Genomic DNA, 65,868 nt, shown 5'->3' with positions numbered 1-65,868 from the left:
TTGTTGGAGGTGCTGTCTTTTGGATGAGACATTTAACCGAGGCCCCATCTGCCTGCTCAGATGGATGTAAAATATCCCATGGCACTATATCGAAGAAGAGCAGGGGAGTTATCCCTGGTATCCTGGCCAATATTTTTCCCTCAGTCAACATCACAAGAACAGATTATTTGGTCATTATCACATTGCTGTTTGTGTGAGTTTGCTGTATGCATATTGGCTGACCTGTTTCCTACATTACAACAGTGAGTACACTTCAGAAGTACAGAATTGACTCTAAAGCATTTTGTGATGTCCAGTGGTCATGAAAAGTGCTATATATTTATGTAGCCTAGGAAAACCAAATTTGTAATAATAGTATGGAGGATGAGTTCATGGCATGTATACAAGATAGTTTTCAAGATCAGTATGTTGAGAGACCAAGTAGGGAACAGGCTATTTTATATCTAGTATTGTGTAATGAGAAAGGGTTCATTAACAACCTTGCAGTAAAGGGGCTTCTGGGAAATAGTGATCATAATATGAAAGAAGTTTATATTGAGTTTGAAAGTGACTTATTTAAGTCTGAAACTAGGGTCTTAAATCTGAACACAGGAAACAATGTAAGTATGAGGGGCGAGTTGGCTAAGGTAGATTGGTAATCTACATTAAAAGATATAATGGTAGCTAAGCAATGGCAAACATTCAAAAAATTAAACCATAATTTGCAACAAATGTACCTTCCCTTAAGGAATTAAAAACCTTATGGGAAAAGTGGTCCAACCATGGCTTCCAAGAGAAGCTAATGTGACGGAAATCACACCTACCAAATGGAAACATATTAATTTCATCATATGGAACACTGCTTGAAACTTTTACTGGACATTGAAATAACTTTTTAAAAAGCAGAACTGAACAGTTAATAAATGGTCAAGCACATTTGCATTTTGAGAAGGCAAGGCTGGCTGAAGAGACAGAAGTAAAGTACCAGTCTAACTGGAACAATGGGGGTGCTCCCTGATTCAGTTAGCGAGATTGGTCTTGCCAATAGGGGTAATCAAAAGACATTGACGCCCCTTTGACTTTGTAAGAACCAAACTTCACCGCCCCCCCCCCCCCCACCCCACTGTGTATGTCTGAAAGACTCTGAAATTCCAACACCCCTCCAGGAACTGTTGCTTCAAACAAAGAGATGGTCACATGAGCTACCTGCTGGGGTAAGGCTGATCTTTTGAATTGTGCCTCAGAGTGAACAAGAGACTGCAATTTTGAACTCCACGAGGAATACATCTCTCTCTCTATCTCTTTCTTCAGCAAAATCCCAGGGAAACCACGGTGGCAGCTTCTGCACCGCAAAACTATAGAACTTTACAGGCTACCGCTAAAAAGACAGACAAAACCTCTCTTTGACCTTCTGATACCAAAGAAGCAAGCCTGACATTGTGCACGTGGCCCCAGCGAGGACTCCACGACTTTAACTTCAATTAAGGATATTACATTAAGGACAGTATTTGTATTCCATTTATTACAAACTCTACTTCAACCTCCCAATTCTTTCTTCCCCTCTTTATCTATTTGTGTGTGTGTGTGCCTCTCCTATGCATGTGAGCATGGGTGCATCATGTATTTAATAATTTTAACCGGTTTAGATAAGGTTAATAAACTTAAATCTTTCTTGTTTAAACCCAAGAAAACCTGTCTGATTGGTTCATTTTCAATTGTAATTAGAGTGCAGTGAGCAAGGGCTCACTGAAGTGGTAAGATAAAGTCACTGTGTTTAAAAAGATAAACCCTGTCATGGCCAAACCAGAGAAGGGGTGCGAGGGGAGCCTGAGACCCCTTCCTCACCTGGTCGTAACATTAAAGATAGTATTACATTAAAAGAAGAGGCTTATAATGTTGCCAAAAAGAGTAATAAGCATGAGGATTGGGATGATTTTAGAATTCAACAAAGGATAACCAAGAAATTAATACCAAAACAGAAAATAAAATGAGAGCAAACTAGTGAGAGACATAAATACAGATTGCTAAATTTTCTATCGGTATGTAAAAAGGAAGAGATTAGTGAAAGTAAATGTGGGCACCTTAGAGCAGAGATAGGAGAAATTATAATGGGGAATAAGGAAATGGCAAAGACATTAGATGAATACTTTGTATCTGTCTTCACAGTAAAAGATAGAAAAAACACTCCTGAAATAGTGGGGAACCAAGGGTCTTGTGAGAATGTGGAAAGTACAGATACAAGTATTAATAAAGAAATAGTACTGGAAACATTAATGGGACTAAAGGTCGACAAATACACTGGACCTGATGGCCAGCATCCTAGTGTTTTAAAAGAGATAGCTACAGATATAGTAGATGCTTTGATTTTGATCTTCCAGAATTTCCTAGATTCTAGGAAGGTAGCAAACATAATTCTGCTATTCAAGAAAGGAGGGAGAGAGTAAACAAGGAACTTTAGGCCAGTTAGCCCAACAGCAGTAGTAGCAAATATGCGAGAATTTATCACTAAGGTTGTGGTAACAGGGCACTTAGAAAGTCACAGGACAGTTAGGAAGTGTCAACACAGATTTATGAAAGGTAAATTGTGTTTCACAGATCTGTTAGAGTTTTTTGAGCCCATATTTAGCAGGGTGGATAAGGGGACTAGTGAATGTAGTGTATTTGAATTTTCAAAAAGCACTTGATAAGGTGCCACACAAGAAGTTATTACAGAAAATTAGGGATCATGGGATTGGAAGTAATATATTGGTATGGACTGATGATTGGTTAATGGACAGAAAACAGAGAACAACAACTTATATTAAGTAGCACCTTTAACGATCCAACGTGCTTCACAGCAACATTACAAAGCAAGCAATGAGCCAATAAGCAGATATTAGAGCAGATGACATGAGGAAAAACTTTTTCACGCAGCGAGTGGTTAGGATCGGGAATGCACTGCTTGAGAGTGTGGTGGAGGTAAGTTCAATCAAGACATTCAAGAGGGAATTGGATTATTATCTGAAAAGGAAGAATGTGCAGCGCGATGGGGAGAAGGCAGGGGAGTGGCACTAGGTGAATTGTTCCTTCAGAGAGCCAGCACAGACATGATGGGCCGAATGGCCTCCATCTATGCGGTAACCATTCTATGATTCTATGACCAAAAGCTTGGTCAAAGAGGTAGATAGGAGTGTCCTAAAGGAGGAAAGTGAGGTCGAGGGCAGAGAGGTTTAGGGAGGGAATTCCAGAGATTAGGATGTAGGCATCTTAAGGCACTGCTAACGATGATGGAGTGATTAAAATCGCGGTGCTCGAGGTTGGAATTAAAGGAGCACATATATCTGGGAGGGTAGTACGGCTGGTGGAGATTACAGAGATAGGGAGGGGCTAGGCCCTGGAGGGATTTGAAAACAAGGATGAGAATTTTAAAATCAAGGCATTAACAGGGAGCCAGTGTAAGTCAGTAAGCACAGGGGAGATGAGGAATGGGATTTGGTGGAAGTTAGGACACAGGCCGTAGAGCTTTGGATGACCTCAAGTTTACGCAGGATAGAATATGGGAGGCTGGCCAGAAGTGCGTTGGATTAGTCAGGTCTGGAGGTAACAAAGGCATGGATGAGGGTTTCAGCAGAAGAAGAGCTGAGGCAGAGGTGGAGTTGTATGATATTACAGAGGTGGAAATAGGCAGTCCTATTGACACCGCAGATATGTGGCAATGCTCATCTCGGGGTCAAATATAATACTAAGGTTCCAAACAGTCTGGTTCAGCCTTAAACAGTTACTATGGAGAGGGATGAAGTCAATGGTGAGGGAACAGAGTTTGTGGTGGGACCCAAAGAAATGGCTTGAGTTTTCCCAATATTTAATTGGAGGAAATTCCTGCTCATCCAGTACTAGATGTTGGACAAGCAGTCTAAGAAATTAGAGACAGTGGAGGGGTCGAGAGATGTGGTGGTGATATAAAGGTGATATAACGTACAGCATATAGATGAGAAATAAGAGAGTGCCAAGTTTAGATTCTTGGTGAACACCAGAGGTAACTGCAGGAATGTGAAGGGGAACCATTGATGGCAATCCTCTGGCTACGATTAGATAGATAAGATTTGAACCAGTCAAGTGCACTGTCACCCAGCTGGATGCCAGTGGAGAGGCATTGGTGGAGGATTGTGTGATCAACTGTGTCAAAGGATGCATATAGGTCGAGAAGCATGAGGAGGGATAGCTTGCCTTTGTCACTGTCACATCGGATATCATTTGTGACTTTGATAAGAGCCATTTTGGTTCTGTGGCAGAGAGAAAACTGATTGGAGGGAGTAGGAATAAACGGGTCATTTTCGGGTTACCAGACCGTAACTAGTTGGGTACCGCAGGGATCAGCTGGTTACAGTCTATATCAATGACTTGGATGAGAGGACCGAGTGTAATACCGAGTTTTCTGGCAATTAAAAGTTAGGTGGGAAAGTTAGCTGTCAGGAGGACAAACATAGGCTGCAAAGGGATATAAATCAACCTGCAAAGGTTGAATGATCGAAATGGCTTGAGTCTTCCCAATATTTGATTGGAGGAAATCCCTGCTCATCCAGTATTGGATGTTGGACAAGCAGTCCAACAAGTTAGAGACAGTTGAGGGGTCGAGATGGAATACTTTGTTGGGAAAACAGAAGTTATCCACTTTGGAAGGAAAAACAGTATTTTTTAAATATTGAGTGACTGGGAAATATTGGTATTCAGAGGGACTTGGGTGTCCATGTACATGAATCACAGGAAGTTAACATGCAGGTACAGCAAGCAATTAGGAAAGACAATGGTATGTTAGTCTTTCTTACAAAGGGGTTGGAGTATAAGAGTAAAAAAGTATTACTGCAATTATATAGGGGCTTGGTGAGACCTTGTGATGAAATATAGGTATAATAGGAATAATTAGGAAAGAATATAGATAATTAGGTAGAATTCAGATAAAGTTAATACATTACACTTTATTTGGTAGAATTCAAATATAGTTAAAGATTACGCTTTAGGAAGAAAGATTAATTTGATCTAATTAAAGATTGAATAAATTGTTAGTTTCCAAGCTCCTCGATTCCCTTTTAAAAGCAGGATTAAAAATTCATGATCCTTTTCGTTAAAAATCCATCCCAACGTCTCTGCTACATTGGAAGTGAGACACACTGTACATGGTACATACTGATACCTATAATCTTAATGAGCTGATAATGATATAGAATATAGACAGGTCATCCTAAGAAGTTGGTACAGAATAGTATCAAAGAACCATTACGAATGATCAATCACAAAATGGAACATCACTTATAAGAAACAGATGTTATTGTGACCCAAAGTTAACCCAAAAGAAAAAAAACAGAGGTTACGGAAAAGATCTTTGTTAAAGAGCTTTTAAGAATAAAACACTTTTATGAAAATAAGTTACCAATAATCCAAAGTCACAGTGTTACTATAAAACACTACAAACATTTTGATCAGATAAAAGCTCACAACTTCATGAAAGGGAATTCTCAACAATTAAATATTTAAGAATAATAATGAATGATACAACCTTATAAGGGTATTGAAAGCGGGAGGAACATTCACAGAGAAGTGACACTCACATTTGCAAGGGTTGACCTAATCTTTTTTTTAATTTTATTTCCAAAATATACTTTATTCATACAAATCTATAAAAATTACATTCCCAAACAGTTTAAAACAGCATCAAGTCAAAGAATACAGACAGTGCAAAGGTGATCAGTTACCTTCTATACAATCATGAGTTGCCTCACAACCCTTCCATTTCATTGTCATGCCATTTACATTTTTACATTTACAGCACACAAAATTTCTCCGATACAGTTCGAGGGGTTTCCCATGGATCCAGCCCCTCAGTCCAGCTTGGTGGGGGGACCTTACACTGTGGTCTTTCCCCATTGAGCCTTTGCTGCGGCTGCCCCAAGCTTTAGTGCATCCCTCAGCACGTAGTCCTGGACCTTGGAATGTGCCAGTCTGCAACATTCGGTCGTGGACAACTCTTTGTGCTGGAAGACCAGCAAGTTTCGGGCAGATCAAAGGGCGTCTTTCACCGAATTGATAGTCCTCCAGCAGCAGTTGATGTTTGTCTCGGTGTGCGTCCCTGGGAACAGCCCGTACAGCACAGACTCCTGTGTTACAGAACTGCTTGGGATGAACCTCGACAAAAACAACTGCATCTCTTTCCACACCTGCTTTGCAAAAACACATTCCAGGAGGAGGTGGGCGACCGTCTCTTCCCCACCACAGCCACCGTGGGGGCATTGTGCGGAGGGGGCGAGACTTCGGGCGTGCATGAAGGATCTGACGGGGAGGGCCCTTCTCGCCACCAGCCAAGCTACATCTTGGTGCTTGTTTGAAAGTTCTGGTGATGAGCCAAATGACTATGGCGGTCTGCTCGGGGAACCATCCGACAGGATCCCCCGTCTCCTTTTCCCGTAGGGCCTTGAGGACATTCCGTGCAGACCACTGCCTGATGGATCGGTGGTCAAAGGTGTTTTCCCGCAGAAACTGCTCCACGAAGGATAGGTGGTACGGCACGGTCCAACTGCATGGAGCGTTCCGCGGCAATGTGACCAGGCCCATCCTTCGCAACACCGGGGACAGATAGAACCTCAGCACGTAGTGACACTTGGAGTTTGCGTACTGGAGATCTACACACAGCTTGATGCAGCCGCACACGAAGGTGGTCATCAGGATGAGGGCCACGTTGGGTACATTTTTCCCGCCCTTGTCCAGAGATTTGAACATCGTGTCCCTCCGGACCCGGTCCATTTTAGATCCCCAGATGAAGCGGAAAATGGCTTGGGTGACTGCCACAGCGCAGGAGTGGGGTATGGGCCAGACCTGCGCCACGTAGAGCAACAACGTGAGCGCCTCGCACCTGATGACCAGGTTCTTACCCACAATGGAAAGAGATCGCTGCCCCCACATGCCCAACCTTTGTCGTACCTTGGCTACTCGCTCCTCCCAGGTTTTGGTGCACGCCCCGGCCCTTCCGAACCATATCCCCAGCACCTTCAGGTAATCTGACCTGACGGTGAAGGGGACAAAGGATCGGTCAGTCCAGTTCCCAAAGAACATGGCCTCGCTCTTGCCGTGGTTAACTTTGGCTCCCGAGGCCAGGTCGAACTGGTCGCAGATGCTCATCAGTCTGCACACGGACAGCGGATCCGAGCAGAAGACGGTGACGTCATCCATGTACAGGGAGGTTTTAACCTGAGTGCCTCCGCTGCCTGGGATTGTCACCCCTCTTATGGGTTGACCTAATCAGTTTGGAAACTGTATAAACATAGGAACTTCGCAGTCGAAAAATTAGAAGTATTGAATTCCTCAACAATGCTTCTCACCTCATGGTGAAGAAAGCTAACTGCATGACAAGATAATTCTACTCTTAATCTAGGAGGTTTATCTTGTTAGGCAGGAGGCTTACTTGGGGAATTTAAGGTAACCGTTTATTTTGAACTTGATGGACATTCTAAGATATTCTGCTGTAACCTTGTCAAGGTTAAATTTTTTGGATTCTATTTTAGAAATAGGATTATGTTTTCCATCTCTTAGTAATCTTCAATGTTGTGATATACTTAGCCACTTAAAGTGTATTGCATGTTCAATTCTTTAATCAATTTGTAAATAAGTTAGTCCATCATCTCATGTAGTATTCTGTATACAATTGCAAGAACCTCTCTTTGTAGCTCCTTAAGTGGGGAGATACATATTAAAGAGAGAATCCCGGATGCATATAATTTCTGGTATATTTATGACCTAGCTGATGCTTATTAAAAAAGAGGCTATCCGAAAGATGGTAATATTCTCTGTTGATTTATGTTTATGTTTAGTGTTTAGAGATACAGCACTGAAACAGGCCCTTCGGCCCACCGAGTCTGTGCCGACCATCAACCACCCATTTATACTAATCCTACACTAATCCCATATTCCTACCACATCCCCACCTGTCCCTATATATCCCTACTACCTACCTATACTAGGAGCAATTTATAATGGCCAATTTACCTACCAACCTGCAAGTCTTTTGGCTTGTGGGAGGAAACCGGAGCACCCGGAGGAAACCCACACAGACACAGGGAGAACTTGCAAACTCCACACAGGCAGTACCCAGAATTGAACCCGGGTCGCTGGAGCTGTGAGGCTGCAGTGCTAACCACTGCACAGGGTCCCTCTTTGAGGGAGGGCTAGTCCAGTTCTTCAGAGCCAAACAAATGTCTGTGAGATTTGCCTGGTTTAAACTTAGATGAGAGAGATTACCGAAGAAGTGTTCCTGATTCGGTTTAGCTCCTATGAGGGTTTAAGGTCATAAATCACTTCAACCTCACCTGGAATATTCTGTACAGTTTTGGTCCCCTTATCTAAGGAAAGATATATTTGTCTTGATGGGAGGTTCGCTAGACTGATTCCTTGGGTGAGGGGATTGTCCTACGAGGAGAGATTGAGTAGACAAGGCCTATATTCCCCAGAACTTAGAAGAATGATAGGCGATCGCATTGAAACATAAAATTCTTAAAGGGCTTAAAAGGGTAGATGCTGGATGTTGCCTGGCTAGGGAGTCTAGAACTAGAGGGTCACAGTCTCAGAATAAGGGGTCAACCATTTCGGACTGAAATGAGAAATTTCTTCACTCATAAGATTGTGAATCTTTGGAATTTTCTACATCAAAGAGCTGTAGGTGCTTAGTCATTGAGTATATTTAAGACAGAGATCACTAAATTTTTGAATACAAAGGGAATTAAGGGATGAGGATAGTGCGGGAGGTTTTGAGGTAGAAGACCATCCATAATCTTATTGAATGACAGAGCAGGCTCAAAGAGTCAAATGGCCTACTCCTGTTTCTTAGGTTCTTATGACAACTGGAGTACTGTGAGCAATTCTGGGCACCACACCTTATGAAGGACATATTGGCCTTGGAGGGAATGCAGAATGATACCTGGACTCCAAGGGTTAAATTAAGAGGCAATATTACACAAACTAGGGTTGTATTCCCTGGAATTTAGAAGGTTAAGAAGTGATTTGATCGAAGTTTTCAAGATATTATGGGGAACAGATAGAAAGAAAATATTTTCAATGTTTGGGGAGTCTAGGACTGGGGCCATAGTCTAAAAATTAGACCCAGTCCTTTCAGTAGTGAAATTAGGAAACATTTCTACACACAAAGGGTGGTAGAAGTTTGGAACTCTCTTCTGCAAACAGCAATTTATACTAGATCAATTGTTAATTTTAAATTTGAGATTGATAGAAATTTGCTAACCAAAGCTATTAATATACGCAATATAAAAACAAATTGTAAGAGCTTTTATAAGTACATAAAAAGGAAGAGAGTAGCTAAAGTAAATATTTGTCCCTTAGAGGCAAAGACAGGAGAAATCATCATGGGGAATGAGGAAATGGCAGAGGCATTGAAAAAATATTTCATGTCTGTCTTCACAGTAGAAGTCACAAGTTCCATACCAGAAAAAGGCAGGAACCTAGAGGCTATAAAGAGTGAGGAAATTAAGGATATTGACATCAGTTGAGAAAAAATATTGGAGAAACTTGAGGGACTAAAATCTGACAAGTCCCGAGATCAGATGGCCTACATCTTAGGGTTCTAAAAGAGAGAGCTGCAGAGATAGTGGATGCACTGGCTATGATTTTCCAGAATTCCTTTGATTCAGGTATGGTCCCGTCAGATTGGAAGTTGGCAAATGTTACGCCGCTTTTCAAGAAAGGAGTTAGAGAGAAAACAGGGAACTACAGGCCAGTTGGCCTAACATCAGTCATTGAGAAGGTGCTGGAAACTATTATTAACGATGTCTTAACATTGCACTTGGAAAAGCATAGTATGATTAGAACAAGTTAGCATGGTTTTGCCAAAGGGAGATCCTGTTTGACAAATTTATTAGAGTTTTTTGAGGATGTAACTAGAAGGTGGATAAAGGGGAACCAGTAGATGTAGTATACCTGGATTTTCAAAAGGCATTTGATAAGGTGCCACATAAAAGTTTAATAGGCAAGATAAGCATGGCATCAGATCAAACATGAACAAGGAAACCTCCTGCTGATTATCACCTACCGCCCTCCCTCAGCTGATGAGTCAGTACTCCTCCATGTTGAACAGCACTTGGAGGAAGCACTGAGGGTGGCGAGGGCACAGAATGTACTCTGGGTGGGGGACTTCAATGTCCATCTCCAAGAGTGGCTCAGTAGCACCACTACTGACAGAGCTGGCCGAGTCCTAAAGGACATATCTGCTAGACTGGGTCTGCGGCAGGTGGTGAGGGAACCAACAAGAAGGGAAAACACACTTGACCTCGTCCTCACCAATCTGCCTGCCGCAGATGCATCTGTCCATGACAGTATTGGTAGGCGTGACCACCGCACAGTCGTTGTGGAGACGATCTCCCGCCTTCACATTGAGGATACCCTCCATCGTGTTGTGTGGCACGACTACCGTGCTAAATGGGATATATTTCGAACAGGTCTATAAATGCAAAACTGGGCATCCATGAGGCGCTGTGGGCCATCAGCAGCAGCAGAATTTTACTCAACCACAATCTGTAACCTCATGGCCCGGCATATCCCCCACTCTACCATTACCATCAAGCCAGGAGACCAACCCTGGTTAAATGAAGAGTGCAGGAGGGCATGCCAAGAGCAGCACCAGGCATACCTCAAAATGAGGTATCAACCTGGTGAAGCTACAACACAGGACTATCTGCGTGCCAAACTGCGTAAGCAGCATGCGATAGACAGAGCTAAGCGATCCCATAACCAATGGATCAGATCTAAGCTCTGCAGTCCTGCCACATCCAGCCGTGAATGAGCCCAGCACATCAGTGCGAAAGATAAGGCTGAAGCATTTGCAGCAATCTTCAGCCAGAAGTGCCGAGTTGGTGATCCATCTCGGCCCCATCCTGAGGTCCCCAGCGTCACAGATGCCAGACTTCAGCCAATTCGATTCACTCCATGTGATATCAAGAAACGACTGAAGGCACTGGATACTGCAAAGGCTATGGGCCCTGACAATATTCCGGCAATAGTACGGAAGACCTGTGCTCCAGAACTTGCCGCGCCCCTAGCCAAGCTGTTCCAGTACAGCTACAATACTGGCATCTACCCTGCAATGTGGAAAATTGCCCAGGTATGTCCTGTACACAAAAAGCAGGACAAGTCCAACCCGGTCAATTACCGCCCCATCAGCCTACTCTCTATCATCAGTAAAGCGATGGAAGGTGTCATCAACAGTGCCATCAAGCGACACTTGCTTAGCAATGACCTGCTCAGTGACCCTCAGTTTGGGTTCCGTCAGGGTCACTCAGCTCCTGACCTCATTACAGCCTTGGTTCGAACATGGACAAAAGAGCTGAACTCAAGAGGTGAGGTGAGCGTGACTGCTCTTGACATCAAGGCAGCATTTGACCGAGTATGGCATCAAGGAGCCCTAGCAAAACTGAGGTCAATGGGAATCAGGGGGAAAACCCTCTGCTGGCTGGAGTCATACCTAGCGCAAAGGAAGATGGTTGTGGTTGTTGGAGGTCAATCATCTGAGCTCCAGGACATCACTGCAGGAGTTCCTCAGGGTAGTGTCCTAGGCCCAACCATCTTCAGCTGCTTCATCAATGGCCTTCCTTCAATCATAAGGTCAGAAGTGGGGATGTTCGCTGATGATTGCACAATGTTCAGCGCCATTCGTCACTCCTCAGATACTGAAGCAGTCCGTGTAGAAATGCAGCAAGACCTGGACAATATCCAGGCTTGGGCTGATAAGTGGCAAGTAACATTTGAGCCACACAAGTGCCAGGCAATGACCATCTCCAACAAGACAGAATCTAACCATCTCCCCTTGACATTCAACGGCATTACCATCGCTGAATCCCCCACTAGCAACATCCTAGGGGCTACCATTGACCAGAAACTGAACTGGAGTAGCCATATAAATACTGTGGCTCCAAGAGCAGGTCAGAGGCTAGGAATCCTGTGGTGAGTAACTCACCTCCTGACTCCCCAAAGCCTGTCCACCATCTACAAGGCACACGTCAAGTGATGGAATACTCTCCACTTGCCTGGATGGGTGCAGCTCCAACAACACTCAAGAAGCTCGACACCATCCAGGACAAAGCTGCCCACTTGATTGGCACCCCATCTACAAACATTCACTCACTCCACGCACCGACACACAGTGAGTGCAGTGTGTACCATCTACAAGATGCACTGCAGCAATGCACCAAGGCTCCTTAGACAGCACCTTCCAAACCCGCGACCTCTACCATCTAGAAGGACAAGGACAGCAAATGCATGGGAACACCACCACCTGCAAGTTCCCCTCTAAGTCACACACCATCCTGACTTGGAACTATATCACCGTTCCTTCACTGTCGCTGGGTCAAAATCCTGGAACTCCCTTCCTGACAGCACTGTGAGTGTACCTACCCCATGTGGACTGCAACGGTTCAAGAAGGCAGCCCACCACCACCTTCTCAAGGGCAATTAGGTATGGGCAATAAATGCTGGTCTAGCCAACGACCCCCACATCCCATGAATGAATTTTTAAAAAGGGCTCATGATGTTGGGGGGAATATATTAGCATAGACAGAGGATTGGTTAACAGACAGGAAGCAGAGAGTGAGCATAAATGCAGCATTTTCAAGTTGGCAGGCAGTGAATAGTGGGGTGCTACAAGGATCAGTGCTGGGGCCTCAGCTATTTACACTCTATATTAATGACTTGGGTGAAGAGACAGAGCATAATGTATCTGTTTGCTGATGATGCAAAGCTCGGTGGAAAGGTAAGCTGCGGAGAGGATGTAGAGAGGCTGCAAAGAGATATAGATGGGTTAAATGAGTGGGCAACAAGATGGCAAATGGAGTATAATGTAGGGAAGTGTGAAGTCGTTCACTTTGTTCGTAAAAATAGAAAAGCAGAATATTTTTAAAAGGTGTGAAATTGGTAAGTGTTGATGTTCAGAGAGACTGGGGGGTACTCATACAAGGAACGAACAAAGTTAACATGCAGGTGCAGCAGGCTATTAGGAAGGCAAATGGGATGTTGGCCTTTATTGCAAGAGGTTTGGAGTACAGGAGTAAAGAAGTATTACTAAACTTGTACAGGGCTTTGGTGAGACCACACCTGGAATACTGTGTGCAGTTTTGGTCTCCACGTTTAAGAAAGGATATACTTGCACTGGAGGCAGTGCAGCAAAGATTTACTAAATTGGTCCCTGGGATGAGGGGGTTGTCCTGTGATGAGAGGCTGAGTAAACTGGGCCTATATTCTCTGGAGTTTAGAAAAACAAGAGGCAATCTAATTGAGACATACAAAATTCTGAGGTGAGGTGAGAGTGACTACCCTTGACAGCAAGGCAGCATTTGACTGAGTATGGCATCAAGGAGCCCGAGCAAAACTAAGGTCAATGGGAATCAGGGGGAAACCCTCCGCTGGTTGGAGACATACCTAGCGCAAAGGAAGATGGTTGTGGTTGTTGGAGGTCAATCATCTGAGCTCCAGGACATCACTGCAGGAGTTCCTCAGGGTAGTGTCCTAGGCCCAACCATCTTCAGCTGCTTCATCAATGGCCTTCCTTCAATCATAAGGTCAGAAGTGGGGATGTTGGCTGATGATTGCACAATGTTCAGCACCATTCATGACTCCTCAGATACTGAAACAGTCCGTGTAGAAATGCAGCAAAACTTGGACAATATCCAAGCTTGGGCTGATAAGTGGCAAGTAACATTCGTGCCACACAAGTGCCAGGTAATGACCATCTCCAATAAGAGAGAATCTAACCCTTGACATTCAATGGCATTACCATCGCAGAATCCTCCACTATCAACATTCTAGGGGCTACCATTGACCAGAAACTGAACTGGAGTAGCCATATTAATACCGTGGCTACAAGAGCAGGTCAGAAGCTAGGAATCCTGTGGCGAGTAACTCACCTTCTGATTCCTCAAAGCCTGTCCACCATCTACAAGGCACAAGTCAGGAGTGTGATGGAATATTCTCCACTTGCCTGGATGGGTGCAGCTCCAACAACATTCAAGAAGCTCGACACCATCCAGGACAAAGCAGCCTGTTTGATTGGCACCCCATCTACAAACATTCACTCTCTGTGGCAGCAGTGTGTACCATCTACAAGATGCACAGCAGCAATGCACCAAGGCTCCTTAGACAGCACCTTCCAAACCCGTGACCTCTGCCAACTAGAAGGACAAGGACAGCAAATGCATGGGAACAACACCACCTGCAAGCTCCCCTCCAAGTCACACACCATCCTGACTTGGAACTATATCGCTGTTCCTTCACTGTTACTGGGTCAAAATCCTGGAACCATCTTCCTAACAGCACTGTGGGTGTACCTACCCCACATGGACTGCAGCGGTTCAAGAAGGCAGCTCACCACCATCTTTTCAAGGGCAATTAGGGATGGGCAATAAATGCTGGCCTGGCCAGCGACGCCCACATACCATGAATGAATTTTTTTTAAATTCTGAAAGGGCTTGATAGGGTAGAAGCTGAGAGATTGTTCCCACTGGTCAGGGAATCTAAAGCACCGGGACACAGGATAAGGGGACTAAGATGAGGAGAAATTACTTCACTCAAAGGGTTGTGAATCTTTGGAATTCTCTACCCCAGAGGGTTGTGAATGCTTCATCATTGAATACAATTAAGGCTGGGTTAGATAGATTTTGTGTCTCGCAGGGAATCAATGGATATGGGGAGCGGGCAGGAAAGTCCAATTGAAACCCAAGATCAGCCGTGATCGTATTGAATGGCAGAGCAGGCTCGATGGGCCATATGGTCTACTTCTGCTCCTATTTCTTGTGTTCTTGTGTTAATATGGGGCATATGGAATTAGGTCACAGGTCAGCTATGATTTCACAGAATTACAGAATTATTACAGTGCAGAAGGAGGCCATTCCGCACATCGTGTCTGCACTGACTTTCCAAATAAGCATTTCACCTACAATGAATGTGGAACAGGCTTGAGGGGCTAGATGGCCTACTCCTGTTCCTATATTGTGAACAATTACTACATTTTTCTATCCCTTTAATGACTAGATGCAACCCCATAAGAACTGATCCTTTGCCAGATTTTCTGAATCCTACAATAGACCAAACTCACTGGGAAAGCCTTTCATTTAACTGAAGCCAATTCAATGAAATGGATGGCCTCCCATTGGAAAATTGAGGCAGATCAACCATCAGCAGCCGCAGGCAATGACAAGCTTGGCAACTGGATCAGCTCAACCCTATTTTTCCCATTGTCAGAAAATGTTGCTTATGCTTCAATTTTGATGATTAATTTTTACTTACCTAGCCCAATGTGTCCCACATGTAATCAAAAGCACCTGAGAACTTCAACAGACTGATCATGTTTGACAGAGACTGGGTAGAATGTGGAATGTGCTACCATATGGAGTTGAATAGCATAGATGCATTTAAGGGGAAGATAGATAAACATATGAGGGAGAAAGGAATAAAAGTATATGCTGATGTGCTTAAATAAAGTAAGGTGGGAGGAGGCTTGTGTGAAGCATAAACACTGACACAAACCAGTTGGGCTGACTGGCCTGTTTCTGTGCTGTAAATTCTGTATAATTCTATGTATTATAGCCTGAGAACACCACCACCAGGAAAACAACACTACAAAGCAATTATTAACGTCTTTTATCAACAATAATTTTGTACATCAAATTTTTAATATAGTTATATAGTATAGCACACAATACACTCTGTTGTCTTCATATTCAGTTTCTTACTCTGCTCTTTGATTTTTTTTTCTGTTTGTTGTGTCCTCTCTTTTGTCATTTACACTTCTGTTTCTTTGGTGCTTTGTGATCATCACTGTTGGTGGTGGGTTGCATAACTATCTTTGCAGAAATCAGCTCATCCAGTTGACCAGAAACAAACTTCACCACATCCATCATGCCCTTTTCCAATCTTCCTTCCTTCATTGTCACTTTAACCACCTCGATGAAGATTTTCAGAGGGACCACAATTGGATACAACATGCTTCAAGTTCTCCTTTTTTAAGTGCAGTTTTGATGGTGATTGGTTGGCATGTGCACCGCATTGTCATGTTTAGTCATAAGGCTCACTTGTGGACTCCTATGTTCTGAGAAGTTGCTGAGATAAAAAAAGATTCAAAGGGTCACAGGGGAGTCAGACTCCAAGCAGAAGCAAAATGCAATCCAGTGGATTTGCAGGTGATAATTTCAGCAAGGGGGCTGAGGGCAGTGGGTCACTTTATATTCAAAAGATATAAAACAAGGCTCATGATATTTATTCATCTGTTATTTAAAAGACAGATGAGAGTGGTGGATGGAAGGGTGCCCTCAATGGGGAGTTAGACTTTGATCTGCCTTTAAGGAGGGCCATGCTCTGCAGCTGCTGTTTGTAAACAGATGCCACTTCAAGATGGCGGCGGGAGGGAGCAACCTCAGCGCCTGCAACCGAGTCAACATCCCGAATGGCGGCGGCTTGGGGAGTCCGAGCTTGGGTACCGGCTCCTCGCCGCCACCCTCGCTGGCCGGGGCTGGGCCGGGAGGGGCAGCAGCAGCAGCCGCCGCCGTGGTGATTTACCGGGAACCCATGTACAACTGGCAGGCCACCAAGACGACGGTTAAGGAGCGCTTCGCCTTCCTGTTCAACAACGAGATCCTGAGCGACGTGCACTTCCTGGTGGGCAAGGGGATGGGGACGCAGCGCATCCCCGCTCACCGCTTCGTGCTGGCCGTCGGCAGCGCCGTCTTCGACGCCATGTTCAACGGCGGCATGGCCACCACCTCCACCGAGATCGAGCTGCCCGACGTGGAGCCCGCCGCCTTCCTCGCCCTTCTCAAGTGAGTGCGGCCTCCGGGCCAGGCCGGAGCGTGCGGGCGGGGACGGGAGGGCAGTTAATCCGCTTCATTTATTTAAATCGACACCGGGGTCGAGGCCCATCGCCGCGCTCTGGTAAACCCACAGTCCGAGCGGCAGAAAAGCTTTAGGATCGCGGCCAATTGTTTAGCGAAGGATTTGGGGGAAGAAAACGTGCAGATTTATCCTCTCTTTTATTTTTCAATGTTTACATCCTTTTTTGACACAACTATAGGCTTCGACATTTAAAAGTTGATCCCCCCACCCGGTGAATGTGTTTTTGAAATTTAATTTCTATGTTGTATTTGTCGTCTGTTCAAATTCAACAGTTACACGGTTAAGGACGGCGCAGTTGAAGGTTTTTGAAGTGGTTCACGCCCTTTTTGTGTGTCGCGGGGGAGGCGGGAGGGCGGATTTTTGTATCTTGAGGGCTTCATTCATACAGTCAGCAGAAGGTTGCAGCACTGTTCAGGATGGTGGTGCTCTGCTGAGTAAGTGGGGATTTGCTTAAGGCAGACTTGCCCTTTTTAAGGTACTGAAATTGCATTGTACCACTCTAGGTTTTTGGGCGAGGTGAGGTCATGTTCAGTGCAGGATAATGCAGCTACGCTTGTGTGGGGTTAATTTTTTTTTTGGTTGACGGGGAGAGGCTTATTTTCCATACTTATTACGCAGGAAAAACGAAGGCAAGATGGCTAATTCACTGCAGAGCATTAAAGCTGTTCTCCCTCATCAAACTGAAGATTCTTCCTGCAAATTGGATTCCTGTAAAAATCGCAGTGTTGTGCTATAACTTTGATTTTAGCAAGTGTGGCATCAACATTTTCTAGAGAGGAACCAGACTTCTCTTTATTGCTGCACCCAGTTTTTCTTCCACTGTTGCATCATTGTGTGGAAGTAAAATTAATGATATAAAAGCAAAATACTGTGGATGCTGGAAATCTGAAATAAAAACAAGAAATGCTGGAATCACTCAGCAGGTCTGGCAGCATCTGTGGAAAGAGAAGCAGAGTTAACATTTCGGGTCAGTGACCCTTCTTCGGAACTGACAAATATTAGAAAAGTCACAGATTATAAGCAAGTGAGGTGGGGGTGGGGCAAGAGATAACAAAGGAGAAGGTGTATACTGGACCAGGCCAATCTGGCCTGGTCCAATCTACACCTTCTCCTAAAATTAATGATTGTCGCCAGGCTCTCCGTTCCACCCCCCCCCAAAAAAAAACCTTTGGTGACAGCGTGTTTTATGCTCCTATATAGGCTGTGCGCTCTTTGGTGCAATATATGGCAAACTTACACCACACTGGGTTGGAGTTTTGTATCCTGTAAAGACCACCTTGGTGTGACGGTCACTGTTGATGTGCATCTTACTTTAGTAAGAATTTGAGCAATGATTAGTAAGAAATTGAGCAATGATGCATGGCTCAAGACAGTATAGCCAACACTGTCTCTGCAAATTAAAATTTTCTACTGGCTGCCAAATTTGTATGACTTACTTTCTGACCACTGTGTTCCTTCAGTGCCAGTCTTTCAAAAGCTTATTTAAATTAACTGCTATTATCTGTGGTGGTAGGATGGCAGCATTAATCATCATGTATATTTACATGTATCAGTGTAATTTTTGTTTGAGCCTAGGCAATGTGGTAGACTATTCAACTATGGGAGTCGTTAAACTTGACCCTGATCTTGCCTAATGTCGAAGCTATCAGGGGGCCACTAGCTGCAGAGCAGGAACGGGAACCTTGGATAATATTTTCTTCCTCTCCCTAGGTTAGGGAGGGCAGTTGCAGCCCTGGGAATTGATTGTGACCCTTTTGTTCTGCATGACCTAATTTTAAATAGGATGAGTATGCTTTCCCTGGGAGGCTGTTAGGGAAACCCCTTCAGCACGTGGGGTTTCCATTCTGTCTGTGTGTGTCTCTCTTTTTCTCTCTCTCTCTCTCTCTCTCTCTCTCTCTCTCTCTCTCTCTCTCTCTCTCTTTCTCTCTCTCAGTTCAACTGACCCTTTTGGTAGCTGCAGAGGGTACAGTTATACAAATTTAATGAGAAGTTTAAAAGATAAGAAAATGGTACAAATGCTTAAGATATTCATGGTGGCTTGTGGATGTTGCAGCATTTTTCCACCATATTCCATGTCCAGCAGTGGTGAAAGTAAGGAGCAGTAAAATCCTGCTTCCGTTGCCAACCACAACTTTCTTCCCTCATGTCCGGAAGGTGGTGACGCACACGAGGGTACAATTCAATGGGCAGCATACACCTTTCAGTGCCCAACCCAAGTTCCTGGGCTGGTATGTGAGTGTTGGCAGAATACTTGCTGCATAGGAATACAATTTTGTTCTCCACTCATGTCCATACAGTTGTTATTTACAGACTACTGCTAAAAAGCAATCCAGGAATAAGAACCTTAAGTTGTGCTTTAGTTACCGTTGTGACAGAAATCAGCAGACCAATAATTAAACTGTTCCTCTTCTGTGTAACTCATTATCTCAGTGCATTTACTCATCAAGCCATAACATTTTGCATCAGTGGAATTCATGAGCAAATGGTCCTGACTGTTTAGTGACCTAAGTGTTTGGTTGGCCATGCTCCTGTGAAGGGATTGACATTATGTTAAGGGCTTTTTAAAATTCTTTTGTGGAATATGGGCATCGCTGGCTAGGAAAGCATTTATTGCCCGTCCGTAATTACCTTTGAGAAGGTTGTGGTGAGCTGTCTTCTTGACAGCTGCAGTCCTTGGGGTGTAGGTACTGTTAGGAAGGGAGTTCCAGGATTTTGACCCAGCGACAGTGACGGAAAGGCGATAAAGTTCCAAGTCAGGATGGTGTGTGTCTTGAATGGGAGCTTGCAGATGGTGGTGTTCCCATGCATCTGCTGCCCTTGTCCTTCTAGGTAGTAGAGGGTCACTGGTTTGGAAGATGTTGTTGAAGGAGCTTTGGTGAGTTGCTGCAGTGCATCTTGTACTGCTGCCACTGTGGTGGAGGGAGTGAATGTTGAAGGTGGTGGATGGGATGCCAGTCAAGCGGGCTGCCTTGTCCCTGGATGGTGGCGAGCTTCTTGAGTGTTGTTGGAGCTGCACTCATCCAGGCAAGTGGAGAGTATTCCATCACACTCCTGACTTGTGCCTTGTAGATGGTGGACAGGCATTGGGGAGACAGGGGGTGAGTTACTCGCCACAGAATTCCTAGCCTCTGACCTGCTCTTGCAGTCCTGTTCAGTCTCTGGTCAGTGGTAAGCCCTGGAATGTTGATAGTGGGGGAATTCAGCGATGGTAATGCCATTGAACATCAAGGGGAGGTGATTAGATTCTCTCTTGTTTGAGATAGTTATTGCCTGGCACTTGTGCGGCACAGATGTTACTTGCCACTTATCAGCCCAAGCCTAGATGTTATACAAATGCAAATTGTTGTAAACTGAGTTGGTTTCTTTCTCTGATGTAGATATGAACCTGATCTTAGTCAATAAAAGGCAAGGGCAGAGATGCTAAGTCTCTGTGTTTATTGTTCCAAATTATTGTTCGATTTGGTGAAATTAATATACAAATTGAATGCCGATTTTGGGATTTGGGAAGATTATTTGAAAGATGATTGACCTTAAATTCAGTCGTATTTTCAAGCATGTGAGCCATTTCTTGATTTATGATCAAGTTTAAAGTTGCAAAGTAACTCTCCTGGTTTCCAAGTAAAATATTTATTCAGGTGCAAAATTAACAGTCCACAAAATAGAAACGAGTAATTTTAGCAGTATGTCACTAATCATAAAGTATCTTTATTTTGTGCTACACTTTGCAATAGTGTATTTCATCATGCCCAAAGTTTTTCATAGAAATTTACAGCACGGAAGGTGTCCATTTGGCCAGTCATGTCCATGTAGGCCAACAAGTAGCTATCCAGCCTAATCCCACTTTCTAGCTCTTGGTCTGTAGTCTTGTAGGTTATGGCTCTTCATCTGACTATTCTGTTGCTGCTTTTATTTATTTATTTTTCTTCAGCTGCTAGCTCTCTTGGCTCAGATCTCCCTCAGTCAGGGTTAAATAAAAACCAGAACCGTTAGGTTTTTTTCGGCCAGGCCTAGGGAGACTTGTTTTTCCTGGCAATAGGTGCCAGCCCCTCTCGTCCAACTGTACCCAGTGAAAGCACTGAATCTCAATCTAGACACACCCTCTTGATTTTTATCATTTAAATAGCCCTGTTCCATACACATTTGGTACATCATAGTATTGCTAATGTCATGACAAAATTGTTGCACACGCATGGTGAGTAATTTGATAGAAACATTCTGCATACACTTCTTTGAAGCTAATTCATAGAGATATTGGTATTACATTCAGAAACTGGAGCCCTTGACCACCCCAGTTGTGGGTGCTTTGTTAGAATTATGTTGAGATTTTTGGTAATTTTGCAAAAACAAATCAAGACACAGCCTTGAAGGAGAGTTGTGGTTTTATTTCAATGTCATTTTAATGCACCCATCTTTCTTCAGCCAGCCCAATCACCTTTCGAGCCTCTCTGCCAGTAGAGCAATAATTTTTATGTGACAGATTATTAGTGATTGAATTATTGATACCACCAGTACCAATTTGGAGCATGTTTCTTTGAGTTCAGTTTCCTACTGTACACTGGCAGTTCTGCCCGGATTACCAATTAGTTTCTTCGAATTCTGATCATCTGCACTATTTTTTTGTGATGCTTTTGCCTGTTTTCTGATTTAGCTGCAGGAACTCATTTGTGCCCATAAAAATGAAGGATGTTATTGGGGAATTCAATTTAATTTAAAAAAAAAATACATCTGATATAGCGGGGATCAAATAAGAAATATGAAGCAAAATTATATGATTATTGGCCTGTCTGATTTCTGCTGTTTTTATTGAGCTGGATTTTGCTGTCAGTGGCGAAGTAATGGCACTCGCCACTGACGCTGAATAAAACTCCCCACCGATGATCACCGTGGCGTGGATTTTCCCTTTCCCGATGTCCGTTTGAATCTGGCGCCAAGTCGAGGGGCTCTCTGGGTGTCCAACAACAATGATGTCACCAATCGGGGTAAGCAGCCAGTCTCAATGAAGTATTCCCATAGACAGCAAATCAAGAAGTAAAAGGCACAATCCCTTTACTTTTAATAAATTTTACAGACAGTGCAATAAATGATTGGGACATACATGCAGGATCACACAATTTAAGATAGAAGCTAAAATACTATAAACTTTAAAAAAAATTTAAGAATGTGGAATTTCTTCAGATGGAGAAATTTGATATTCAGCAAATATAAAATTACATTTTCAGGGCCAATGAAGCTGTTTAGCAGTAATTATGAACTTAATACAGTGTTTAAAAGCCCAGTTACAACTGATTCAACAAGCTATATTTTGTCAAGGGTTTTTACAGTGAAACTAAGAGCATAACAGTGGAAGTTCAATGATTTCTAATTGATGCAGACTAGGCAGACCTCAACAGTGTGTCTTCTGGAGAACCAGTAGAATCACTGACAGCAGCTTCTAGATTTCCCCATTTAACTGCGCATGCATGGACTCGCACTTTCAGAGGAGTAATGATGGCAAACATTGACATTTTCAGCATCTTTACTATTGCAAAATCCAGGCCAATATACTTAAAGGCTTACCTAAGAGAAGGTGTACAGAAATACTTTTGAGCTTTCCCTGATATCTACTAGCTACTAAAATCAAATTTGCGCATGTTTTTAAAAATCATCCATTGCCACGTGGCAGAATAAATGCAAGTACATTTCTCGAGCTCAATTTTAAAGCACTGTTGCATCTGAGAGCATGAAACAGGATAAGGTGTACATCATTGGTAGATCTTAATGATTTTTGATTTCACCATCTCTGATCATTTTATTCCTATGTACACAAAAAAGCCATGCAAAAAACACAAAGCACACCTACTGGGATTGTAGCTATGGATAGTTGATATTTCTGTTAATTTTGTACCCAGCGAGGCTGCTGAGTTGGTTCTTCAGTTCAATATTTTGGTGATCTGAAAAGAAGGTAAAGTTCTGTACATTCAAATCATCAACAATGTTTTTGACTCCTAGACGCAATGACAATCTTTGATAGTGTATCAGTGGCTCCTTAGCCAGGAGAACAAAACATGGAGGGAGCCGAAGCAAACGTGTTATACATTTTTCCAGACGATAGGATTCAGAGGTGGTGTATCCTAGTAACTAAGGACAAGAACCAGCCTTTGATGATCCAAGTCAATAACCTCAATGCAATAGGTATCCAAAGATATGGCATCCAGGGATAGAGACATCACTTTGTTGGAACCCTTGAACATGGAGATGAACCTTAAGATACCTTCAAGTGGTTCTCCGAGACAGTTTATCATTTCTAAAATATTTCTGTTGATTGTGGATCAGATTTAGGAGGATAGACTCTGCATTCCTCCAATGCTGTTGAAATCCTATTAAAGAGAGATGATTCTATATGCTTTATATTGCATCTAGTTTATAGTGCTCTTCATTGCCCCACAGCGACGGAGTATTTCCTTACATTACAACATTGACTACACTTCAAAAGTACTTATTGGCAGTGATGTGCTTTGGGACATCCTGAAGTATGAAACCAATCCTCTTGACTCAGTGGTGATAAATAGAAGGGAACAAATGGACAAGCTCCAAGGAAACTTCCTACTACCCAGGCTTGTTTCATCCCAGTGTATCTGTTCCACAGCTTGGCTGCTGAAATTTAATAAGACAGTTGCAGGAATTTGAGTTTGGCTTGGAAATTGAAACATTGTAAAATATTTTTTGTAAGTATTCCAGTTTCAACATCACCCAATGCTGTTTACTCCTGTTAATTCAAATTGGTTTAATTTGAATTACTGGATAATTCAAGTTCATATTGTGTTAAATGGTACTGTGCTATTTTAATGCAATTACTTAATTGTCATTACTGGAGATAAGAGTTACTTATTACCATGACATGGTCTCGGTGACCTTGATGTGTTATTATAGAAAGTAATGTTTTGGAAGACATTAAACCAAATTGATTATTTGGTACTTTTATGAAAATGTTGGAAAGTCTTTCAGCAGCAAGTTGATGGATTAACTTTATTTCGTAATAAATTCCCGAAGCATACAATGCTTAGAATAGCTGTACTGTAGAATTCAATTACATCACTAATTGTCAGTTATCACAGAATATTTACAAAGGATGATGGGGGCATTATGATTTTTAAAAATAATTATACTGTACCATCCTGTAACTGACGTTGGAAACCATATAAAAGCATGTTAATCAGTGTATTATGGTTTATCTGTAAATGAAGGAGTCATGAATAATTGGGTCTTTGGGAACTTGTAGGCTTTGTGTATGAACTAGATGGACATGAACAATGTGTTCTTTGGGAACCCCCACAGTATGCTGTAGCAAGGATTGTGTTAGAGGATATTATCTATAAGGGAATTATTAGGATTTCTGGGTTATGGTTTGATGCTTCCACTAATCCAGAGCTCATGGTAACATCCACTAAATCTAATGAGACAATATAGAAATTTTGTTCAGAAAAAAATGAGAAAATGCCCATGGATTTAGTATGACAGTGCATTGTATGTTGAGTTGTAGAGACCAGGAAAGGCCTAGGTTCAATTCCTGTCACGTGCTGAATTCTTAGATCTTGCATGAGGCAGCAATGCAGATACTACAGTTGGCCACAATGGTCCTGGATCAGGGAGGGGGAAATTTTGTTGAGGATTCCCACTTCTGATTACTATACAGTACTGTGTGTGTGGACATGGGATGAGGATATCATCGGCCTTGGTTGATGCTTCCATCTCCTCCTACCATTGAATAGCCATGCATGCTCCACCTACGTGGTTGTTCTTTATGTTCTGGCTTAGCCTTGCCCAGTGTTCACATCAGATTGTTCTCCAGCATATGATGAATATTCTCATCTTGGAACACTCAATGATGATGCAGTCTGAATAAGAGATTTTAAATTTTTTGTATTGTATACAATCCTAGCAGTCTTTTGAAAATATACCCTTAAAAGAAGCTTAAATAGAGTTTCTGTCAAAGTCTGGTTTTGTATTTGGGAAAAAGTGGCAACCCTAAATTTTGATGTGAACCAAACTGTAAACCATCATATGCTTGCTTATGAATTGAAGCATAATCGCATTGTAAGAAATCATTAATGTAAATCCACTCCATTATCCATTTTTAAGGACTGAACTATATTTATGTTCTGTACCAGACCATTTTTTGTGTCTATTTGAAGTTCCAGAAAAGTGATTGACATTTTTATTTTTCTCCAGATTCCTCTATTCTGACGAAGTCCAGATTGGACCAGAGACTGTTATGACTACGCTGTACACTGCTAAAAAGTATGCAGTACCTGCCCTTGAAGCACACTGTGTGGAGTTCTTGAAGAAGAACCTCCGAGCAGACAATGCGTTTATGCTTCTTACACAGGTACGTTGGAACATTCATGTCGTGCATGATAACTGTCTGCAGAAGAAACTGAGAAAGATGGTAAGTGTTGATCCTATTACTAAGTATATAAGCCTTCAGTTTTGTTTTTCCCCATGTGTTATTGGCTACCATGCCAAAAAAGCAGAATATTACAAAAAGTTGAAATTTAATGTGCAGAAGTAAATACATTAAGTGCTGCAGAACTGGTTTTAGTCTACCCAGCTGCACTGTTGTGTTATGGAAATTTTTTCCAGTTTTTTTTTAGGCTAATTCCAGTTCAGGCAAGGCTGCTTTTAAGTAAAGGAATTGCTGGAATGCAATTTATGATTCAGTTTTTCCATTAGTTTAATAAAAATAAACCTAGTTCATTGTTTAGCTTCATATAAAGATGACCAAGCTGCTCGAAGCTGACCTACATAAGCCATCAATGACTCTGTCTTGATTGGGAATGCATCAGAACTTTTTTTTAGAATTTATTGACTAAATCAAAAATTTGGATTGAGCTGGAAATGTCAGTAGAACATGTCCAATGTCAGTGTCTTACAGTTGGATTCACAGGGTAAGTATCAGGAATGGCAACCCTAAGCATGCATTATTTCCACTTCCACATCTTCCCCCACCCAAAAACTCAAGGCCATTGATCTATTGCTATCCCTCCTTGAGATTTGTGTTTGTTAGGGAACCAGCCCTGTTTGGCTAAGCTACTCAATGAATAAATTAGCTGTTCTATTGGGAGAGAATTTGTTTTAAAAATCATTCCCTTGCATAGAAATAGCATTAGGCAAATGTACATCCTAAAAAAAGAGTTACAACTTGGTCTGCCTGCTGTAGAGTTGCTGTCATTCAGGTGTATTTTGGGCTGATTTGGTTATCTGGAAGAAAACTGTAGCTGCAGAATAGAGTGGCTCCTAAGTTTGCATATTTCTGAAGATAGCTTCAAGCCTAGTTGTTTTCCCATATAATAATCCACACTTAACGTTTTCAGTTATGGTAGTACAGTTCAGTAATGTGGTATGATGATTCCACATTTAATCATGTTGGTTAGTAACAAGACAGTTGCTTTTATCAAAAAAATGGTAAAAATCCAGCTCCATAACCAACCAAGTGTACTTTATTTTTACCCACTTTTCTTGTTCTTTTTCCTCCCTTTTTCTGAAGGTGACCACTTAAGCTGCGATACCCTTTAGTAGAGTCCAATAGCCTACCTGGACCTCAATCAAGTGACCATTCTTTACCTACAAAGGCAAAATACTGAGGATGCTGTAAATCTGAAATATAAACAAAAGCTGGAAATACTCAAATCAGGCAGCATCTGTGGAGAGAGAAGCAGAGTTCATATTTCAGATCAGTGACTTTTTGTCAGTACTGGAAAATTCTTTAGATGTAATGTTACAGATCATTTTTGATGGGTGAGCCCAGGCATAGAGCGTCGTCAGACTATTTACCATAGCCAATTCCAATTATGATTCTGTATGGCTCAGTACCACGCTATGCATTTATCCATAAGCACTGGTGAGCCTGTCTATACTTCTTAACTATAAGACTAACACAGGTTGAACTGTTGAGGTCAGAGAGCCATTTTTATTTTGAATGCATAGAAAGAGGTAAGTTGTAACCTATGTTGCAGCAGCATACACTGAATTGAGTCTGATGTTGATGTCCTCATAAGGAATGACAAAACAGCTGATGTGACTTTCAAATATTTTTAGCATTTTGCATATTGCATGGTAACCTTTTTTAGAAAAATGCATAGTTGGTAGGCATGAAACTACCAAATTTCTATTTTTAAAGAGAGAGTGCTATTTGTAACTAGGTATGAATTACTGTATAACTCCGATTTCAGTTTCCCCATTCTGCCGAGTTGTGTGTGCTGCTGAAGGGAGAGGTTAATTATGAGTCAGTCATTTTCCATTGGGGGAAAACCAATCCTGGCTGTTCTCACATGCCACCTTGCAGCTAGCTTAGAGCTGCATTGGCAGAGGCCTTGAAGCTGGTTGGATACAGATGTTACATAATGCAAGGAAAATGGTTTTCTGTTGGTGGCTTTGAATCAAAATCTGTTGAACATATTGATTTTGGTTAAGGGAATCAAATAAGGAATCTATCATTTAGAACTAAGATGAGAAATTTCTTCACTCAGAGTGTTGTAAATCTTTGGAATTCTCTACCGCAGAGGGTTGTGGATGCTCCATCGCTGAGTATATTTAAGGCTGAGAGAGACCTATTTTTGGTCTCTCAGAGAATCAAGGGATATGGGGAGCTAAGGCAAAAAGATCAGCCACAATTTGATTGAATGGCGGAGCAGGCTCAAGGGGCCTTATCGTCTATTCCTCCTATTTCTTGCATTCTTAATTCCGAAAAATCTGTGAATGTAAACTGACTGTTGCAAAGTCCCAGGTTCCAGTATAACCATCATAATCTGATTATATACTACCTTTTGGTTTATTCTCCAACTATACTATAAATAAGTGGATTTCATTATACAACATCTGATACCATGCAGCATAACTGCCTAATATTGTAATATTTTACTATTGGGGAAATAATGAGGAATTTGCATTCAAACACCAACATTAAATAAAATCAAAACACCAAATAAAACATTAAATATTGGGTATTCCCTAAACCTTTTCCAATCCATATCTTGGTGCATTTACTTTGCAAGAAAGAATCAAAGTGCACTGCAACCTTGAGGAAAGTACTGATTTTTAGCTTAAAAGTTTTAAACTCTTAGTTTTACTGGCATCTAGGATAGATAGAAGCACTCATTTTATTAACACCTCAGAAGTTGAGTAAAGGAAACTAATTACAAAAAGGAGAAAATTGAATAAATCTTGAGAGGTTGAACAAACTATAGAGAAAGAACAATGGAAAAAGGTGTAGAAATAATGAAAGGGATCAAAGTGAGAAATGAAATCCAGAGGGAGAGGGACAGACTTGGGAAAAAAAATGTCAAAGATGAATGAGAGGGTCTGGCTGAAAGGCGAGATAAATTGTTCAATAGCATATTCCTTGGAGTAAGTAGACCACCAACTTTGGAGCTTAAGATTTTGGTTTTGACAGGAAGGCTGGAACACTATGATACTTTTAAATATTGGGGCATTTGATTCACCAAAGTTCACTGTGCAGAAATGCCCATATTTATATAGCGCTATTCAGAATCCATGCATATTTATTTTAGGGCGGTATGGTTAATGTAGAGTATACATAGCAAACAGTCGTGAGTTAATTGGAAACAAAGTACCAAGCACAATCATGAGTCATAAGCTTGGGCTTGTAGGATGGTTTACTGTGCTAAAATTACTGTTCCCTGTTATGTGACCTTTTTATACCATACGTAGCTGTGGTGTTACATTTTAAGATTGCAGTTTGTAAAACTGTTTTTAATAATATTGCAGAGGCACAGAGCTATATGTGGTAATACCTGCATAAGGTCAGGTGAAGCAGTCGTGGGACAGCCGTCTGGATGCCAGGGTTCAGTTTCTGTATGGCCACGGAACAGGGAGGATCAAGAGAAAGCACTAAACGGGGACGAGGAATTTAAGGAAGGAGACCAAGTTGGAGAGGGAGAGGTAGGGCAGGAGAGACTTGAAAAGCAATCTAGTGGAAAAATGCTGGTGGGACTTATTTTTGGAGGGGGCTGTGGGAAGAAACTACTGAACCCTGGGAATAAACTCCTATCTGAATCCTGTTTTCTCTCTCTCCCATCTGTAATTATATAACTGCATTTATACTCAATTGTGGGAACTAGTGGTGGAAAAATAATAAATTTCTGTTAAACACTTGTATAGAATTCACTATCATGTCTTGCATAAATCGATTAATTTTACATTCTGTTAATCTGTTATACTGTATGAGATCACAAACAATTAAAAGAGCATTCTATCCTGATTACAATCTAGACTGCTACACATTTGAAAGTAGACATTAAAAATTGGTTGGTGGCAATCTTAGAATAGCAATTATTTAGGGTTTTAATGAGAGATGGAGGTACTCTGATGAGACAGCATTGGGGGATAGACAAAGTCTACCTGGTGTCATGTTCACTTATGCAAAGGCCTGATCTAAATGCATTTACAAAATTCTCTCAGTCATAAAATAAGAACACAAGAAATGGGAGCAGGAGTAGGCCATGTGGCCCCCTCAAGCAACCTCCACCTTTCAATACGATTCTGGCTGACCTTTTGCTTCAACTACACTTTCCCAACCAACCCCATATCCCTTGATTCCCTGAGAAATCAAAAATATCTCTATCTTCACCTTGAATGAATATACTTAACAGTGGTGCATCCATAACCCTCGGGTAGAGAGTTCCAAAGACTCACACGCCTGAGTGAAGAAATTTCTCTTCATCTCAAAACGTCCTTTAAGCAATTTAAAATAAACTTTACACCACGTAATCACAACAATTTATACATCTTAAAAGTATCATCTTAAATTTGTCAGCTGATGCTTCTGAACAAACTCAAACTACTGCCGCTTCTGCCTGTGATTCAATCGCCTCCACTCCTGAACTGCCTGGTTAATCCATCTGGCTCCAGTCGATATTTATTTAGGAAAGGTTCTCCTGTCCACCCAATCACATCAACTCAAATTTTCATCCCTCTTCTGAAAACAATGGCTTTTGTAGTGAGGTTCTGTGGTGGTGTTACCTTCCTCTTGTGGCTGTTCTTAAAGTGTGAGCCCAGACGGACTACTAGAAGATTATTCCAGAATGTTGGGAGGGTGATGTCATAATTGTACCTGACTATCCACATGTGGTAGGGGTCATTTGATGAATGATTAGGATATTTAAGACTTAACTAAATCCATTAGCCTGAATAAGGTCAGCTAAATCAGCACAAACCAGAAATTGAATCAGAAACCTTACCTGTATCACCAAAATCAGACTAGGCAATGTTCTGTGTTTTAATGCATTGAAGAAAATCTGGTAAATTCAGTCTCTGTTGTTGAAACCACCAGGATTGAATGCTCCTTTAAAGCTTGTGTGTCAAGAATACTCTTAAAAATCCTTCTTTAACAGGTGAGTGGCTAACAGTCTTGTACACTTTCAACTTGCATTTAACTACATTTTGACAATTTATGAAATCCACATAGTCATTATTACATTCAAATACTGTTCACCAAAAATAAGACTTCAGTCTACTATTTTATGTTATGACTACCAGTAAATTTCCACAAGTGAGGTTCACGCTGATGGATCATTCTGCGTTTTTGTTTCCTAGGTCTTTTTTTGCAGTCTATTTTGCAAGTAGGAATCCTCTAGGCTCACTCATTTATTAAGGAACTGGCAAATATTGTGTGTTTTATAAACTAACATTAAAATTTGTTTGCTTCAAGATGGCATTTTTGGCTGTAGGTCAAATGCTGCCCTTCAGTCATTATAATGTGATGTTCTCAGTTGTGGTGAAAGTGCCTACTGTGGTTGGACCTGACTCAGCACTAAAAGCAAATGATTTGGGCAGGCTGCTGCTTCCACATGAATTTTGTTGAGGTGCGAAAGGATTATGCTATGAATGATTTGTACTAGTACAGGATGTTTGCTGAAATTATGACTGGGCAGTTAATTTATGCATTGTAGAGCAGCTGACTAGGCCTATAGTTTGATTTAATTGGGCAGCACCATTTTTTCTGATTGCCATAAAGCATATCATCACTACAGAATTTCAAGTAACAGTAACTTTTTAAATAAAAAGCTTTCAAGTTTACTTATTCAGGGTTATCATGCTAATGTTTTGTACACAGGTTTTTTTCTCCTGTTAACAGTCTGAATTATTTCTTCTCATGTATTCACTTTATTGAAAAGTGCAGAGCCATGTTCAGTACAAAGTAAACTATTAGTTGTGTTTTATAAATTAACATTAATTTTGTTTGCTTCAAGGTAGCATTTTTGGCTGTAGGTTAAATGCTGCCCCTGTCATGATAATGTGATGTTCTCAGTTGTGGTGAAAGTGCCGACTGTGGTTGGACCTGACTCGGCACTAAAAGCAAATGATTGGGCAGGTGGATTTTTGTTTTAATTTCGATCCCAAACTATCAACATCCATGAGCCAGCTTCCAGCTTTTACATTACTTAATCTGCCTTCCTTATCCCACAGTAAACTTGTAGACCCAACAAAAAGTAGATCTGTGCTGGGATAAGGGAGTCAGATTCAGCAGTGTAAGTGGTTTGAAGGGGACAGCATGCACGGCAATCTAAAACAAAGTCAGGGAAACATCTACTTTCACACTGTTTGCTTTTGGAGCCAAATGTGTAATGAATGCTTTGGATCGATTTTGATTTGATTTTCTCTGTTCAAGGTACATTAGACTTTGCACAGTTCACTTATTAAAATAATATTGCACCAAGGATCTGCTACTTAACTATGATATTACTGAACCTCCATTCCAAATATTTTGAAGTAGGATGCTTTTTCAGTTTTTTTTTTTTTCTTTTTGGTTAGTTAAATTTCTAACATTGTGCAACTCATCAACATAGCAAACTGCTGCAAAATCCCCAAAGACAGTTTCTGTTTGTCTTTAGGTTACACAGTCCCATTGGCTCATATGTACAGGACATTTCAGTGAAGGTTGATAAGATCCAAAGCATAGGGCTCCCTCAAATATGTGCAGAATTTGACTAGGTGTAATGCACAGCCTATTTGTAACAGAGCACTATTAATTGTTCTGTTTTATTAATTCTGTTTCTTGTCTAATTCAAACCATTTTTCCCATTTAAGGCAATGGCTTAAAGAGTTATCTCTAACCAAGTAGGAACACACTCCGTCCTTAGTGAAATGTCTACCTTTTAAGGTGCTGTTAGTGAAGCAGGTTAAGGGATCAATCATCAACAGTGCCCTGAAGTATTATGTCAGGCATCCAGTTCCCAAGTGACTAATCCAATCTCCGATCTTGGAGCCAATTTGACCTGAAAGACAACATATGCATGATACTCGCAAGCAGCATGGTGAGCAGTACCGTGCCATGGCAGTTTTCTACCCAAGGGCAGGTCCTCTGCTCTTTTTCTTCATGCAGGAGAGATGAGCATGACTAGGGAAGAGGGCATATGAGGTGGTTTCCCATTGCCTTTGCTGAACTGAATTGAACCTGTGCAGTTGCCATTGTTCTGATCCACATGCTAGCCATCTAGCCAACTGAGCTACCTGGTCCCCGGTGAGCAGTACAACTCACCATATAAAGTGTCTTGCTGCCATTCTACATCACAGTATGGCAACAGTCAAAATTCCATCAAGTGGTAAATCCACCAGTTGGAGGAGCAGAGCTTTAGGGATAGGAAAAGAACTACAGTTATATAAATGCAGATTCACATATTTGACTTTCAGTTCGCGCCAGCTATCATTCTGAACCTAGGATTTCTTAGCATCTATGAAGTAGATATCTACCTTCAGTGTAGTGGAGGGACCTACTTCATATCTGGTAGTATGTCAGCTTTCTTGATGTTCTAGCTGTCCGAATCCAATGCCACATACCAGTTTACTGTTGCCAACTGCTTAATCCATGTCCTGGTACCTTTTCATTGCTACTTGCGAGGTGGAAAATTGTAGCTAAAATATGAAACTAGCAGGGGCCTTAGACTTGCTGGCTGTAAATTAACCTTCACGTTATGCCTCCAATCCTTAAAAATTACCTTGCCTACAATTTTGTCTACTTAATTCAGATATGAGGAGGAGATGCCTGGGGCAGATTTCTCAAATGGACCATTAAAGAAGTGTCTTCAATCTATAAACCTAAATTATTCACCTTGATTTATTTTGGCTAAAACTACCAGATATTGAGTAGGTCCCTCCACTGCACTGAAGGTAGATGTCTGCACTTCACTGGAAAGACATCAGACCATATCAGCAATAAGAGGAACAAATAGGAATCCTGCTCAAATAATTCTACACCTGACTTGTTCTGAGTTAGCAGTTGTGACAACATTGCAATTAGCTCCTGGTTGAGGGGGAAAATGTCAGTCTAGGGTCTCGCTCCTGATCAATTTCTTGTATTGAATACTGAGCATGGGAATGGACTTAACTATCATGCATCTAAGTTTGAACAGACTGTCCTTAAACAGACTGAACTTGATGTCCATGAGGAAATAGCCAACTTGGATAAGGTACTAGAGAGCTGTCAGCACCAGTGAAATAGTAATGTGATGCAACTTGCCATCTTCTGAAAAGAAAGGGGGGAAAATGGGGGTTTGGGGAGCAATCTCATCTCGGCCCTTTGCTCTTTTTTCTCTTTTTAATTTCCCTCAGTCTTCAGCCCCCCCCCCCCCCCCCCCCCAAAAAAAAGTATCTAAAAAGCATGCGTATTAAAACGTTTGCAGACTAAATACAGAAGAGCAGAATTTGAAGTATGATGTCACAAGCTGTAACCCATATATGCCTTCACATGAGGCCCCAAGAGTCATTTTTTTTTTAAAAAGCTTTTTCCTGTATTGACCAGTGCAAGTGTCATAGGCAGTGACAGAAGGTGAACTGATGCTTATGTGTACCATTTGGTTAAACTAGAAGTGATATTAACATTTATTTTACAGCTTTATAGAGCAGTTCCACAACATCTACATTCATACAAACCTTTGCTCTTTTAATAGAACAAGCAACGACCCTCTGGTCCATCCAGACTGGCCCACATATATATACTCTCCACCCCACTCAAAAGCCAAGAGGTCTCCTGGGGGAAGTAAAAAACCAGATTGAAAACCCAGGCCAATTTGGGGGAAATAAAATCTGGGAAATTCCTCTCTGGCCTATCTAGGCGATCACTCTGGCTCTGAAGTACCTACCTTTTGTAAGAGATGATGTCTTCCCCAATTAAAACAGCCTTGCTTGAAGGAATTCAGCGAGTTGACCATCGTGTAAAATGGCAGCCTTTTCCAGACATCCACTATTCTTTGGGGAAAAGAACCATCTCCTGACATCTAACCCAGACCTGGCCTTATACAACTTTAAAATTGCGACCCTTGGTCCCCTCTAACCTATTTAATTGGAACAAACTGTCAACTGGAACACAATCTATTCCCTTCTTCATCTTACACTGTAATACAGGGTTTTGGTGAGACCACACATGTAGTACTGTGTACAGTTTTGGTCTCTGTACCTAAGGAAGGATATACTTGTCTTAGAAGGTTACCAGATTGATTCTTGAGATGCGAGGGCTGTTCTAGGAGGAGAGGTTGAGTAGATTGTCCCTATATTCTTGCGTTTAGAAGAATGAGAGATGATCCCATTGAAACGTACAAGATTCTGAGAGGGCTTGACTAGGTAGATGCTGAGAGGCAGTTCTGCCCGCCACCCCGGCTGGAGAATTTAGATCTGGGGACAGGATAATGGGTCAGCCATTTAGGACTGAGTTGAGAAGAAATTCCTTCACTCGTTGGGTTGTAATTCTTTGGAACTCTACCCCAGAGGGCTGTGGATACTTAGTCATTGGGTATATTCAAGGCTGTAATAGATTTTTTATACTCTAAGGGAGTCGAGGGATATGGGGATCAGGTGGGAAAGTGGAGTTGAGATCAAAGATCAGCCATGATCTTGCTAAATGGTGCAGCAGGCTCAAGGGACTACATGATCTAGTCTGCTCCTATTTCTTACGTTCTTACAAACTTCAGTCTATGTTTCTCTAAAGTGCAGCGTCCCAATTCTTTTAGCATATCTTGATAACTAAGATGCTTTTTATACTTTAGAATTAGTCTGGTGGCCCTCCTCTGCACCCTTTTCAAAGCAATATCACCCACTATATGAGGATATCAAAACTGGGGACACTGTTCCAATTGAAGCCTGACCAAGGTATTGTACAAGGACAAAATAATATATAATGTTTCAGGTCATTGACGTTTCATCAGAACTGTTCTGATGAAAAATCATCGACCTGAAGCTTCAACTGTTTCTCTCTCCACAGAAGCTGCTTGACCTGCTGAGTATTTCCAGCATTTTCTGTTATTTTAGATTTCCAGCATCCGCAGTATTTTGCTTTTGACAGTCGTATGCCTTGTCTTATCAATCGTTCTATAAATACACTTCAACACTCTATTGCTCTATCGCTTTACAACATTGCTCTTGTACCTTTTGAGATCTATGCACGAGAATGCCTGGAGCATTCTCTTTCTGCACATTCTTTAATGCCTTTCCCAGAAAGGTGTATGAATGTTGAGCATTCACCCTGCCCACATGCATAACACTAGACTTTGGCAAATGATGCTTAATTTGGATGCCGTGAGTCCAATTTCCCAACACATTAAGATCTACCTGAAGCAATTGAGTATCATCTACAGTCCCAACACTCGCACAGATCTTCATATCATTTGTAGATCATACCCCCAACACTTAGGTCCAGATCATTAATAAGAATAGGAAAGCTCAACGGTCCCAACATCAATCTGTGTGGGACACCACTGGTGACCGGTCTCCATAGAGGTCCAAATCCATCTATAACTATTTTTTGCCTATGTCCTGCCAGTCAGTTCTCAATCCAGCTCAATATATTGCTAATACCAGAAGCATCTGATTTGGTACCTTTATCAAAAGCCTTTTGGAAGTCTAAGTAGACGATGTCTGCTGGGCTTTCCTCTTCCACCGTCTTCGTAATTTCAAAAAATACAACTAGATTTGTAAGAAATGACCTTTTTATGAAGCCATGGTTGGTGTCCCTAATATGTCCCGCTCTATCCAAGTAGTCATATATTGCATCCCAATGAATTCTTTAAGCACTTTCCTATTACTGACGTCAAACTAATGGGCCTATTGTTATCCATATTCGTGATGTCGCCTTTTTAAAGATGGGCAATACATTAACCACCTTCCAGTGTATGGGAACCATCCCAGAGTCCAGCGAGCTATTAATAATATGGGCTAAGGGCTCACGCAATACATGTCCTATCTCCCTGACGGACCCTCTGGTGGATATCATCTAGCCCGGCTACCCTTTCTATTTTTTAATTTGATCTAAAACAGTATGTTCATCTAATTTAATATCATTAGTTTTGTTATTAAAACAATTCGATTCTAACAGTCGAGCATAATCTTCAAGAGTGAATTTAATATTTCCACCATAACCAGTGAGTTCTTTGTAACCTGTCCTTAGGCATCCTTCTGACTTGTCACATAACAGAAACAGCTTTTTCCATTGCTTCCACAATTGTCTGTGATCCTCTTTTTCATTAGTTGTTTAGCTGATCTAATAGCAGTCTTTGTTTTCTTTAGCCATTCCTTATAATAAACTCTATTTGAGTATTAGACATCATTTCTGTTTACATCTTAATGTTTATTTGCATCCAACCTATACTAAAAGTGTAATGAGCACAGTAAACCCAAAAGGGAAAGCTTCTTAATGAAGGAAATTGGCTCATCGTAGAACTCCCTATAATGAGAGCAATAAGCATCCCTGGTCTTAATTTAGTCCACTTTATTTCTACTACTTGACTATTTGGATTGTACTTGAAAATGCATGGAATTAAATGACTTGTTTTTTAAAAAAAAAAATTAGAACATTTATCATTTGAAATGAGATTTTTTTTAAAAAGAAATGCTATAATCCCAGCAGCATGGCTTTAAACTTAGTATGCCTTCCAACACTAGGGTAAATGAGATGGCAAATTTTGAAGACTATAAAATGTTTTTGTCACTTTTAAACCTATTTATTTGCAGGAGGAAAATGTCTGCCTGATTGTGATTTGTGCAAACCTAATACATTTGTTTGTTCCTCAGGCAAGACTCTTTGATGAACCACAGCTTGCCAGCTTATGCCTGGAAAATATTGACAAAAATACTTCAGATGCAATCAATGCAGAAGGTTTTACAGATATTGATTTAGGTAAGTATACAACTAATCCAATTGAAAGGAAAAGGATGTTAGATTTTAAACATTTTTTAACAAACACTTGAGGGTTTTTCTTTTCAGGTAATGAAGGATTACATTGCTGGGATGTGATAGGAAATGGAAAGAGTTTGCTTTATGTTTTGGATTTTCTATATTCTCCTAATTCAAAATATATTTTTCCAGTTTGTACCACAAAAATTTTATTTTTATTTTTAAAAAATCTCTTAGTTTGGTTGTAAACATTAGTTTCCAAAATATTTAAGATAATTATTACATTTCAAAGATTCTGATTCAAACAGTTGGTCTGCAAATGTAGAATGATGCAGCTTGACAAGGCAATAGAAAATCAAGGGTCTGAGATGACTGCTTGTGCCTTAAGAGTGAAGCTTGTGCAGTCTTATTGATGTCGTCTTAACCATAAGGTGTGTTGCTGCATTTTATAGTTGGCTCCAGATTTGTGTTTTTTTAACAACATCATATTGATTAACAAAATTTGAATCTGACAAACCAAATATGATTGCAACGTATCCATTTATTGTGTTTGCCCACTGTATGTGTCAAAGACTTGGTCAGGATTTTACGGGCCCCCTGAGGTGGGGCCAGAGATGGAGGGGAAAGCACGGAGAATCGCGACGGGTGGGGCAGAGAGCTCTTGGCCAGTGATCTTCCTGGGGGCGGGATTGGCTGACAACGGCCTTCCTGCCCAGAGGCAAATTGAGGCCCTTGAGTGGACCATTAAGGGAGGGCCTTTTCCTGCTGCCGCTGGCATCTTACTGGGGGGTGGGGAGGGTTTGGTGGTGGCCTCTGCCGTGCAGGGAGGACACCTTGTAAAGCAAGGCGCCTTCCCTCTGGGCTTGAGGGGGGGAGGGGTTCTCTCCTTTGTAGGCAATTTGTGGCCTATGGGAGATTCTCCACCAGGAACAAGTTCACCCCCCATGATCCCCCTCCCCCTCGATTAAACAACCATCCCCCACCCCACCCCTTTGTAAGGACCTTCCTGACTGGACCCGGCAACCTCGCTTCACCTACCTCTGGTCTGCGGTTCCACCGCTGGGCCTGGGTCCCAAGCCTCTGCAGTACCGGCAGTGACCACCACTCCCGTTGGCACTGCCAATATTGCTGAGCTGTTGGCCCTCTGATTGGCCAGCAGTCTTGGAGGCGGGATCCCCATCCCTTTAACCTCTTTAAAGGAACAGGGATTCCGTCTCTTAAAATTTTGATACAAAAAGGCGGGAGGATTGCTCTGGGGGGAGGAAGCAGTGGCGGGGATCCCCCACCTTTTCGTCCCGGCGTTGGGAGCCCTAAGCAGTCAATATAGAGCAATAAACACGATTACCTATTATTTTCCTGAATAGAGGGGAAACCTTCGTCTTTTGTCCTGATGATCTCAGTTGTTAGAAAAAGCTAAAAATCTTTATCGACCAATTCTCGTGCAGGCTATCCATTGCTGATTCATTATGACATGACCAGTGTTATTGTGAACAAGACCCCTCCACCCCAGAAATGAGATTTCCTTCAAAACTAGATACCATGCTGACCTGTCCCACTTCATGTTTCAAGACTGTCTTGGCAACTCACTTCACAATGTGGCTACAAAAATAAGTTAGCAGACGTGGATCGCGTCCTGTAACCTACATCTTGCATCTCAGGAGACGCTAAACAGCATAGTCAGCTAAATTGTACCCCGCCACATTAAATTCTAAAGCGTCCTGAGAATGAGCAACTTTAAGCATTTTTATTATTTCCAGCTGCAGTTCAAATCCACAACCCATTTAAATGAAAGATGAGAGCAACCCTAGGGTATCTTGTAGTCCCCTCTTTGAGGATGAAAAAAATCACTTTCTGATCCCTCACTCACGATTCAATAACCCCACCATTTTTAACTGTTCATACTAGAGTTTTAAACTTCCCACTAGCCTTTGAATCCACTGAACACTAGTCGTCATTGCTACTATTTGGACAATTAGAAACACAGGAGACAATAACCTCACTCAAGGTTTTTCCCCTGCATTATACATATTTTACCACCATGAACGAGTTCCTAACAGTCATATCCCTCTTGATATCATTTGTAATTACTTCAAGTTTTACGTAATCTGATTTCTAAGTTCTGTGTTAATCACTTAAGTATACACAATCCATTTATTACCAAAATTTACAACCAACCATAAGCCTTCTGTATAGAGAGTAGCCTATACTTGAATTTTTGTAACGTTGTGGACCCTAATGGGCACCAATATTATCTCCCCATATTTAGTCATTCTTGTTTTTCTTTTTGTTGGTGTAATGCAAAATGTTATCCACCATAAGATACAAATTTTGTATAATGTAATATTTTCCTTACTCTGAACATTAATTCTCATCAAGTTCCATCGATCGACGTGCATAATGCAGAGTGAAACCACATATTGATAATGAATTCCACAGCGCATCGCAGCCACATAGGCAAGTACTACCTTTCCTGAACTGTGCATGGTGTCTGGTGCAGTCCAGATCCCTCCTTTTCCCCTCACCAGTATCTTCAGCTAGTTTGCAAATTCCTGTGTATATTGTTCTCCAACAAGCATATGATTCCACTTTAAATACTCCATCAGTTTATCTTCAGCGAGCAGTAGTATTTTCCATTATCACACAAACAAACGCAAAACAATATCATTTTGCTTGCAAGGCTTCCAAGCATGATGCACCAATCCAAATCTTTTCATCTTACACTTAACCATATTCCCATCTGATTCCCAGATTTTCATTTAATATCAAATATGAAATCCAATTTTTTCTGATGCCATTTAACTTGTTTTTAAATCTAATTTAAATAAAATAACACTGCATACATAATCACATTTGAGATGGTTCTTAATGCTGTTTATTCCTTTAAACATTCCATTTAATTCTTGTGCATTGATTTATCATTTCCCCACATTTTTGTCAACCGATTCTCTTCCCAAGCAACTCTTGGCAAAATTGTGTGCCGTTTCTCTTAGCAGTGCATGGTTAAATTTGCATACTTAGTTATTTAAATTATATAAGGTACAAAAAGGAGAATTCAACAGATTGAGAGAAACCCGAATTGCAAATTACTATCGGTTCATTATTTTGATCCTTCTCCTTGTCTTGGGCACTTCATTGATTCATCTTGGTTTAGGTATCTTGGGGATCTTGCCCTTGTCCTCGAATGAAGGTTTGCATTTCTAGCATTTACCACAATTGATGGGAATTTATTCCCCTTCCTGTCAGCATGTGAAAATGTTCTTTTTTTTTTCTGGGTGGGTATTCTGTTATAAATAGCAACTCATTTTGAACCACCAAGTGTCATTAGTAACAGAAGAATTCAGCTACTCTGGATCTACTTCTTCAGAACAGTAAGGAATATCCACACCATACTTTCAATCTAAAAATCAGTAACTCTCCTTACAAGTTAGAATTTAATCAGATATCAACCAAATTTCTGAAGAGCGGGACTTTCAACAGTTGGTACCCCTAAAAGATTCAGTATCTATGGTTTGTTCTGACATAGGAGGCAGCATGATTGGTATTGTATCAATCCCAGGACCACTTATAAAACCCTGACAAATTTTAATACAAGTATACAATTTCCCTGCACTTAGAACATAGAAAGAGGCCACTTGGCCCTTCGTGTCTACGCTAGCCGAAAAATGAGCCACCCAGGCTAATCCCACCTATTTGGTCCATAGTCCTGCAGGTTACGGAACTTGAGGTGTATATCCAGACACCTTTTAAATGAGTTGAGGGTTTCTGCCTCTACTACCCTTTCAGGCAGTGAGTTCCAGACCCCCCACCATCCTCTGGGTGAGAGAATTTTTCCTTATCTATCCTCTAATCTTTCTACCAATCACTTTAAATCTATGTCCCCTAGTCACAGACCTCTGCTAAGGTAAATAGGCCCCTCCCATCCACTCTATCCATGTCCCTCACAATTTTGTACATTTCAATCAAATCTCCCCTCAACCTCCTATGTTCCAAGGAGAACAACCCCAGCCTATCCAATCTTTCCTCAAAGCTGTGTTTTTCCAGTTCTGGCAACATCCTCATAAATCTCCTCTGTAACCACTCTAGTGCAATTACATCCTTTCTGTAATGAGTGGCCTAACCAATGATTCAATGATACAGTTCCAGCAAACCTCCCTGCTCTTTTATTGTATACCTCAGCTAATAAAGGAAAGGATTCCATATGTCTTAACCACCTTATCGGCCTTAAATTTAATATTTAATATATTTTATATTTTTACAGCTAGCACACTTGTGAATAGCTGCAGCTATTATCAGCAGTTTTGTTTATCTGGTGCAAATAAATTGGATACATTTTCAGTGCTGAGGTAAAGTGCTGGTGACAGGATGTCTGCAAAACTTAAAAGTTTGTGCTTTGGATTCCTGCATACATTACTTGTGAATTTTGCTAGTCACACACAATCTGCTAGTCTTCTATTGCAGTATCATCTTTGCTCTGGTTTACTTTGGTTGCCTATACAAGATGGCAGTTGTCCAGTTGGGTTTTCAGAGATTTGTCATGGTGTTATAAAACTCCAGTTGGCACTCAAAGAGCTGTCTAACCTTTGATCTTTTCAAAAAATTAAGCTTCTGGCCTTGGGCACTGATTTCTGAGCAGATGACTTGCACTGCAGTCACCCTATATATTGGCATCCAGATATTAACTGAGGGTTTTTTTTTTTTGAAGTAGTGTTATTACTAAAACATACTTCTTATCTTGAAACCTCCAAATTGCCGGCTTTAATGTAAGTCTCTATTACAGATACACTAATGGCGGTGCTAGAACGAGATACTCTTGGGATTCGGGAAATTCGATTATTTAATGCCGTGGTTCGCTGGGCAGAAGCAGAATGCCAACGACAGCAGCTTCAACTGACTCCTGAAAACAAGCGTAAAGTTTTGGGAAAAGCACTGTCACTCATCCGGTTTCCACTAATGACTATCGAGGAGTTTGCAGCAGGTGATTCTGAATATAAACTTAAATGAATTAAATTTTATATGATGCATTTCTGGCTGAAATGAATAGGGCTTGAGCACAAACTGTAAAACTTTTGTAGTATATGTTAATTTAGTAATGTGAATTCAAAGGTCCATAGTGACCTGCTTCAACTGGACAATGTGTAACTGTGTAAAATTAAAAATAGGATAGATTCAGATAATGTAAAATTATTGAACAGGTGCCAACTTTTTACTTTCTCTTATTTATAGAGTCATAGAGTCGTACAGCATAGAAACAGGCCCTTTGGCCCACTGCGTCCGTGCCGACCATAATACCTATCTATACTAATCCCACCTGCCTGCATTAATTCCTTACCTCTTAAATGTTGCTACTGTTCCTGCCTCCATCACCACCTCTGGCAGCTCATTCCAGACACCCACTATTCTTTGTGTTCTTTGAAATATTTACCCCTTTGATCCCCTTTCAACATCCTCCCTCTCACCTTTAAATCTATGCCCTCTAATTTTAGTCACCCCTACCATGGGAAACAGACTCTGGCTGTCTACCCTATCTATGCCTCTCATAATTTTATATACCTCTATCATGTCCCTTCTCAGCCTCCTTTGCTCCAGGGAAAACGGACCCAGCCTATCCAATCTCTCTTTATAACTCAAGCCCTCCAAACCAGGCAGCATCCTTGTGAATCTTTTCTGCACCCTCTCTAGCTTAATCATATCTTTCCTGTAGTGCAGCGACCAGAACTGCACACAGTACTCCAAGTGTGGCCTAACCAACGTTATGTACAACTGTAACATGATATCCCAACTCTTGTACTCAATACCTCGGCTGATGAAGGCAAGCATGACATACGCCGCCTTCACCACCCTGTCTACCTGTGTTGCCACTTTCAGGGAACTATGTACTTGCACCCCAACGTCTCTCTGCTCAGGAACACTCCCAAGGGCCCTGCCATTCACTGTATATGTCCTGCCCTGGTTTAACTTCCCAAAATGTATCACTTTTCACTTGTTTGCGTTAAATTCCATTTGCCAATCTCTTGCCCACTTACCCAGTTGATCTATATCCTGTTGTAACCTTAGACAACCTTCTTCACTGTCCACTATACCTCCAATTTTGGTGTCATCTGCAAACTTACTAATCACGCCCCCTACATTCTCATCCAAGTCATTAATATGTATGACAAACAACAGAGGGCCCAGCACCGATCCCTGCGGCACACCACTGGTCACCGGCCTCCAATCTGAAAACCAGCCCTCCACTACCACCCTCTGCCTCCTATCACCAATTTTGTATCCAATTGGCTAGCTCACCCTGGATCCCATGTGTTCGAACCTTCCGGACCAGCCTACCATGCGGGACCTTGTCAAAGGCCTTGCTAAAGTCCATGTAGACAACATCCACCGCCCTGGCCTCGTCAATCCTCTTGGTCACCTCCTCAAAAAACTCAATCAAATTCGTGAGATATGATTTCCCATGCACAAAGCCATGCTGACTATCCCTAACCAGACCTTGCCTTTCCAAATGCATATAAATCCTGTCTCTCAGAATCCCTTCCAATAACTTTCCCACCACTGATGTAAGGTGTAAGGCCTTAGTGGACAAAAGTAATACAGAACTTGCAACAAGATTAATTGTATTGGTTTATCTTTATTCAGAACCTCTTGTCTAATTTGTGCTCTTATGTCTATTTCCAAGAACTAACTGCTCCATCCACCCAGTCCTCTTTATATGTTCAAAGCCTGTGTAACAGATCTGACCAATGTGAAACTGCTAAGAACCACAAAGCAGTGGTTTGTAAAGGAGAGCAACTAAATGGATCCTGTAGTCATCTACTGAATGCAACCTCTAGGGTTAATTGCTGCTCAAACTCTTATTACATAAGAAATGGGAGTAGGCCATTCAGCCCTTTAATAAGATCATGGCTGATCTATCTCAACTCCACTTTCCCTCCCTATCCTCATTCCTTGATTTGTGTGATATTTCAGTTGGGTGATTTTTGTCACTTGCACAAACACAACATATCTCTTGTCAACCAATTACAGAACGTTATATATAGATTACTTGTGAAATCAGAGGCTTGGATTGTTCTATTCCAAGTAAAAATATTTTCATGAGTGCAGGTGGGCTCAAAAGAGAGGCAACTTAATTGTAGGGTTCCTCACTATCTCCATGCAAGTTCCTTATTTTTGCTGTGCTTTGAGATGCTCAAGGAAAGTGTCCAAAAAGGAGGGAAATTCATTGAGTTTCTTTAGATCATTGGTGCCATTAGTTAGACCTGAAGGAAGGAGAAAAATCTTTTTATTAACAGGGAGGGAAAGGACAAAAGTAAAGCTTTATTACAATTATCCATAAATTGAAAGACTACATTGTCACCTTCAGTTTGTGACCAGCAACATTCCTTGCCACTTGGTTACCCCCACCCCCCAATTTTCTCTCCTGCTTTCTTGAAGGTGCTGTCTCATGCTAGTGTGCACTTCCAAAAATGTCAGCATCCTTTAATACTGTGCTAAGATACCCATTCTTGTATGGACATAGCCTGACAGTACCAACATGCTACTCAACTGTGAGGAATATTGCAGTGGGGCCTGATCCTGAGCCAGTATGATTTTCGCATATATAATTTATAGGTGGTCACTGGATATCAATCAGATTTTTTTTTTTCTCTCCCCTCAGCCTGTAAGTGCTGAAGCTAATTTTCAGTGTCCTTCTACCATCATGGCTGAGATTAGCTTCTTGTTCTGTGTGAATCAGCATCAAATAGAAAATTTGTTCTGTTGTTGACTGATTTCTAAATTTATAGTATGTTGAATAGTATCAAGTAATAGAATGTTTCCCCTCCCACAGGACCTGCACAGTCAGGAATTCTAACAGACCGAGAAGTTGTTAGTCTTTTCCTACATTTTACAGTCAATCCGAAGCCTCGAGTAGAGTTTATAGATCGACCCCGCTGTTGTCTGAGAGGAAAAGAGTGCAGCATCAATCGTTTCCAACAGGTGGAAAGCCGCTGGGGCTACAGTGGTACAAGTGACCGGATAAGGTAAAGTGTTTTTACAGATGTGCGTTGCTAAGGGTTCAGTTGATAACTGGAAGCTGTGGTTTGATACTGAGAATTATGGATCAGGATGCCTGTGGGCTTTATCCATCTTCATCTGAGAGAGTTAACATCTAAACTGGGGTCATGGTTCATGCACACAAAGTGGCCTTTGTGTGCTGTGGACTTGTTAATCATTCAGGATTCCTGCTCCAGATTGCTACCCAATGATCTGCTACTAGAAGATTGACCATAAGATGCACCTTTCACCTGTCAGCAGATGTTGCTGTTTTCAACAAAGGAGGAAACAAAATGTGAGGAAATTTGAGCAAAAAAAGTCTTTTCAGATACTATTCAGAACCCAGATCTTAATATAAATCCAATCTTTAGACATGAATAACTAAGCTTGGAAATTCAATCTTCCCAGCTACTCAATAATTGGCAAAAAAAATTCTAGCGGGGGATGAGGAGAATTTTTTATACATAGTGAGTTGTTGCAAACTGGAATGCACTACCGAAAGCGTGGTGGAAACTGATTCAGTAATATCTTTCTAATGGGACTTGGATATATACTTGAAAAGGAGAAATTTGTAGAGTCATGGGGAAAGGACTAATTGGGTAGCTGTTTCAAAGAGCACAGGCACGACAGGCAGAATAGCCGCCTTCTGTGCTGTAGGATTCTAGTTCAGTAATTCTGTTTGCAAATCTCTATCCTGTTAAAACTAGGAAATCCAAACTTTTTGTCTTCGTAGGCCACTCAGTTGCTTCAGTTGGAGGAACCCCACAGGCCATACGTAAGCAATTGCAACACAAAACACTGAATTCAAGGACAGTACTGCTTTTGTCACTTGCTAAACAAGTATCTCGTGTTGGCCTGGTTAAATACTCATTTTTATATTCGAAGTCTCTTTCTTTCATACTTCTGAAGTTTAGTAAAGTCTGCTTTCTCATTGGTGGATTTAGGTCCCAAATCCACCAATTACCTTTGCATCAATACGGTCACAGCATTTTCTAATCTAGTAGCCTTACATGATTTGAAAAGAAACTGAGCAGCTGAAGAGTAGCTTAAGTTAAGCTAACATGGAAAAAGCAGCATCAGGGATAAAGGCACTATAAATAATAATGTACTGAGTGCTGCAATTAGGACACTCTAACATTAACATTAAAGTATAACTTCATAGAGTTGTTACAGCAAAGGAGGAGGCCGTTAGACCCATTGTGTCCATGCCAGCTTTCTGCAAGAGCAACTCGGCTAGTTCCACTCCCAAGCCCTTTCCTCATAGCCCTGAAATTTCTTTTTTCTTCAATTTTCTCTTGAAAGTCATGATTGAATCTGCCTCCACTACACTCAGGCAGTGCATTCCAGAGCCTGCCCACTCGCTGCATAAAAACGTTTTTCCTCATGCTGCCTTTTGGGCCTTGAGCTATTCACCTTAAATTGGTGTCTTCTGGTTCTCGACCAGCAAATCATCCTTGGAACAGAGTATAATAGTTGCAATTAACATGAGATGTATAGTGTAGGACAGGAATTCAGTGCCGTTTGGGATGCCTCCGAAGATTGTTGATTTGAATAGAGTTTGAGTTTTAGATGGGAATTGACTGGTCAGTTTTGCTCTGTTGGGAGAGGAAGGTGCATTTGCACTATTCTAATGTATCTTGTACACTTTTAATTCCACAGGTTTACTGTGAATAGGAGGATATTTGTGGTTGGATTTGGCTTGTATGGGTCAATACATGGGCCCACAGACTATCAAGTAAATATACAGGTAAAAAGACTTGGATTTATATAGTGCCTTTAACAGCCAATTAGGTACATTTTGAAGTGTAGTCATTGTTGTAATGTAAGAAATGTGACAGCCAGTTTGCACACAGAAGGGTTTCAAACATCAGTATGACATTGAACACGTAATCTGTTTGTGATGTTGGTTGAGGGATAAATATAGGCCAGGACACTGGGGAGCTTTCCCCTTTCCCTTCAAACAAAATACTGTGGGATCTTTTATGGCCACCTGAGAGGGCAGCACCTCAGCAATGCAAAGGTGTCCTGGAGTGGGACCTGAGCCCACAACTTCCTGACTTGGGCGCAAATGCTACCAACTGAGCCATAGCTGACAACCGTAATACGATCCTATATAATTATTGCCTATGCTAACATAACTCGCTTACTGTGCAAACGGAAATTGTGAGGACTCGGCAATGAACATAAATTACTAAATGAGTTTGAAGATGAGTGAAAGAAGTAAGGTGGGGGTATATTGGAAGTGAGGGTAAATATGAACGCAAGAGTAAATGGAATTAAGCTGCATGGGGCAACCAATTGCATTCTTTTTGAATTTAAAAACTTTTTAAAAGAAATAGGAACTGTTGCTCTTACATTTAGTATGTTTTAAAATAATTTTCTGTAATTCTCTAAAATGAATGTAAAGTAAAATTAAAGAATTCTACCAAATCATCAAATGATCTGAGAGAGAATGTAGGTGGGCATGCAATCAATGTAAAATACCACCTCCTTAAAAAAAAAATTATCTTTTTAAAAAAAAAAATTGTCGTGCATTTTCAGAGATGTACAAAATGCTTTTTTAATGGTTATGGGATGTGGGACTGGGAAAGCCACAATTATTGCCCATCCCTAGGTGCCTTAAGGTGGTGAAGGGCTTTCTCCTTGAACTGCTGCTGTCCTTGTGACACTGATACTCAACAATGGATTAGGTAGGGGTTTCCAGGATTTAGACCAAGCAATGAACAGCAGTATATATCCAGGTCAGGATGGTGTGTGACTGAGAGGGACTTGGAAGTGATAGGGTTCCCACAATGTTGCAGCTCTTGGTGGTAAGTTCATGGGACTGGGAGACACTGTTAGAGTAAGCTTAGAGAGTTGCTGCAGTATTACCTGGAGGTGTATCTTACTAAGATAAGTGAAAAGTTAGCATGAGTACAAAGCTATACTCAACAGCAACTTTTTTTTTACTAATATTGACGAAGAAAAAGTTTTGTCCTGTGATCTCTTATAATGCCACATTGGTTTGCTTCCTTATTCATAAACCTATTCTGGGTGTTGAGAGTTATTTGAAGATGTTAAAAGTGTGTGTTTTCTAATGTAGGGTAGTAACAGTCACCAGCTGCAGGCATCAAACAAAAGGAATATGTAATGAGATAGGATCACTGATATAAAATTAGGCACTTTAAAGCAGTTGTTTTTTTGGGAGAGAAGAGAACAAAAAGGATTTCTAATCATGGAAAAAATTATTGCATATTCAGTGCATACATTTCAACTAGTTTCGATGCCTCAGTTAAACACACCCAGACAAGCACACCCATTTTTGTTTCAGGGTTTAATCCTTCTGTATTTTTCTCCTCCTTCAGAACAACTAGGTTTTTGGAGATTATGTCAAATGTTGGATGCACAAAGGGTTATCTGTTACTCATTTAAAATTAACACTTTGGGCTTGTGCTGCTTTTCGGTCAATTTGCATCTGACTACAAAGGATATAAATCATGTACATTCAGCCTGTGTTCATACAGTAATAGCTTTGTTCAAAATGATTTATAAAATTACAGATGCTCTTTTCTGATTCAGTTGTGAAGGTTTACTTATTGCAATCTGTTGCATTTGATTTTATTTTAGATTATCCATACTGACAGTAACACAATTTTAGGACAGAATGACACTGGTTTTAGCTGTGATGGATCATCCAACACTTTCAGGGTTATGTTCAAGGAACCAGTGGAGATTTTACCCAATGTTAACTATACCGCATGTGCTACATTGAAGGTATGCCAACAGACTTGTTTTAAAAAAAAAAAAGACATTTTAGCGTTTGCATTGTTAATTCCTGGGACTCAATGGTGGATTATCACTTACAAAATTGGCAATGAAGTGATTAGGTACCGATGCATTGATTTCATGGAATCTCATGGTCTGGTATTGCCACCACGATAATAGCTACTGGAAGTAACAAAAAGTGGAAATGAAGGAAAAACTTGGCCCATGAACGCCACAGTTTACATTACATGATTTTTTTTTAAATTATCTGACTAACTTAATTTTGGTGAGGTCACATTGCTTGTATATCATAAGTGCAAAGTGGTTCATTGTCACCCGAACATTCTCTGAGATTTAGTGTCTTTAATTCATTCCCCAATAGCTGTCCTTGATTTTTCTTTTCCTCCCTTTCCTTCATTTTTCCCCCTCCTCTCTGGTTATCTTTTCAAGAAGTAAACTTAAATTTCTCTCCTCTTGCATCTCTTCAAATAACGTATCTAGATGGCTGCTCTGTACCTAGTAGAAGTTGTACTTTTTAAAGTAACCAGCAATAAGAGCATCTCGTAGTCTCTCCTTTCCCTCCTCCATAAGTGGGAAAGTGCCTCTATTGTACCTTTTTTTTTTTTCCCTACCCACTCCATAGAAAACACCCATATAGTAAATTCATTGGGCAGATGTGTTTAACATACAAGAATCAATCTGTAGTTGTGCGATCGCACAGCCTGCTGTCCCTCCCAGCCTTATTTGAATACCATTTTATCAAAAATTTAAGTTCCATTGTGTAATTTTCACAACTAAGTTAAAAGATGACATTACTTCTGCAGCGCTACAGTTTTAGTTGTACAAATTTATTTTTGTTTCCACAATCCCTGAAGATGTTTTTGACTATGAATCGTTATATGTATGTACATATATAGGGGCCAGATTCACACTATGGCACAAAAGGACTTCGTAAAGTCATCCACGAATCGCCGACAACGGGCACAAAAACAGTCTTCACTTTCTGTTATGCTGCTGGAAATAATAATGGAACATCAGTCGAAGATGGACAGGTCCCGGAGATTATCTTTTATACGTAGTCAAGCTCCATGAAACCTCAGAAGAGACCTTGGCTGATCTGTCAAATACAGACTGGTTGTATGCTACTGTATATTTGAAATGAAGAGTAATGTGCCTACTGCTAGGCACAGGTTTTGAATATTGTGCTTTATTTTTTAAATGTTATTGGCTGGCAGTGTAAAAACAAAAGGACAAGCTTTTTTCTTTTTCCCCCCTCAGCTCTGTTTTGTTGCAGAATGTGGGAGTATTGATATTGTGGTGCCAATTCTAAGCGAACATTTTGCTTACTGATGTGTGAAAAGCACTTATGTAACCAGGGCTGTAGCAAAGCTGAGTATTTAAGCCTTGAAGTTTCAGTTTAAACAACCAGAGCATTATTACAATGAAGAAGGATCTTGGTGATGGTGGTGGTCAAGGCCAAAGACATTACATTGCGTAAGAGGAGAGCTTCAAATGTGCTTGTTACATGATATCCTGTTTTTTAAAAAAAAACACCTTGGATTGGTGTTTTTACAAGGAACAAGATCAAGATTTTAAAAAGGGGAATGTGTAAACTTGTAACGCTTAATGAAGTGAATTAGTGAATAAGCATGAGCATGCTTATCAGCATCAAATTGTAACTAGAAAGCTGCAATATGTACAACCCCTTTTCATCTAGCCAGCTGTTAACATTTGTAAATGGTCTACCCGAACATTTCAGTAGGAAATTAGTTCAGACTATTACCATAATTTAGATGTGTTTTGCCAGCTATATGTGGGTCCAATTTCTAGGACAGTTACCTGATTAACAGCATTTTGTAATATCATAATCAGTGGTGTATTCTGATACAGGTATATTATACAATTAAAACAAAAATACACATTCTGTTTAGTAAGATATCACTGCAAAATTTGCATGCTTTTCCAAGTTAAAGGTGATTTTGTATTCCGTTTAAGGGACTGTCACACAATAAATGGAGTACTAAATAAATATAGGTCTCCACCCACTCAGCATTCAGTTTCTACCATTATACTGCCAACCGCAGAGTGGAGCACTTTGAATTTCAGTGAAGATGCTGCTGAGTTGCCAGTTGCCTGCAATCCCTTAGTCTGCATTATCCAGTTCAGGCGGAACTGGAACAGAATCAGAATAACGGCATATCTATGGACGTCAGTATAAACAGGACAGTTTGAAGTAGATGATGACCTCTAATCAGAAGGGATAGCATAAAAGATGCAGATTCAGCAAAGTCCGAGGAATCTTTCTGGGGGCTGTGTTGCATTCTAGGACAGATGTAATGCAAGCTAAGGAAAATAAAAGCAGTTTGAAATGAAGATCCCATTTCCCTCCCACTCAACAACTGATGCACCTTAACAGCCCCTATGCTATCTTATTTCGAGCTTTTCCTAGAAATCCTGTATTGTTGTCCTCCTGGCTACTACTTTGATTTTATACACAAAAGATCTTGTAATAATTTACTTGACTGACTTCATCTCTTTCCTCTCCAATCTCCCCCCTCCATTCTAAAAGATGTCAGAGCCCACTAAGCCTAGGGTAATTTGTAAAAGACTGTTATTGTAGAAGATTGTAATTGTTCTGAACTGCCAAATGTTGCAAATTGTCATGCAAGGTTTGACTTGGATACTGTATTAGTTTCAATTTGCCATTAGGACAGGATTTATTTTAAAGTGCATATAAATTCATTTACAATTGAAAAAATATATATAAATTTCAGTACTGCAAGAAGCTCTTTGGCTCATTTATCTGTACTAGTAATAGCTCCACATTGGACCCATTTACTCTAATCCTATATCCCATCTTTAGTCCCCTTTAAGTCAACTGTGGAATTGAACCATTGACCTGGCTTCATTTAGCAGCAAACAAAACCCAAAAGTTTGTGCCCAATGAGCCATGCAGGGAAGATGGTCAGTGTTTAATTTTCCATTTTGTGTCTCATCAAAACTGTAAACCATAATGCAGTAAAATATTTTAAAACGTTTGCTAAATGTTTAGCCTCTGTTTTAGTGCTAGCGCTGATTGAGGTAATACAGAATAATGAAACCTCAAGGATGCTCCCTGTCCTGTATTTAGAATGACTGGAATAATTTGCATGTTGATATTTGGTTATTTTGTTATAATTGCATTGGTGCCCTCTTCAAGGGTGCAACTCGTATGCACACATTGCTCTGCAGGCGCTATTTGATCTTAATGAAACTCAGTGTAGAAAACTCCTTTTCTAACTAATGACATTGTCATTACATTTTTATTATTAATACATAGTTGCACGTGCTAGAAAGAAAAGGTGCTAATTGGCCAACCATCATGACCTAAGAGTGGTAGTGGCCATTTGAAATTCAATTCTTGTCTTGTAAATAAGATTTAGCAGTATTTTCTTTTATCTTGCAGACATCAGGAAAACCAACTTGGTGCCTAAGCCTTGTATATAAATTTTGGTTTTCACACTGTTAGAAACCAGATTTAATCCCAATGAGAAGCTGAATTGCCTCCATTGTACAAGGTCTCTCTTTTTCCCACTACTTGTCCCGTAATAATTTTCAAGTACAACATGGTTTGTAATCCTCTCGACTATTTTCCCTTTGCAACTGCAACAGTACCTTGGGAAGTAGAATTCAGGGACTTGCCAGAATGCTGATTCAGTACTGTGAAATAGCTAACAAGCCGGCTTTTTTTTTAAATGAAATCTTTTTGGTGCATTCCTTGTGCTTAAACAATCTTTTTTTCTTAGATTTGATTGCCTTTAAATTGAGGTTAAGCTTATTATTGGTTTATATTGAACTGCAGTTTGCTGTGGTACATAATGTGATCTGTCAGACAGAGTACACTTTAGTGCTATTCTAAATAGTGCTGTGACTGCAGCTTTTAGGTTTCTTAAAATTGTTTTTAACCTAAAGAAAATGTTATAATACTTTGTTTCTGAAGCAATTTACATTGCAGCAATAAATTACCTTAAGTAATAATACTCAATATATAAAACAAATTACAAATGGATTAAATAGCTAGATTATTAAACAGTCGTCTTATCTTTTATTTTTATTACCTTTTTAAAGATGGGAGACCCACGTAAAACTGACGAGAGAAAAATTAGCCAGATTCAAAATAATCAAATGTGCAGTCCCAAACGACACAAGGACAGCATTTGAGTTTTTTATTGGACTTTTTTTTAACACTTTCTGACACGCGACATTTACAGTCTGTCATGGTTAATCGATTTGAGCTACTAAATTTCCAGCCATATGGGGGTTCATATTTTGTCAGGAAATGTTCGTCTAAAATGATTACTTGTTCCAAGGCTATAATGGGAGAGCTGAAGATCTGAAGAAGGCTACCTTACACTTGTTCATGCTACCCAAACAAACAAGTAGGTAGGCTGCTAGTGGAAATTACAAATTTTTGCCTGATTCAAAGCTAGGAGGCACCTCTTGATGCTGGTTTCTAAAGTGTCATTTCTGTGTGAATTTTTAAAACTCTACACGCACTTCTTTAATCTACTGGAATCAGCTACCAAGTTGAGCCTTGCATAATTGGAAAACTGGAATAAGAACATCACACCTGTAGTTAACCACCATGTAATGCACTGAAACTTAAAGGCTTGTTGAACAGCAACTTTGTTGAGGCCCTTTCATCAACCAGTACACAAGCCGTGGCATTACTTAAGATAACTTTTGCTTATTTAGACTGTATGAATGTATTGGTAATTTTAATTTAGAAACTGCCTGTTAGCATTCACAAGCAAATATATCATGTAAATTCTAAAGGAGTACTTAGGATCTTCGATACTGTATGATGAATGTATAAAATGATCAGTAAACTTATTCTAAATGTATTCTCACTTCATGAGCTTTGAGAGCCCATTCTGTCAAGATGTCTACAATTCAGCAAGACTGCAGCAGAAGTGGTATTGTGTATGATTAAATGAGTGCAGAAGTTCATAAAAGCAGTATACAGACCATTAAAAGGCTTTGTATTTGAAAACTTTAAGAAGGAAAATCATGCAAGTAAGCTTTTGTTACAAACTGAAACGCAAGTATCCAAACATTCCCAAAAGGGATAAAGTGACAATATAATTCAGCCTGTATCCTGAACGTGAAGCCCTATAGTATTGATCCCCAAAAAAATAGTTTCTCCAAATTAATTTGGAGATTAAACCTCCAGTGGAATTGTGGTTGAGTCTACTGGACATGATTGTGACAACCTCCTTGCCCCCTTTCGCCGACCCATTCGAGGAAAGACACTACAGTAATATGAACCATGTGGGGATCTGTATTTTGTTTGGGTGATATACAGCTCTGAAACTTTCCAGCTGGTACTGTGATTTCATTCAGTCCAGAGATTTTCTGTATGTTCTATTTTTGGCCATTTAGCATTTTTAAAATTAAAATTTCATGTTAAAATTTAGTTACTCCATATTAATATGCACTTTACAAACTGCTGTAGAACCATGAGCTTATAGAGATCACTGTTTCTAGCAGCACCAGTTTCTGGCCATAAGTGGTACTACAGTGCAGTCCTGGTATACAGTGTAGCAACTTAGAACCACAGTGAATTTTATCATTTATTTGCTGTGTCTATTCATTTTGGAATACAGGTGTGCAAAGTTCATGGAATGTATACTAATCTAATATCCTCTTGCAGGAGGCAGTTAGGGAAGCAAATCAGTTGGTCAGTGAATGTTGTGATGTTTTGGTAAGAAATTGAAAGCTCGTTAAGGGATCTCCTCACCTGGCACTGGAAATTCAACCCTGAGTGTAACCGAGAAGTCATTTTGAATATTCACACATGGGTTGCATTAATGGCATTAAGTGTGTAAGAGTGGCTTCTGTTTAGGGCCATGTATGATACTATTGGTTATGCTGGTCTGAGGTAATATATAGAATAATGAATTGGTAGGAGGGAGTGAACCTGGCAGTTATACCATTGAGGGGTTCTGATTGAAGCTTGAATGATGCGTACATATTATCAGCCCCAGAGACTCTTGATGCTTTTACTCCACTCCTACCTATTATTTTTATAATATAATACAGTTTGAATCTTATTCATGGATTTATATGGATTCCTGAATTCAAAACTGCTTCGAATCCTCAAGTGATGTCAATGTGTGCATGTTACAAGTAGGGATGACACAATTTTAAAAGAAAAATCACTGTGGCAAGCAAATGTTGGTTGATATATTCTAACGGTATGATAGTTGAAGTACAAACTCAGAAAAAGTTGTGTTTCACATCTACTTTGTTACAAATAAAGGTTTAAAAAAACCATTCCAGTGTAATTCACTTTATTGTCAATGCATCTTATACATCCACAACTTAATTATTGAAAACCATTTTTAAAAAGTTTGATCTAAACTTACTTCAGTTGCATTCCTTGTACAAAGATCTTGGATTTCAAAAACCTTGTCGTTATCTAAAGTCAATGATTGCTCTTTGTTTTGTTAATCTCAATCTTTTGTAATCAAGAAGAAAATTTATATAGCATTTAAATTTTATACAATACCTTTCACATCCTCAAGATACCTCCCAATGCTTCACAGCCAGTTATCTTTTGTTTTGAAGTGTCTGTCATGTTGGCAAATACATCAACCAGTTTACACATAAGGGGCTGGATTTTACCAGCTCTCTAGGAATGGGTGGGGAGTGGTCGTTCCTGTTGCCATAGTATTTTGCCAGCTACAGGGAAGGTGGAGGACAGCCCTCCTGCCCAGAAGCTAATTGAGCCATTTAAGTGACTCTTTTGCTACTGGCATTTTATTAGTGGAGGGTGGGCCCACTACCTAATAAGCCCTGGCAGCCTCCCGCTTGGCTTCGGTGGGGTGGGGGTGGGGGGGGGGGGGGGTGCAGGGCCTTCCTAATTGTGTACTTTGTGGCCCACTGGGGGGGGGGGGGGCCACGGCAGCAAGTCTGCACCTGTGGCAACACCTACCCCTATCCTAACCCCCCGCCTCGCCAGGCCTGCCTAAACGGTACTGGCAACCCCAGACCCCAATCACCTCGTTGCGAGGCCGGTTTCTATCATTGCGCCCTCTCAGTTGAGTGCAGTCCCAGCAGTGTCCACCGCTCCCAGTAGCGCTGCTGAGATTGAAGATTGATTGACAGCTCTTGGGGGCGGACTCTCGTCCTTTAAGGGGACAGGAGTTCCGCCTAGATGATGGATTAGCCAAAAATCGGGTCTGAATTCCCAAAGACTGCTGAGGCGGGGTTGCCTTTGGCTTTTGGGTGGGTTATCAGGGCTCCCGCCACCCTATTAAATTCAACCAAAGGTACCATTAATAATAATGACTAGTTAATCTGTTTTTGATAGTGTCAACTGAAGGACGAGTGTTGAACTCACTGCTCTTCCAATAGTGTCATGGAATCTTTTACACCCAACTGAACAAAAAGGTAAAAGTAGAGACAGATGTGAAACACAAGGAGGAAGGGTGCCATAAATATTCTATAATGATGGAATAGTTACGATTGGAGTTCAGAGAGATCTAGGGGTATTAGTAAATGCAGCACACAACATGTCAAATCATGCAACAGCAGTCAATATTGCAAATAGAATGTTGAACTGTACAGCCAAACAGAATCTGGAGGAAGTCCTGCTTAAATTGCAATATTATGGTCAGATCATACTCTAGGACTGTGCAAAATGGTTCTGGCATATGAACGCTTGCCATCTGGTTTTCAAAGATCTAGTTCCTCTGTTCCACTATTCTGATCACAACATCTTAAAGAGAATATTCTTTTTCAATGTCCTTTTCCACCAATCAGAAAGCAATATTTTCCAATTTGCCAGTCTTCTACCTCAAAATCCAAACCTTTGAAACATAAGGAATTCCCATTCACGCAAAATCCTGAGACAACAAGATATGAACTCATGAGGCTTATCAATTTTACAAGTGGCAAATTTAGGGCCTTTTATGAAAATAGGTAAAGCATCAAAGGGATTTGAAAACCTGGGCCATGCTGAGCATGTACACAATAATAGAAACTCAAAAGGTTTATATGCGACCCATAGATTACATGAAAAGCAACTGAATGGCCACAAATATTAGGACATACCTGCTTTATGGAGGGGAAGACAAGGCAGAAGATTGACCTTCCAAGAATGCTTTCTGCAGGAGTCCAGGGCATGGTCTGGAACTCATACACAGCACTCACATGATTAAAAATCTGCAATTCTTTCTGTTCACTAGCTGTATGGGAAGGCTTTCCCTCGGCCCCAAAAATAGAGGCAGGATTAGACCTAAAATGTTAACTTTTTTGCTCTCTGCACAGATGCTGATTGGTCTGCTAAATGTTTCCAGCATTTTCTGTTTTTATTTTACATTTCCTCTTGTGAGTAAAACAGTGGGGATTGCAGAAACAGTTTCCTGACCCAAACGGATTCCACCAGGTTGGCTCATTTAAATAATTTATAAATGCACCCTGCACACTTCCCCATGCATTGAGAGCATTGTTCTAGCTGAGGGTTGAAGTTGGGTTACTTGGAGTGAAGCATTCCTTAAAGGACTGGTGAACTTCTTAAAGGGAGGCAGCTGGTTTTGGTTTGCAAGCCAACTAAACATGGCTGGAGGAGTTTCCAAAAGTATATCCTTCACCAAGGAGAGCCTGGGGTTTTACTGGCAAAGTGAAAGTGTCTATTTGGGAGGCTCAGAGAACTCCACCAAATATAGCTGGAGTACAGAAGGCAAGACAGAAGATGTCCAAACAGATGAATGCTGTCTCCTCTATGCATCACTTTTAGTTCTCTAGACTGATGAAGAGTGTCAAGTGGCCAGTGGCTGCCCATTCAAAGCAAAAGGGATACCATGCATCAACAGTATGCTTCCAATTTTTTAATGCTACCTGCAAAGCATTTGCTCCACTTCTCACTTCTTAAACCTTCTAAATGTCCCTGAAGTTGCACTTCCAAGTTGGTGGCTGAGGATGTGTGGCAACAAATAAGTGTTGACTCCAGTGTTTACAGCTTTCATTTGCAGCAACAACAGAAAAGAATGGCTAAAAAAAGGAGAGATAAATTATAGTATGAGAGAAAACTAGCTAGAAATATAAAAATGGATAGTAAGAGTTTCTACAAGTATTTAAAAAAAGAAAAGAGTAACTAAAGTGAGCGTTGGTCCCTTAGAGGATGAGACTGGGGAATGAATAATGGGAAACAAGGAAATGGTGGAAGTGTTGAACAGGTATTTTGTGTCTGCCTTCACTGCAGAAGGCACCAAAAAATCCCAAGAATACTTGAAAATCAAGAGGCAAAAGGGAGGAAGGAACTTAAAATAATCACAATCACGAGGGAAAAGGTACTGGGAAAACTATTAGAACTAAAGGCTGACAAGTACTCTGGACCTGAGGGTTTACATCTTAGGGTCTTAAAAGAAGTGGCTGTAGAGACAGTAGATACATTGGTTCTGATCTTCCAAAATTCTCTAGATTCTGGAAAGGTCCCAGCGGATTGGAAAATCGCAAATGTAACACCTCTATTCAAGAAAGGAGGGAGACAGAAAGCAGGAAACTATAGGCCAATTAGCCTAACATCTGTCATAGGAAAAATGCTAGAATCCAGTATTAAGGAGCTAATAGCAGGACATTTAGAAAATCATAATATAATCAGGCTGGGTCAACATGGTTTTGTGAAAGGGAAATTGTGTTTGATTAATTTATTAGATGTCTTTGAGAAAGTAATAAGCAGGATGGATAAAGGGGAACCTGTAGATGCGGTGTACTTGGATTTCCAAAAGGCATTCAATAAGGTCCTGGTACACAAATGACAAAAAATTAGTATGCAGGTACAGCAAGTGATTAGGAAGGCAAGTGGAATGTTGGTATTTATTGCAAGAGGAATTGAGTATAAAAGTAGGGAAGTGTTGTTACAACTGTACTGGGCCTTAGTTAGACTGCATCTGGAATACTGTGTACAGTTTTGGTCTCCTTACTTAAGGAAAGATATAATTGCATTGGAAGCAGTTCAGAAAAGGTTCACTCGACTGATTCTTGGGATAAAGGGGTTACCTTATGAGGAAAGATTGAGCAGTTTGGGCCTATCTCCATTGGAGTTTAGAAGAATGAAAGGTGATCTTATTGAAACATATAAGATCCTGAGGGGACTTGACAGGGTGGACGCTGAGAGGATGTTTCCCCTTGTAGAGGAGTCTAGAACTAGGGGACACAGTTTAAAAATTAGGGGTCTCCCATTTAAGACTGAGATAATTGAGAAGAAATGTTTTCTCTCAGAGTGTCTTTAGTCTGTGGAATTCTTTTCCCCAGAGAGCAGTGGAGGCTGGGTCATTGAATATATTCAAGGCTGAGTTAGATAGATTTTTGATCAACAAGGGAGTCAAGGGTTATGGGGGGCAGACAGGAAAATGGAGTTGAGGTCGCAATCAGATCAGCCATCGAATGGCAGAGTAGGCTCGAGGGGTCGAATGCACTTTCTTCATTGCAGACACCAATGGAGCACATGACAGCTTCACTGGAATCTGCAGCAGACCCATAGCTAAGAACTGATCCGATATCAGTCAGTACCTCCACCTTGATGGAAGCACATACTGCAGCTGTGATGGCAGGGAATAAAGACCAGCTGGCATAGCAGCTTCTAGACCATGGCAACTGTAATGCATGCTGGTAAATCTCAGGGCATTCTAAATCTGCCATTATACTAGCCACTTGTACATTGAGGGAGTGGAAGCCATTCTTGTTGAGGTAGTTGAGGGGGTGTTCTGTGGAAAAAAGTGAAGCAAAGCAATGTGAGTGCCCCTTGGACTTTGAGGAAGCCAGCAACCCTGTAAACATGGCTCAACTCACTGCTAATTTGCTGGGATGCCAAGGTTGGTGAATTCACTAGGTCTACTGTAAAGGGAATCAACAGGAGCATGGCCATACTGCAATGTAGGTTACATTACAGAGATCACCTGTGGCTATCTTAAATAAGTGCCATAAAAGTTGAGTGTTGTGGTCATCTCCTTAGCCACAGAGAGAGCAATGAGTGCAGATGATTAAGTCGTCATGCAGTAGATCAAAAGGAATTACATAGAATTTTACAGCACAGAAACAGGCCATTCAGCCCAACTGGTCTATGAAGATATTTATCCTCCACACAAGCCTTCTCCCAGCTTACTTCATCTCACCCTATCAATATATTCCTCTATTGCTTTTCCCCCTCATGTGTTTATCCATCTTCCTCTTAAATGCATATATGTTATTCGCCTCAATCATTCTATTTGGTAGCACATTCCACAGTCTCATCACTCCCTGAGTAAAATAGTTTCTCCTAACTTCCCTATTGGATTCATTAGTGACTATCTTGTATTTATTATTTTGGACTACCCCATAAGTGGAAATATCTTTTCCACTTCTACCCTATTGAAATGCTTCATAATTTATAAAACTTCTATCAGGTCACTTCTCAGTCTTGACTTTTCTAGAGAAAAGATCCCCAGCCTGTTTAGTATTTCCTGACGATTGTACCCTCTCGTTTCTGGTATCATTGTTGTAAATCTTTTTTGCCTTTGTCCAGTACTTCTCTGTCTTATTTGGAATATGTTTTCTCAAGTAATTGTTGAAACCACATTGGACTTGGACTGTACCAAGATCTACAAAGAAAGGGGAGGAACAACATCAAAATGTTTTCAGCTGAGTTTGTTTTGCAAGTTTAGTTTAATTACACAACATCTTAATAAACACAAAAAGTCTATGTTTTAGTGTTTGTTCATTTGACTTAAAATTGGTTTTTCATTAAGTAATTATTTTCATCACAATCAAGGACTGTTGGGCCTTTCCTCTTAAACATGAGCTGTTTCGTTCAGATGAAGTTATTCTTCTGCTGTTTTCATTAGGTTCAATTCTGTCAGCATGTGGGGCAACATTATCACAATCCTTTTCGTGTCTGGTATGATGACTTATTACATGTCATGCCATTACTTTTGCAACTAAGTATTAACAAGGATGTAGACGTAGAGTTTTAGAAATGCAATTGTCAAACTAATTCATATATTATAAACAATCTTACTGATCTGAATTTTAACAGCTGTATAAAAGTATTATAACTTGCTCATGATCTATGATTACAATGGTTCTCAAAGAATTCACGTCTATTCGTTATGAATCTCAGTCAGAAATAAGTTTAATTCATGGTAATTTTTGTTTTTCTTTTTCATATATTTAGGTTATCCATGTATTTCCGAAAGTGTAGTCTACAGGTTACAGAGAACTGAAAGATCATTCCAACATTCCCTATCACATTGTGTTTGGATGTTTGATGGACTAGCTGAAATCTATAATGCAAAACAGCAGCAGTATTTATCATTAATTGCAGGTGGCAAAGAAGTCTGGATTGGAGTGTCAAGATGTCAGCAAAACTGGTGCCATACTGGTTCAGGTAGAATGGTGTCCTACACCAACTGGGCAACGGGAGAGCCCAACAACTACTACTCCTTCATCTTTGGAGAAGAGAATTGTGTTTTGATGCTCAGTAGCCGTGAATGGAATGATGAAAATTGCTCTGACAAAAATTATTCTGTGTGCCAACAATGTAAGTATTACTCTCTCATATCTCTAATTATCGCAAAGCAGACTCTATATGTATGAGACATCCATGAGGTTGTGTATCATCAGACTTCTTTATTTAGCATTTATTTTGTAACACCATTAAGATTTTCCACCTGTTCACTATAAATGGGCTTCAGTTTTGGCTGTGTACCAAGAAATTGTGTTTTCTAGCAGGAATAGGATTGTTTTCCCTTTGGAAGGTTATAATGGGGTTCCTGGAAGTCTGTCACTATTAGTGCCCACACAGAAAAGTTTTAAAACCACTGCAAGTATCAGTAAAATGCTCTTCAGGACAACATGAATTTTTATATGGGGGCTGATATAGTTAAGTTTCAAGGCACTTGACAAGAAAGAAAGGATTGTTCTGAGCAGAAGGTGAAAAGAAAATTAAGGGCATAGCAGTCAAAAGGACAATTGAAGAAATAGATTTTAAGAAGCTTTTGAAAGAGAAAGATTTCAAGGAACAGTTGTTTAGGGAGATAGTTCCAATGAGTAGAAGACAGTAAATGAAGACTTAGTTGATTGTGTATTGGGGACAAACAGTAATTCAGAATTGTAGGAGCACAGGGTGCAGCTGGGACTTACAGCTAGAGAAGATAGCTTGGATAAAGTGGAGCAAAACTGGGAGATTTTGAAAATTACTATGATGATTTGAGCTTGATATAATTGTGCTCAGAGACCCTGGACAGCTTGGGTGAGACAGGGCTAGTGGGTGTGTAGGACGTTGTGTGAGAGACAGAGCCACGGATATCTGGATTAAGTGAAGTTTATGAAGGAGGCATCGCCTCCTTTTGCGCTAATAAAATACAAAAGCAAAATACTGCAGATGCTGGATCTCTGAAATGAAAACACTGGAAATAATCAGCAGGTCTCTTCTGTGGAGACTGAAACAAAATTAATGTTTCAGGTCTGTGATCTTTCATCAGAACTGGGAAAAGTTAGATATTTAATAGGTTTTGAGCAAGTGAAGGCAGGAGGGTGGGAAAAAGAACAAAAGGGACAGACAAAAGGGATAGGGTGGAGGGCAGGAGAGATTAAGCGACAAAAGGTTTCATGGTGCAAGGCCAAAGGGAGTGGTAATGGGACAAGTAAAGAAACAAAAGATGTGTATGGAGGAACTGTGAATGGCAGGATCCTGAACAGCTCCTGAACAGTTCTCCTCTACACTGGGGAGACCAAATGCAGACTGGGTGACTGCTTTGCAGATCACCTCTGGTCAGTCCACAAGCAGGACACTGAGCAAGCTCTCACTTGTTAATTTAATTCTCCACCTTTCTCATACTCTGACCTTTCTGACATGGCCTCCTGTTGTGTTCCAATGAAACTCAATTCAAGCTCGAGGAACAGCATCTCATCTTTCGACTGGGCATTTTACAGCCTTCCAGACTCAACATTGAGTTCAACAATTTTAGATCATAACCCCTGGACCCTTTTAATTTCCTTTCTTTGCTTTTTTTTCTCTCTCTTGTGTCTCTATTATTTATTTTTCTTTATTTTCAGGTGGATGGCTGAAAGAAGACAAGGTCAGGGGGGCGGTGGGGGGAGGGGGCTGGTGGTGGTGGTTGGTGTCGGGATGGTTCTCCAACACATTCCCACCTCTGGGGCACTTTCCCAGGATGGGTTGGGAACTGGGTTGGTTGCTCCAATTAAGGTCCCACTTCGGGTCCATTTTGCGACAGCACCAGTATTCCACCGACAGTGAAGTCTCACCTCACCGTGTGCGGAGGCAACTAGCTCAATAGAGGCGGTATCCCGACAGCAGACTGGGTAGCCATCGGTACCGGAACCTCCATGCCCCAATGATGGGGCTGCAGGGATGAAAAGCTGCAACTGCAGCTGTCGATAGTCATGCAGAGGGGTTTCCCCTCCACCCCAATGGTCCTACTGGTTTCAGGCCTTTCTATTTTATTACTTTTATACAGGAAACCAAGGGTGCCTCCAAATGCACCAGCAGCGTGCTGACAACATGGGCAGGCTCGGAACTCCCATATGGACCTGACGTCAGGGATCCCAATTCCCGCCAGAAGATCCAGCTCCTTTACTCTGTTTCTGTTTTCACAGATGCTGCCTAACCAGCTGAGCATTCCAGCATTTTCTGTTTTTATGCTGTAATAAAATGTTGTATATTTTTTGATTTTAGTCTCCAAGTAAATGCACACAAGAAGTATTATTCTCATTAATGTAGCTGTGGTGCTGTTTTTATCAGCTTCACTATTGTAAAAGATGGAGACCTGATTAAGCACACATTTTAATCAGCTCACATTTCTGTATTCAGGGCATGTTGCATTATATCAGGGTCAAATTTTAAGTTGGATTGCTAATTGATTAAATTCACTTATTAATAGCAATTATTAATAACCTGAACTCTGTCTGGGGTCTGGTCATTAATGAAGTACCACAGTAATCCATGCTAGGTCCATTCCTCTTCGCAATTATCAATGATTTGGAGGAAGGCATCGATGGGTACAGTCCTCTTGTTTACTGATTACACAAGGAGGTTTATGAGAGTCAGGATTTTGCATATTATAAATACACCTCAGGCTGATTTCGATGCAGCATGAGAGTGTGTGACATATGCCCTTCAATGGTAATAAATGCAGGATGATGGATTTGCATTAGAATAATTCCAGGTCTCAATATCACCCGCCTTCTGTAGCCCAGAAAGTTGCCTTATGATATACTATTATTGATTTCTGTTTATCTTATATCAATAGTAACGTTTAACATTTGCCCGTAAAGTAAGGAAGTGTAAGTCAATTTAGATGCAGCTGTTGAACTTGGACTGACCTTAAAGCAATAGGTAGCGACAATTTCCAACTGTTGTTCTGGCTAAACCAGCACAACCCTTGAATGAAACAGGATCCTTTGGTCTCCTTAGCTCAGTATCACACTGGGCAAAGTCTTTGCTCATTAAGGCATGTCTTTTAAGTGAATTTAGATCACAAATCCAAAATTATTTCCCTTTCGCAACCATTGTATTAGTTCCTGCTTAAGGTTTTATACATTTGCCCACACTTGCTGCTAACAGCATGTAGGTTTTCAAAGTTGCGAGGGGTCTCGAGGGGTCTCAGAGAGTCCACAAATTCCTCAGGTTTCTGTTCATGTGTCATTGGACTTTTTCATCAATTTACATTAGTTCGTTTGCACCTCTATATCACACACCATATAAAGGGTCCAAAACTGGACACAGTATTCTAGATGAGGCCTAACCGAGATCTTGTGCAAGGACACGACTGTGCATTTTCTTACATTGGATTATTTGTGCGAGACATCCAAATTTGTTCTATTTGCTTTTGCGATAACCTTTTACCACTGATCGTGGACATGTGTAATTGTAATAAACATATATAGACTTATGCATTATAACATCTAGGACTATGCGCTATTAAAAGACATAGTGTGAACATGCTTGGCAAAAGCCCTATCCATTTGCATTATTTGTAGATACATGTATCTACACCCTACTGAGCCAGTGGCGCTTCAGATGGCTTGGCCATGTGAGCCACATGGAAGATGGCAGGATCCCCAAGGACACATTGTACAGCGAGCTCGTCACTGGTATCAGACGCACCGGCCGTCCATGTCTCCGCTTTAAAGACATCTGCAAACGTGACATGAAGTCCTGTGACATTGATCACAAGTCATGGGAGTCAGTTGTCAGCGATCGCCAGAGCTGGCGGGCAGCCATAAAGGCGGGGCTAAAGTGTGGCGAGTCGAAGAGACTTAGCAGTTGGCAGGAAAAAAGACAGAAGCGCAAGGGGAGAGCCAACTGTGTAACAGCCCCGACAACCAAATTTCTCTGCAGCACCTGTGGAAGAGTCTGTCACTCGAGAATTGGCCTTTATAGCCACTCCAGGCACTGCGTCACAATCCACTGACCACCTCCAGGCGCATACCGATTGTCTCTCAAGACAAGGAGGCCAAAGAAGACATGTATCTATGTTAAATCTGGCAGATGTGGACCCATTCCCTCATTGCATCTAGATCTTTTTGTAGTTCTTTTTTCCTCATCTAAGGTCCTAGAAAACAAGCATAAATCTTTGTGTTACCCATGAACTAATGAACAGTTCCCCAACACCCTCATCAAGATCATTAATATAGATGGTGATATGGTCCCCTCAGCACTGATCTCCAGCTCTATCACAGGTCAAGAGGCTTAACTGGAATAGTAGCTCTCTATAGTTACACTTTACCAGTCTTACCCCTTCCCTGTTGTTTTTTCTGCTTCTCTTTCCCTGATACATTTTTTAAGGCCGTCTCTTTTGTTTCCAAGGCTTGTTGCCTGCTGCCTTAACTCCTGACCAGCATTACTCCCATGACTCCCGCTGGCCTCTTCTCCCAGTGAACCTAACTCCAGAGACTCCTTCCCACACTGCCACCTTTCCCCAGTCAGGTGCCTTACCCAAATGCTCACCTGCACCCTTCTGCCACTCATCACACCCTGCCATGGGATCTTCCTTCCTACTGGCTCTGTG

At 40.9% G+C, this 65,868-nt stretch overlaps 1 protein-coding gene and 1 long non-coding RNA gene across 9 annotated transcripts; one reads left to right on the top strand and one right to left on the bottom strand.

The window, feature by feature from the left end:
* Positions 1-15,616: 15,616 nt before the first annotated feature.
* LOC137351637 (uncharacterized) lies at positions 15,617-17,127 on the bottom strand. Its single transcript, XR_010969540.1, has 2 exons — positions 16,693-17,127; positions 15,617-16,098 (listed from the first exon to the last, which is right to left on the bottom strand). It is a non-coding gene; the product is annotated as an uncharacterized lncRNA (long non-coding RNA).
* LOC137351636 (BTB/POZ domain-containing protein 2) lies at positions 16,109-55,111 on the top strand. Of its 8 annotated transcripts, XM_068016287.1 has the most exons (11): positions 16,851-17,362; positions 21,696-21,866; positions 25,096-25,312; positions 28,651-28,824; positions 36,943-37,048; positions 41,823-42,020; positions 44,865-45,057; positions 45,804-45,845; positions 46,730-46,817; positions 48,677-48,823; positions 49,732-55,111. In XM_068016287.1, exons 3-11 carry the CDS (start codon positions 25,139-25,141, stop codon positions 49,891-49,893), a joined length of 1,284 nt encoding a protein of 427 aa, XP_067872388.1. In that variant the 5' UTR covers positions 16,851-17,362; positions 21,696-21,866; positions 25,096-25,138; the 3' UTR covers positions 49,894-55,111. The 8 variants fall into 8 exon arrangements, with proteins under 8 accessions (XP_067872381.1, XP_067872383.1, XP_067872384.1 ...); XM_068016280.1 differs by lacking the exons at positions 16,851-17,362; positions 21,696-21,866 and adding an exon at positions 16,109-16,814; XM_068016282.1 differs by lacking the exons at positions 16,851-17,362; positions 21,696-21,866 and adding an exon at positions 16,110-16,814 and having other exon boundaries at positions 25,096-25,252.
* Positions 55,112-65,868: the final 10,757 nt, after the last annotated feature.

This window comes from Heterodontus francisci, chromosome 36, assembly GCF_036365525.1.
Source record: "Heterodontus francisci isolate sHetFra1 chromosome 36, sHetFra1.hap1, whole genome shotgun sequence".
Classification (NCBI taxonomy): domain Eukaryota; kingdom Metazoa; phylum Chordata; class Chondrichthyes; order Heterodontiformes; family Heterodontidae; genus Heterodontus; species Heterodontus francisci.
The sequence above is the reverse complement of the archived record's forward strand: the minus strand, read 5'-3'. Positions and strand labels throughout refer to the sequence as shown.

Excerpts from the sequence above, each read along its gene's own strand:
- LOC137351636 (XM_068016280.1), top strand. The coding sequence starts at position 16,390 with ATGGCGGCGGGAGGGAGCAACCTCAGCGCCTGCAACCGAGTCAACATC. Across the intron at positions 25,313-28,650 it reads AGAAGAAACTGAGAAAGATG|AGGCACAGAGCTATATGTGG; the intron begins GTAAGTGTTGAT and ends ATAATATTGCAG. Across the intron at positions 45,846-46,729 it reads AGGAACCCCACAGGCCATAC|GTTTACTGTGAATAGGAGGA; the intron begins GTAAGCAATTGC and ends TTAATTCCACAG.